The sequence below is a fragment of the Bufo gargarizans genome, chromosome 4, assembly GCF_014858855.1.
Source record: "Bufo gargarizans isolate SCDJY-AF-19 chromosome 4, ASM1485885v1, whole genome shotgun sequence".
NCBI lineage: Eukaryota > Metazoa > Chordata > Amphibia > Anura > Bufonidae > Bufo > Bufo gargarizans.
The window spans coordinates 243,226,476-243,298,564 of NC_058083.1; the positions used below are offsets into that span (position 1 = coordinate 243,226,476).

The 72,089-nt window shown below is 41.8% G+C and overlaps 1 long non-coding RNA gene across 1 annotated transcript; it reads right to left on the reverse strand.

The window, feature by feature from the left end:
* Positions 1 to 22,040: 22,040 nt before the first annotated feature.
* LOC122936145 lies at positions 22,041 to 54,182 on the reverse strand. The gene is made up of 2 exons (XR_006388889.1): positions 53,842 to 54,182; positions 22,041 to 22,744 (listed from the first exon to the last, which is right to left on the reverse strand). It is a non-coding gene; the product is annotated as an uncharacterized LOC122936145 (long non-coding RNA).
* Between the last annotated feature and the right edge of the window lie 17,907 nt (positions 54,183 to 72,089).

Consider the following 72,089-nt stretch of genomic DNA (forward strand, 5'->3'; position numbering starts at 1 on the left):
AATAGAAAAATATCAGTTTGTCTGTAAAAGAAGCAAACATAAATCACATAGCAATACAAAAACATAATTTAGGACCCTTTTCTATGGGCAATGCCTAATATACACCTCAGCTGCTGCAAAACATCATAATAGTGATAAGAGAACTACAAGTCTCATCATGACTAGTTTAGGCCTGTTTCACACTGCTGGCAGTAGTTCCTGCAAACTGTTCCAGCAGAGAACAACCTGCCAGAGCTCTCTGGGTACAATGGGGCCGGTGGGCACTCCCATTCCCTCTAGCCATCCCAGATCCAGAGAGCTCCGGCAGGCTGTTCTCTGCCAGAACAGCCTGCTATAACTACTGCCAGCAATGTAAAACAGGCCCTTAATGCTGAACATTTGTGGGCAATACATGGAGGGGTAAAAGAGGTGAGATGTACAACTCCTAGCATGTCCAGATTGTTATTGTAGGGTATCTGTTACTATAGAACACAAGTTGACATTACAGGGAGAGGGTATAAGAGGAAAGCACTACAACCCCCAGCATTACAAGACTGTTATTATATAGCATCAGTGGATATTATAAAAAGAGAGAACTACAACTGCCAGCATGTCCAGATTGTTATTGTAGGGTATCAGTGAACATTACAAAGGGATACAGTAAGACAGAACTACAACTCCCAGTATTAGGACGTTATGGGCTATCCCAGGACACCACTAACCTATCCTATGGGCTATCCCACAGCATCTTCACCTTATCTCTTTGATGTCCTCACTGTATATATTACTTCTTCTGTGACATTTAATCCCTTAATGATCGGGCCATTTTGCACCTTCGTGACCAGGCTTATTTTTGAAAATCTGACATGTATCACTTTATATGGTAATAACTTTGGAACACTTTACTTATCCAAACCATTCTGAGACTGTTTTCTCGTGTTTTCTCGTGACACATTGTACAGTATTTTTCGCCCTATAAGACGCACCTAGGTTTTTGAGGAGGAAAATAAGAAAAAAAATATTTTGAACAAAAAGGTGTGCTTTTGGTGGGTTTTGAACTAATGGTGGTCTGTGGATGACACTATTATGGGGGATCTGTTGAGGACACTGTTATGGGGGATCTGTGGGTGACACTTATGGGGGAATCTGTGGGTGACACTGTTATGGGGGATCTGTGGGTGACACTATTATGGGAATCTCTGGATGGCTTTTATTGGGGTCTCTGGATGGCATTGTTATGGGGATCTGTGGATGACACTGTTATGGGGGGGATCCGTGGATGTATTACTTACAACAAGCGCTCGGTAGCAGAGAGGAGGGAGGAGGCAGGCTGGGAGGACGGACGCTGGCAGAGTGAGTCACTACGTCATGCACCCACGCCGCCTGCTTCATTCATAAAGTGGGAGGCGCGTGACGTAGTGACTCACGCTGCCAGCGCCCGGCCTGCCTTTTCCCTCCTCTCTGCTACTGAGCACTTGTTGTAAGTAATACAGGTGCTGATTACCCTGAATTTGTATATATTAACAATGCCTACAATTATAGATAAGATTACAGTATATACAGTGAGCGGGGCCCGTGTAGTAGAATACAGTCACTGCACGGGCCCCGCTGTCATTATAAAACCAAATGCCGGCCCCCAGCCCCTCCGCCCTCTCAGCTGATACACCCGCCGCGCGGCATAGCGGTGTATCATTGACAGTTCAGCAAAATGCTGCATTCGCCCCATAAGACGCACTGCTATTTTTCCCACACTTTTGGGGGGGGGGGGGGGGAGTGCGTCTTATAGGGCTAAAAATAGGGTACTTCATGATAGTCATAAATTTGAGTCAAAATATTTCACCTTTATTTATGAAAAAAATTCCAAATTTTCAAAATTTCAATTTCTCTACCTTCAAAACAGAAAGTGATACCTCATAAAATATTTATTATTTAACATTCCCTATATGTCCACTTCATGCTGGCATCATTTGTAAATGTAATTTTATTTTTTGGGACATTAGAAGGCTTAGAATTTTAGAATTTTTGGGGTTCCAGCCTGCCCTGTGTCCGTTGTCTCTGCCCTCCATCATGTCTTTGGGTATTTTTTTGATTTTCTAGCAGGTACCTGTGGGCGAGTTTTTGCTTATAGCCTCTATTAGATAGTTTGGTGTATGGGGACTTATCTACTTGAATACTTCAGATAGATATTGTGAAATCTGTCTTGTCACTGTTTATATATTACTTAGGGCCCTACACCTATATAGACTCGCTTCATGGTTATGCAATGGAGTGATGATCACAGTTACTCGTAGTGGTTTTGTACCAGATACCACTTACTTGTAAATCACCCCACTGCATATTACACATACACCAGACATGTGTTCCATCTGTTTGGTGGGTTATTGAGACACCGGCAGGGGGGACTACGGCATCCAGGTTGTTTGCTGACTTTTTCCAATTAATTCTGTGTAATAATGTCTTATATCTGTGAATTTTGATGAATTTATTATATAATAAAGTATATATATTTTTAAATATACTGGGCATTCTATGGTTGTTTTTTAGCAACACTTTTAGGTTTGTATGATTGGTTCTCCGTTTGCCCTACTTTACGGCTTTATAGTGAGGCCTTCTTTTTTGGTTCTATTAGAATTTTAGAAGCAATTCTTAAAATTTTTAAGAAAATTTCCAAAAAACACTTTTTGAGGACCAGTTCAGGTCTGAAGTCACTTTGTGGGGCTTACATAGTAGAAACGCCCCATATATGGCCCCATTTTAGAAACTAAACCCCTCAAGTTACTCAAAACTGATTTTAAAAACTTTGTTAACCCTTTAGGTATTCCAAAAGAATTAACCCCTTAAGGACTCAGCCCTATTTCACCTTAAGGACTTGGCCATTTTTTGCAAATCTGGCCAGTGTCACTTTAAGTGGTGATAACTTTGAACGCTTTGACTTATCCAGGCCATTCTGAGAATGTTTTTTCGTCACATATTGTACTTCATGACACTGGTAAAATGAAGTAAAAAATATATTTTTTTTTGCATAAAAAAATACCTAATTTACCAAAATTTATGAAAAATTTGCAGATTTCAACGTTTCAGTTTCTCTACTTCTGTAATACATAGTAATACCCCCAAAAATTGTGATGACTTTACATTCCCCATATGTCTACTTCATGTTTGAATTATTTTGGGAATGATATTTTATTTTTGGGGGATGTTACAAGGTTTAGAACTTTAGAAGCAAATATTGAAATTTTTCAGAAATTTACAAAAAAAAACATTTTTAGGGACCACTACAGTTCTGAAGTCACTTTGCGAGGCTTACATAATAGAAACCACCCAAAAATGACCCCATTCTATAAACTACACCCCTCAATGTATTCAAAACTGATTTTACAAACTTTGTTAACCCTTTAGGTGTTGCACAAGAGTTATTGGCAAATGGGGATGAAATTTGAATTTCATTTTTTTGCCTAATTTTCCATTTTAACCCATTTTTTCCACTAACAAAGCAAGGGTTAACAGCCAAACAAGATGGTATCTTTATTGGCCTGACTCTGCCGTTTACAGAAACACCCAATATGTGGCCGTAAACTACTGTACGGCCACACAGCGGGGCGTAGAGTGAAAGGTGCGCCGTTTGGTTTTTGGAAGGCGGATTTTGCTGGACTGGTTTTTTTGAAACCATGTCCCATTTGAAGCCCCCCTGATGCACCCCTAGAGAAACTCCAAAAAAGTGACCCCATTTTAGAAACGACGGGTAGTTTTGTTGGTACTAGTTTAGGGTACATATGATTTTTGGTTGCTCTATATTACACTTTTTGTGCGGCAAGGTAACAAGAAATTGCTTTTTTTGCACCTTTTTTTGTTATTTACAACATTCATCTGAAAGGTTAGATCATGTGGTAATTTTATAGAGCAGGTTGTCACGGACGCGACGATACCTAATGTGTATACAATTTTTTTTTATTTATGTAAGTTTTACACAATGATTGAATTTTTAAAACAAAAAAAGTTTTAGTGTCTCAATAGCCTAAGAGCCATAGTTTTTTCAGTTTTTGGGCGATTATCTTAAGTAGGGTCTATTTTTTTGCGGGATGAGATGGCTGTTTTATTGGCACTATTTTGGGGTGCATATGACTTTTTGATCGCTTGCTATTGCACTTTTTGTGACGTAAGATGACAAAAAATTGCTTTTTTTTAAACTGTTTTTATTTTTATTTTTTTACGGTGGTCACCTGAGGGGTTAACTCATGTGATATTTTTATAGAGCCGGTCGATACGGACACGGCGATACCTAATATGTATACTTTTTTTTATTTATGTAAGTGTTACACAATGATTTCATTTTTGAAACGATTATCTTGAGTAGGGTCTCATTTTTTGCGGGATGAGATGACGGTTTGATTGGCACTATTTTGGCATACATGCGACTTTTTTAATCACTTTTATTACCTTTTTTGGGAAGTAAAGTGGGCAAAATTTCAATTTTCTCATAGTTTTTATTTTTTATTTTTATGGCGTTCACCGTGCGGGGAAAGTAACATGACCGTTTTATAGATCAGGTTGTTACGGACGTGGAGATACCAAACATGTGTAGGGAATTTTTTTTTTTTTCATTTTTAATCAGTGATAAATGTGTTTTCAGATTTTTACTTTTTTTTCACTTTTACTTTTTTTTTACCCAGACCCACTTGGTTCTTGAAGATCCAGTGGGTCTGATGTCTGTATAATACAGTACAGTACAATATATATTGTACTGCACTGTATTTTACTTACACTTTGTCTGAACAGATCTATGCCTTTAGCATAGATCTGCTCAGCACCATGGACAGCAGGACGCCTGAGAAGGCGTCCTGTTGCCATGGGAACCTTCCCCATCTGCGAAGTTGTGGCCACAACTTCGCAAACAGGGAAGGGTAAGGACTGGGGCTCCCTCCCTCTGTCACCCCATCCTGTCGGGGGGCTGCAAAGGCACAGCAGCCCCCCGATGGGAGAGGGAGGGAGCAGCATCTTACTGTTAACGGACCGCTGTATGGAAAGGGTTAAACGGCTGACATCCCATCACAGATGTCAGCCGTTTATACCAGAGTGTCAGCAATGTGCTGACACTCTGGTATACCACTGTACACCAACGATTATTTGGCGGGAGGCGGGCGGGGGATCGTGATCATTCATTATTGCACTTTTTGGGGCAAGGTGACCAAAAAATTTGCAATTTTGGCACAGTTTTTATTTATTTATTTTTATGGCCGTCACCTGAGGAGTTAGGTCATGTGATATTTTTATAGAGCAGGTCGTCACAGATGTGGCAATACCTAATATGTATACTTTTTCTTATTTATTTAAGTTTTACACAGAAATAGCATTTTTGAAACAAAAAAATTATGTTTTAGTGTCTCCATAGTCTGAGAGCCATAGCTTTTTATTTATTTTTTTGGACGATTAGGTAGGGTCTTTTTTTTTGTGGGATGAGGTGACGGTTTGATTGGTACTATTTTGGGGGGCATACACCTTTATGATTGCTTGGTGTTGCACTTTTTGTGATGGTAGGTGACAAAAAATGTCTTTTTTGGCACTGTTTTTATTTTTTTACGGTGTTCACCTCAGGGGTGAAGGTCAAGTGATACTTTTATAGAGATGGTTGTTACGGACGCGGTGATACCAAACATGTTTAGGGTATTTTATTTTCTTCATTTTTACCCAATTATAAGACTCCTTGCAGACATGAGCGGATTAGGTCCGGATGCGTTTTGGATGCGTTCAGTGAAAAATGCGCGATTTCGCAAGCAAGTTTATTCAGTTTTGTATGCGATCACGTTTAGTTTAGTTTTTATCACGCGGGTCTAATGTGATTTAATGCGTTTTTCACGCGCGTGATAAAAAAACTGAAGGTATACTGTGGCGAAACCAACCTCGCCACTGGGTGCTGGAGAAGCCTGGTTGCCAGCCTCTTGCCCCAGGATTATGGGCCCTCTCATCAGCCCATGCTAAACTTAAACCCCATGGCGATTTGACTGTGTTTGTGACATCTGAGCGCTGTTCGGATATATTGAGAGCTCAGATCCAAGCCATCTGGGGATAAGTTGAATGTGGGGGTTCTGTTCAGTTGGATAGGAGTTATGTATTTTTGTGTAATTTTGTTGTTGTTGTGAATAGAGGTATTTTCTGTACCTAGTTGGCTTACCACACCCAGTTAAGCCAATTATCTCACACAGCCTAAGGCCTCTTTCACACGACTGTATGGCTTTTTCAGTGTTTTGCGGTCCGTTTTAAACGTTGTTCCGTTTTTTGTTTCCGTTCCGTTTTTCCGTATGGCATATACAGTATACAGTAATTTCATAGAAAAAATTGGGCTGGGCATAACATTTTCAATAGATGGGTCCGCAAAAAACGGAACGGATACGGAAGACATACGGATGCATTTCCGTATGTGTTCCGTTTTTTTGCGGATCCATTGACTTGAATGGAGCCACGGAACGTGATTTGCGGGCAATAATAGGACATGTTCTATCTTTAAACGGAACGGAAAAACGGAAACGGAATGCACACGGAGTACATTCCGTTTTTTTTGTGGAACCATTGAAATGAATGGTTCCGTATACGGCCCGCAAAAAACGGCCCGCAAAACGGAAAAAAAAAAACGATCGTGTGAAAGAGGCCTAACTCTAAGCCATGCTTCCTTTGGTCACAAAGGACTTTTACTAACTTTTGGACCCCTGGTCTAATTCGTGCCATTTTTGGATATGTTAAAAGTCTATGTTTTATGCAATAGCTGCACAGTTCAATATTCTTATGTCTTTTATTGTCTTTTGCTACCATGTGGCTAATGAAGTTTTACCTCTGCCTTTGGAGATGATTGCTAGGAGTGTAAGCCACTTGGGTGCGTTTCTTATTCGTCTGCTAGCAGCTATTCGTGAGGTTCCGTTCGGAGTTTGGAGCATTCCCTTGTATGCCGTTCGGGAGTTTGGTGTTCTGTAAGTAGCTGTGCCTGTAGCTCTGGAAGGGGAAGATCGCCTAAACAGTTTTAACCCCTTTTATGCCCAGGGTGCCGTTACATATACAAACAACATCTCTTAGCAACCATCCGTGAAAAACGCATGGCATCCGCACTTGCGTGATTTTCACGGAACCCCTATTCACTTCTATGGGGCCCACGTTGCGTGAAAAACGCAGAATATAGAACATGCTGCGATTTTCATGCGTAAAAACAGGGCACAATGCGCTCGCATCACGCATTGCACTGACACGGAATGACAGTGTGAAAGAGGCCTAAATGTGCGTATATGGGAAAATGTTAGATTTTTTCCATTTTTTTTTTTACACTTTTTTGACTCAGACCTACTTGGTTTTTGAAGATCTAGTGGGTCTGATGGCTCTACAATACACTGCAGTACACTGTATAGGACCCTGTCAGGCCTACATACCATGGCAAGCCTGGATGCCTGTGTAAGGCGTCCAGTTGCCATGGTAACCATCGGGACGCTGCCACAGCAGAGCAGCGGCCCGATGGGAGGGAGGAGGGAGCTAGCACCGATGTTGGCCGTTACAGTAGATTGTCAGCTTAAGGAGTTAATCCTTGTACTGTTTCATCATTGCGTTTCTTCTCTCTGTACAGTGGTATCACTATGTGCATTATCGCTATACATCACCTTATTTCCATGATGTCCTCACCGTATATATTATCTCTGTTCTGTGACATCATGTGTATTTAATCCTTGTACTGTGACATCATTGAGATTATTATTTCTGTACAGTGGTATTACTATGTGCATTATCCTATATTTCACCCTATCTCTATGATGTCCTCACCGTATATATTATCTCTGTTCTGTGACATCATGTGTATTTAATCCTTGTACTGTGACATCATTGAGATTATCTCTGTACAGTGGTATCACTATGTGCATTATTCTATACTTCACCTTATCTCTATGATGTTCTCATTGTATATATTATCTCTGTTCTGTGACATCATGTGTATTTAATCATTGTACTGTGACATCAATGAGATTATTATTTCTGTACAGTGGTATTACTATGTGCATTATCCTATATTTCACCCTATCTCTATGATGTCCTCACCGTATATATTATCTCTGTTCTGTGACATCATGTGTATTTAATCCTTGTACTGTGACATCATTGAGATTATCTCTGTACAGTGGTATCACTATGTGCATTATTCTATACTTCACCTTATCTCTATGATGTTCTCATTGTATATATTATCTCTGTTCTGTGACATCATGTGTATTTAATCATTGTACTGTGACATCAATGAGATTATTATTTCTGTACAGTGGTATTACTATGTGCATTATCCTATATTTCACCTTATCTCTATGATGTTCTCATTGTATATATTATCTCTGTTCTGTGACATCATGTGTATTTAATCCTTGTACTGTGACATCATTGAGATTATTATTTCTGTACAGTGGTATTACTATGTGCATTATCCTATATTTCACCCTATCTCTATGATGTCCTCACCGTATATATTATCTCTGTTCTGTGACATCATGTGTATTTAATCCTTGTACTGTGACATCATTGAGATTATCTCTGTACAGTGGTATCACTATGTGCATTATTCTATACTTCACCTTATCTCTATGATGTTCTCATTGTATATATTATCTCTGTTCTGTGACATCATGTGTATTTAATCATTGTACTGTGACATCAATGAGATTATTATTTCTGTACAGTGGTATCACTATGTGCATTATTCTATACTTCACCTTATCTCTGATACCTTACTGTATTTATTATCGCTGTTCTGTGACATCACTGTGTATTTAATCCTTGTACTGTGACATCATTGTGCTTATTCTCTCTGTACAGTGGTATTACTATGTGCATTATTGCTATACTTCACCTTATCTCTGATACCTTACTGTATTTATTATCTATGTTCTGTGACATCACTGTGTATTTAATCCTTGTACTGTGACATCATTGTGCTTATTCTCTCTGTACAGTGGTATTACTATGTGCATTATCGCTATACTTCACCTTATATCTGATACCTTACTGTATTTATTATCGCTGTTCTGTGACATCATGTGTATTTAAACCTTGTACTGTGACATAATTGTGATTATTATTTCTGTACAGTGGTATCACTATGTGCATTATCCTATACTTCACCCTATCTCTATGATGTCCTCACCGTATATATTATCTCTGTTCTGTGACATCACTGTGTATTTAATCCTTGTACTGTGACATCATTGAGATTATCTCTGTACAGTGGTATCACTATGTGCATTATTCTATACTTCACCTTATCTCTATGATGTTCTCATTGTATATATTATCTCTGTTCTGTGACATCACTGTGTATTTAATCCTTGTACTGTGACATCAATGAGATTATTATCTCTGTAGTGGTATTACTATGTGCATTATCCTATACTTCACCTTATCTCTGATACCTTACTGTATTTATTATCTATGTTCTGTGACATCACTGTGTATTTAATCCTTGTACTGTGACATTATTGTGCTTATTCTCTCTGTACAGTGGTATCACTATGTGCATTATCGCTATACTTCACCTTATCTCTATGATATCCTTACTGTATTTATTATCTATGTTCTGTGACATCATGTGTATTTAATCCTTGTACTGTGACATCATTATGTTTATTCTCTCTGTACCGTGGTATTACTATTTGCATTATATCTATATTATATGCCTTATCTCTATGCATTTCCTTACTGTATATATTCTCTGTACTATGACATCACTGTGCACTTTATGCATGTACTGTGACATAGCTGTTGTAATGTGACATCACTGTTTTTGCATTGTGACATATATTACCTATGTCCATGGCAAAAATGCTGGAATAAACAGTGTGAAGGAGACCTTGTATTGTAAAGGTACGAGTGTACACAATAGCTATACTGGCTGAAGCGCTTTCATACTACAATAATCTGTGTGTAGCCACATTTACGCTAAATTCATGGCAAATGTTGGCCAGTTCTATCCCTATTAACCATTTCATATGCTATCCCCAGTGTACCTCCAGCTTGTGCTCCGCTTTGAGCTTGGCATTTTTACAGCCAGCCCACCAGCATGGCATACCACAGTGTACAGTATAGAAGCAGTGCTGGCCAGGACTTGAGTATGTGCTTACTTGCTAACTCAGACAGCCTTGCTGGTTGGTGCCTGGTGACAATGTTTAATTTTCTTTAGCATACCAGTTAATTACCCGCAGTGCTCACATCATTGCTGTGCTGGTGGACTACATATCCAAAATACAGACCTTCCAGTATATAACTTGTATGGAATTTTAGCAATATAGCTGTATCAAGGTAAACCAGCCCATAGCATATTTTACATTGCATTATGTTCAAGACTAAAGGAGGTGTATGAGTAATTAATGTATGGTTTTCAAATGGAAACATTTTTACAAATCATATGCAATTGTTATATCTGGATGCTGGAAAAGCAGTAAAGTGTAGAGTGTAAATGGACTACTTAGATATAACAGATCTCACAAGTGCTCCTTCAATTTACTAGACCTCTTATTCCCATAATCTTGTTTCTTAACGGGTCATTTAATAATGTAAATTAAGTTCTTCCAGGGAGGATATCCAAGTTCTCCATATGTTATTAAATCTATCCCTAGCATCAGGCCATATGGCATCCATTTTTCATAGATCATAATCTTAATATAATGTTGTTTACTGCCTAAGTAGATAGGGTTGAAGACCTTCATTTATGTGCTGTGGATTCTCAGACACTGTGATAATTTCAAATAAAGTATGTACATCAAACATCTTGAGGTTTGTGCCTAAGGGCTCATGCACACAAACATAAGCGATCCGTGCCCATGCTGCAGACCGCAAATAGAGGTCCGCAATATACGAGCGCTGGCTGTGTGCACTTCGTGGTGCAGACCCATAGACTTGAATGGGTCCACGATCTGAAAGATACGGTCAAAGACATAACATGTTCTATCTTTTTGCGTTTCTAAGGAATGGATCAAGGTCCAGCATCTAGTAGTGCTTCGATCAGTGTATCCGTTCCGCAGAAGATAGGTAAAGTCCTATCTAGCAAATTGCGGACCCATTCAAGTCAATGGGTCCACATAATGGAGTGCACATGGCCAGTGTCCGTATATTGCGGACCGGCTGTTTACAGTCCACAATACGGGCACTGAACCCTTACACTCATGTTCAAGAGCTCGAAGAGATATACCAATACTGTCCCACTAAATATATTAGGACTCATACACATATCTGTTTTTTCAAGGATTGCACATTGACCCAATCACTGCTATGGGGCCATCCTTACATCTGTGTTTTTCACGGATCCATGTGCCCAATCCTCAAATCTCATCACCAGTCCTATTCCTGTCCATATGCACATAGCCCTTTCTATTGATGACAGTGAGGAAAAAATACGGAGCGCACACAGAAGTGTTTCTGCAGATTGAAAATCAAATACAGCCCTAAAGCTTAGTCAAGGTACCAGCCCCCACATCATGTTGAGTTACACCTATTCCTTCATAGCCACTGAAGCTGAGGAGATCCTTCAAGAAAGGATCACTATTCCACATGGGGCCAAATATGTATCAACTTGATAGTAATACAACCTTTGCTTTTCATTGGTAGCCATGCTAATAATAGGTACTTGTCTTCTGCTGTACTTGGTCACTCTCCACTTCTTGCATAAAACACTCTTTAGAGGGGTGAATATGTCTTTCCAATAATTGTGAATTATGAAACGCATTAGTTTTAGTCCCATACCTACTGGGCTCTGTTCTGCTGCATAAGCTGTTCATATGGTATGCCCACCTCGGATTCTTTACTGCCTAGTAGAAAAGTATTACACATCTCCTCTTCATTTATTAGCCTGATATTTACAAAAAAAATTAGTCTAGAACACAACTACTTAACTTCTCTAATGAATCTTGAACCCTTGCACTGAAAGGACCTCCTGGCAACGATTAGTTAAGCTTTTAAAAGGAATTTCATGGCAGATGCTGCCCTTTGTAGTGCCACGCAGAGTCTGTAAATTACTGATGCTATTGCCCTAAATAACATTTAATGCTATACTGCCAGGGTTTAACTTATTGTTATTCATGCTTTTTAATTGGCACGGCAATGTCATAACACAGTTAGCCCGCTGATAACTCCACTTCTACCAGGAGGACGTTCCGTGTGAGCAGCCACTGAGAACCTCTTGTTCCTGTAGAAGAGTTTGGCATTGAGGAGGAGCCCGCCCTGCAGAGGCAATGGGTAACAGATTGATTCAGCTGGAACAGAAGGATGACGTGTGGTCCCTGTACACTAACACCACATACTGGTTAATACTAACCAATGAGTTTGAAAGCTCTGTAAGCCCTTGAATAACAGAGGTTTTTTTGTTCATCTTCCCTGTCTTCACAGAGCCATAAATTTTTAATTTTTCCGTTCACATAACCATATGAGGACTTATTTTTGAGGGAGGTGGTCTCCTTTCTAATGCCACCATTTTATATGGCATACAATGTAGTGGGAAGCAGGAAAAAAAAATCAAATGGGGTGGAATTAGAAAAAACAAAAAACATGCCTATGTGGCAAAACTGACCTGTGCCCTTCATTCTCTGGGTCAATATGATTACACAGATACCACATTTAGATACTTATTTTTGTGTTAAATACTGGAAAAAAAATGTAAACTTTGAAAAACTGTCATGACACTCGAGTCTCACAGCGGCTACAAGGATGGAACACTACAGCCATGAATATATACTGTGCAAAAGCGGATCACAGGATGTGGAGACTACATTAGAACAGTGAAGGGGAGTCTGCAGGAGGGGGTTTGGGAGTGGAGCCATTTCTTTGATGCCATTTAGAGGGGCCAACGCTGACAAAACTGCACAGATACAGGAGCAGCAGCCCCCTTCGACAAGTGCGCAGAAACACTGTGGCAAAAACTTACAGAAGATAACAGGAGCAGAGACATTAACCACCTAAATGTTTTCCCTTAGTCCAGCTCGGGCCGTGGGAAAAGTAGCTAACTCAAGTAGCTGGGCTCAGGGAGAAAATGGAGGGGGGAGGGCTGCTTTAGATGCTGTTATCTCCTGAATGGTAGCAGCTAGAAACATGCAACTGGTCTTGTTTGAAAGCTGACATTCTAGGATTGCAATCGTTAGCCCAAGCAACAGAGGAGAAATCGCTGTTAGAAATCGAGTCGAGAATAATTGCAAGTAAAATCTGTTTTTAATGTCACTTTCAGCTGCATTCACAGCAATATGATTTCTATCAGTAATATCTTCCCCTGTACTGAATATATCGCTGTCAATCTGGTATTGTCATGAAAGCTTAGAATGCCAGATTTCAAACAATGCAAAGCCCATATCTAGAGCTGCTAACAAACCAGAGATATGAACAGTTAAAGCAGCGCCCCCCCCCCACCTCCTTTTCAGTCTGGAGAAGAATGAGGGAGCAGCTGCAGGAGGAGAGAATTTTTTTAAAATAAATATATATAAATATATATGAGAGATTGTGTAGGATCAGGGCAGCACTCCTGGTGTCCGACCGATGGGTGCCAGCGGCGATAGCACCTTACCAAGGTGTACAATGTAGAACAAAAAAGGCACCGCAGCACATCCGTAGGTGAAAAATGGTGGAGCTTTATTCACCCTTGCGACGTTTCAGTCCTCTTACTGGGACTATTATCAAGCAATACATCATACAGAATTGTGGGTATTTATGTGGTCAAGTCAAATTAACATACATAAGTGGTAATTAACAACATATATACATATGCAGCATATTTTTGTTTTATATAAATATATAGAAATATGGTATTGTCAATGTACTGACCCACATAATAAAAAGACTATTTTTACCACACAGTGAACACCATTAAAAAATTCCACAAAATAATGTGAAAAATTAGTTTTTTTTCTTTCCCCCTAAAAATAAGTTATTTAATACACTATATAACCCAAAATGGTTCCTAAAAAACTACAACTAATCCCACAAAATAAATAAATACATTTTAGATGAAAAAATTAAAATGTTTTGACTGCTATAACACAGAGGGGGGAAATATTATTGGTCCTTAAAGGGAACCCGTTACCTCTTAAACGCATGTAAACCCCCCAGCAGTACCTCCAAGTAGCCCGCAGTGGGATACTAATCCTTTTCATCCTGCAGTCCGATGCGGCATAAGGTCAGAAAACAATATTTTATCCTCCGTCCGCGCTAATTTGCATGTAAGCTTGAAGTCAAGGGGGCAGCGGCCTCCTTGCTTCAAGTCAAGGTAACCACGCGCCCTCTTGCCTTTGAGTGACAGCCCTCAATTTGGCTTCACTTTCCGAAGTCTTGCGCATGCGCGGTGCCTTCCATTTTACTGCGTGACCCCATGCCCTGACATGGGATCGTGCAGTAAAACAGAAAGCACCGCACATGTGCGGTGATGTCAGTGCAGGTCCTGCTGAATGATGATAGAAGGTTCTTCCTAACCCTCAATGGACATTTTACTTAGCATTCAGTATTAAAGTAGGTTATTATTTTCCATTATAACCATGTAATAATGGCAAATAATAAAATCTACAGAACACCGAACCCAAAAATCAGTGAAGAGGTCTGGGTTCGGGCCCGGGTACTAACATTCAGGTTTTTTTTATCACGTGCATGCAAAACGCATTAAAACGCTTTGCACTCACGCAGAAAATAAACTGAACAACGCAACGCAATCGCAGACAAATTAAGTGCTAACTCGCACAGGTTTCCCTGAACCCACCCGCAACGCATCCGGACTGAATCCGGCACGCTTAACTGAACTAGGTTTACAGTATTAGTTCAGGCTGAGAAAAATCTGGAGATCTCTTTGCACAGATTATTTCATAAAGGCAGAATACACATTCTGGTTTTAAAGTTCAGATGGCTCTATGTAACTATTCATTTTACTGCTGTCTTTATCCAATACTCTTTGAAGCTGACATTACAGCAGACTGTGGAATGAAACTGGATTCACATTTGGAATCCGATAGCTTTCCGGTGCTCCACTCTGAAACAAACCTTCACACCAAGTTGTTAGTAATACATAGGAGAGGCTGCAGACATTCGCATATGGCTTTTTATGTATTAATCTACAGTACAGACCAAAAGTTTGGACACACCTTCTCATTCAAAGAGTTTTCTTTAATTTTCATGAACATTGTAGATTCACACTGAAGGCATCAAAACTATGAATTAACACATGTGGAATTATATACATAACAAAAAAGTGTGAAACAACTGAAAATATGTCATATTCTAGGTTCTTCAAAGTAGCCACCTTTTGCTTTGATTACTGCTTTGCACACTCTTGGCATTCTCTTGATGAGCTTCAAGAGGTAGTCATCTGAAATGGTCTTCCAACAGTCTTAAAGGAGTTCCCAGAGATGCTTAGCACTTGTTGGCCCTTTTGCCTTCACTCTGCGGTCCAGCTCACCCCAAACCATCTCGATTGGGTTCAGGTCCGGTGACTGTGGAGGCCAGGTCATCTGGTGCAGCACCCCATCACTCTTCTTCATGGTCAAATAGCCCTTACACAGCCTGGAGGTGTGTTTGGGGTCATTGTCCTGTTGAAAAATAAATGATGGTCCAACTAAACGCAAACCGGATGGAATAGCATGCCGCTTCAAGATGCTGTGGTAGCCATGCTGGTTCAGTATGCCTTCAATTTTGAATAAATAGCCGACAGTGTCACCAGCAAAGCACCCCCACACCATCACACCTCCTCCTCCTCCATGCTTCACAGTGGGAACCAGGCATGTAGAGTCCATCCGTTCACCTTTTCTGCGTCGCACAAAGACACGGTGGTTGGAACCAAAGATCTCAAATTTGGACTCATCAGACCAAAGCACAGATTTCCACTCGTCTAATGTCCATTCCTTGTGTTCTTTAGCCCAAACAAGTCTCTTCTGCTTGTTGCCTGTCCTTAGCAGTGGTTTCCTAGCAGATATTCTACCATGAAGGCCTGATTCACAGTCTCCTCTTAACAGTTGTTCTAGAGATGTGTCTGCTGCTAGAACTCTGTCTGGTATTGACCTGGTCTCTAATCTGAGCTGCTGTTAACCTGCGATTTCTGAGGCTGGTGACTCGGATGAACTTATCCTCCGCAGCAGAGGTGACTCTTGGTCTTCCTTTCCTGGGGCGGTCCGCATGTGAGCCAGTTTCTTTGTAGCGCTTGATGGTTTTTGTGACTGCACTTGGGGACACTTTCAAAGTTTTCCCAATTTTTCAGACTGACTGACCTTCATTTCTTAAAGTAAGGATGGCCACTAGTTTTTCTTTACTTAGAATTTGTATTATGGCAAGAAAAAAGCAGCTAACAGTCTATTCAGTAGGCCTATCAGTTGTGTATCCACCTGACTTCTCCACAACGCAACTGATGATCCCAACCCTATTTAGAAGGCAAGAAATCCCACTTATTAAACCTGACAGGGCACACCTGTGAAGTGAAAACCATTTCAGGCGACTACCTCTTGAAGCTCTTCAAGAGAATGCCAAGAGTGTGCAAAGCAGTAATCAAAGCAAAAGGTGGCTACTTTGAAGAACCTAGAATATGACATTTTCAGTTGTTTCACACTTTTTTGTTATGTATATAATTCCACATGTGTTAATTCATAGTTTTGATGCATTCAGTGTGAATCTACAATTTTCATAGTCATGAAAATAAAAAAAACTCTTTGAATGAGAAGGTGTGTCCAAACTTTTGGTCTGTACTATATTTAAGTGGTTATAATATACAGTAGCATTATAATAAACATTTTCAAAATATGCATGCTTATTAAAGGGAACCTGTCATCGGGATTTTGTGTATAGAGCTGAGGACATGGGTAGCTAGATGGCCACTAGCACATCCGCAATACCCAGTTCCCATAGCTCTGTGTGCTTTTATTGTGTAAAAAAAAACGATTTGATACATATGCAAATTAACCTGAGATGAGTCCTGTACGTGAGATGAGTCAGGGACAGGACTCATCTCAGGTTAATTTGCATATGTATCAAATCGTTTTTTTTTACACAATAAAAGCACACAAAGCTATGGGGACTGGGTATTGCGGATGTGCTAGCATCCATCTAGCAGCCCATGTCCTCAGCTCTATACACAAAATCCCGGAGACAGGTTCCCTTTAAAATATTGAACAAATAGCAGTCCCTATTTTCTTCATCATAATTCAGCCCGAAGACTCAGGACAGGTCATCAGTATCTGATCGGTGGAGGTCCAACAACCGGGACCCCCACTGATCAGCTGTTTTAGAAGCTGATTGAAGGGGACTGAGGGAGATACAAAGCACAGCTGCTACACAATGTGCGGCATTGTGCTCAGTAAGCTGTGAGGAGGCCGGTGCCTTCTCAAACAGCTGATCGGCAGGGGTCCCGGGTGTTGGACCCCAACCGATCAAATACTGATGACCTATCCTGAGAATAGGTCATCAGTATCAAAATCACAGAAAACCCCTTTAAAAGAGAAATTGTCACCACAAAAAAAATATTGCAGGCCGCATTTTATAGTGCAGGAGTGGGGGGAAAAAAACCACAATAAATTATACATTTTGAATCTCTGCTTCTTCTGACTTCAGTTATATATGAGGAGTGTGTTATCAGTGATTGATAGCACTCTCTGTGTAAGTGTGTATACCTACATAGCTGTCAGTCACCGATAGCTGTACATGGGGGGAGGTGTTATAAGTGATTGATAGCATTCTCTGTGTAAGTGTGTATACAGAGATAAATGTCACTCACTGATAGCTGTACATGGGGAAGTGTTTTCAGTGATTCATAGCATTCTCTGTGTAAGGCAGGGGTGGGGAACCTCCAACCCGTGGCCATATGCCACCCCCCTGCCACAACATATTGTGAAAATGCTAATGACCCGCACTCTGACCAGGTGCTGTGAGGTCACAGCACAGCGGGAAGAAGACCAGGGAGGGTAAGTGAATCTCCCAAGTGGATGCACCATCCACCAAGTTAATTTTTTTTTTTTTTTTAAGGTCTGATATGAGGCTAATGGAGGCTGGGGGGATATTAGGGGTCTGATCTAAGGCGGGGGGGGGGGGGGGCTGATCTGAGGCAAGGAAGGGTCTGATCTGAGGCTGGGGAGGGTCTGATCTGAGGCTGATGTAAGCTAGGGGTGTTAAATAGGAGGCTGATGGAGATGGAGGGCAGATCTGAGGCTGAGAAAAGGACAAAGGCAGGGACAGTTGCAAAGAAAGAGGCAAGGAGAGTGAAAGCTGGGTAAACCCCTCTCTGGAACAAGCTTGGCTGTCATTAATGCCAAATAAAGAATTAGATATGTAACATTTTGAACTTAAAAATTTGACTGCTATGTGTGGTTAAAATGGCACCTGTACTATATGTAATATATACAGTTGTTTTCAAAATAGTCAGACATCACTAAACTGATCAATTACTGTTTTTGGTAGAAATGATATTTCTACATGGCAAATAATTTACTAGCAGGTGTAGTTGAGCAATAGAAACCAAACAGACCTATCAGTCATGACATGCATGCTGCTGATTCTCTGTAATTCAATCACTTATTGAAAGGGGCATGTTCAAAATAATAGCAGCGTGGAGTTCAATGAGTGAGGTAATTAATTCTTTGAAAAACAGGTGGCAACTATTGCCCTTATTTATGGAACAGTGCATTTCTCTCTGAAATTGAGGAATATGGGTTGTTCCAGACATTGTTCAGAAGAACAGCGTACCTTGATTAAAAAGTTGATTGGAGAGGGGAAACATAAAGAAGTGCAGAAGAACATAGGCTGCTCAGCTAAAATGATTGCAAATACTTTAAAATGGCAACCAAAACTTGAGACGTGGAAGAAAGCGAAAAACTACCATTCGAATGGATGGAAGAATAGCCAAAATGCCAACAATCAGCTCCAGGAAGATCAAAGAAGGTCTAAAGTTACCTGTGAGTACTGTTACAATTAGAAGACGCCTATGTGAAGCCAAGCTATCTGCAAGAAGCCCCCGCAAAGTCCCACTGTTGAAAAAAAGACATGTGCTGAAGAGGTTACAATTTGCCAAAGAGCACACTGACTGGCCTAAAGAGACATTTTGTGGACTGATGAAAGCAAGATTGTTATTTTGGGCTAGTGGCCGGAGACAGTTTGTCAGACGACCCACAAACACTAAATTCAAGCCACAGTACACTGTGAAGACTGAAGCATGGTGGCGCAAGCATCCTGATATGGGGATGTTTCTCATACTAAGGTGTTGGGCCTATTTATCACATACCAGGGATCATGGATCAGTTTGAATACATTAGAATACTTGAAGAAGTCATGCTGCCTTATGCTAAAGAGGAAATGCCCTTGAAGTGGGTGTTCCAACAAGACAACGACCCCAAACACACCAGTAAACATGCAACATCTTGGTTCCAGACCAACAAGATTGACCTTAGAGTGGCCATCCCAATCCCTGGATCTTAATCCAATAGAAAACTTGTGGGGTGAAATAAAAAATAAAAAATGCAGTTTCTAAGGTAAAACCAAGAACTAGAGAAGAACTGTGGAATGTAGTCCAATCATCCTGAAATACCTGTTCACAGGTGACAGACGTTGGTTGACTCCATGCAACACAGATGTACAGCAGTTCTCAGAAACAGTGGTTATACAACTAAATATTAGTTTAGTGGTTCAAAGGAAAGCGCAATCTTCAAACATTTTTCAGTTTATATAGTGAATGTTTGAGTTTGAAAAGAATAGCAAACACTTTTCTTCAAAAAATTTTGAGGAACACCACAAATTTTATATATTTTTCTTCATGTTTTGATGTGGAATAGAATGTGTAGTGTTCCCAATGCATTTGTGTGTATGGAAATAAAAGGCTATTAGAAGGATTTTGAGCTTTATTCACTTTTTTAAACCCACTGCTATTATTTTGAACACAACTTTATAATGCAGGCGCAATTTTGTGCTGCAAAAATACAGCGCTCTAGCTTTTTTTTTTTTTATTTAAGAGCAATTTCTGAAACTTACACCTAAATCAATTATATGTTTGACCAAATACAGCAGTCAAATTTTTAAGTAGCAAATTTTATATGATACATAAAACAGTATAGATAGACCCTGTCAGGGGAGGGCAAAACTCAAAGATCTTGCTGAAAACTTGCCATTTGGCTACCTTGCCCTTAACATTTACAGTAATTTAAAAGATCAACCTTTATTACAGCGATATTAAAAAGTGATAATACTGAAAGGATGTTCAGATAAAAAAAAAAAAAAAAAAAAAAATAATCGCCTGGCTAAATGCATTTCCTACAGTGGGTGCAGCTAGGAATAGCAGGTGTGCACTACCTGTATAATCCCTATTCTGCTGCATATAATGCTTGTTTGGCTCACAAATCAGTTCACTTCACTGACTAGGTAAATATGTAGCTAGCATCAGCGTGGCACTTATGAATGGTTCCGCACACAGACTTGGAAAAAAATATTTTTGTGTGCATAAGCCCTAAGTGTATATAGATAGTTGTCATTCACTGATCGTTGTACACAGAGATGTTAGTGATTGATAGCATTCTTTGTGCGAGTGTGTATATATAGATAGATGTCAGTTACTGATCGCTGTACACAGGAGGTGTTCTCAGTGATTGATGGCATTCCCTGTATGCGTATACACTGTTACAGAGATAGCTGTCAGTCACTGATAGTTCTACTCAGAGGAGGTATTATCAGTGATTGAGAGCATTCTCTGAGTAAGGCCTCCTGCACATGACTGTAGGTGTCCCGCTACCACATATGTGGATCCACAATACACGGGCACCGTTCCGTGTGCATTCCACATCACAGATGCGGACCCATTGACTTGAATAGGTCCGCAAATCCAGAGATAAGGAACACTACAGAGTGCTTTCGTGGGGGTTTCATTGCGCAAAAAGATAGAACCTGCTCTATCATTTTGCGGAACGGCAGACGCCGACCCATTCAAGTTGAATGGGTCTGGATCCGTCCCAGGCGGCCGCGCAAAAGGTTGCCCGTTCAAATTGCGGTCCCCAATGCATGGAACTTATACGTTCGTGTGCAGGAGGCCTAAGTGTGTATAGAGATAGCTGTACACAGAGGAGGCGTTATTATTGATAGAATTCTCTGTGTAAAACTTCATATTCAATGAAGCAAATATAGTGCCGAGTGTCATTAATGTGAATTTAATTGGAGGAGCCTTGCGAGATGTAGGAAGTATGAGCAATTAAAGGAATTGCTCAGTTCTTACCAATTGTGATTAATTTTTTTGCTGAAATATTATCGTTCCTTGTTCACAGATCCATTTAAAGATCTCATAGAGACGGTCCACCATTCCACGAGTAAGCATCTTTACATGTAATATACAGTGGTACCTTTGTAGCGAATTAACGAGCGAAAGTACGAAGAACAGCGCTCTATGGAATAAGCATATTTTTGGTTGCTTACAAGTTACAACATCTTTGATCTATAATCGTTATCTACAAGACATCCAAGTCTAAGTGTATACATAGATAGCAGTCAGTCACTAATAGCGGTTTATGTGGACAGACAAATATAGAAAGATCAAATATTTAATGTATTGTATAAATTACAAGCTTAATTAAATCTTTCCCCTCAAAACTATAAATCGATCTGCTCCTGGCTGAAGAGTGCATTGCATTTTGTGGTGGCAGGTCCTCTGCTATGTCCACCTTGCAACCCTTTTTTCTTTTCCTGATGGAAAATTCTAAAAGATTAAAAACAAAAAATTTTTTTTATCTTTATTAAGAATATCCTATTTTGTGTGTACAGTATCCAGAACTATGCATCTCCATTTGTCTCCTTGTTAAAATGTGTTTGGATGTGCTGAGCAGTGGAGCTGTTGTGAAAAGGACTTGACTGGTTCCTGGCCTGAATTGACGAGCTGGAAAACTGTCCACTGCCATAAATATTAATGGAAAAGTTTGCATATAAATTAATTAAATGCTTTTTGCCAATATGGGGCCTCAAAATAAAAACAAATCTTTGTCACGTTATTTTTACGACGTTGTGCTTGCCTATTTCCTGAAAAGGGGCATTTTACTAGAATTGACATCAGAAAGCGGCATAAATTAGAGCTCAAATGAAAGTCAGCCAGACATGCGCTTAATTTATTAAGAGGCCTATGTCTCCTTTGATATACAGTAAACTTCAAAAACATGAAAAGTATAAAAAACAAACATTTTATATATTTTTATAATAATCGGTGCAGACAATGAGTAAGAAGGTGACAAAAACCTGAACTGAAGAAGTGATGTCTAGAGGCTTTCAGTTCACTTCCAGTCGGTTGCTATCCAAGGCAGACAGCGTAAACAGCCTTCTCCCAGCTTTCTGTATTCCACAGCTGAGAGTGTAGGATGTTTACATCATCTGTCACTCAGAAGGAAAGTACATCAGCTGCTGGACATGACATTTGCCTGCAAAATGTACAATACCAGCATAAACAGACACAATATAAACGATAAATGACAAGATTTAACATCCCAACGGCCAAGTGATAAGCCAAAAGTGTTTACGGAACAGTTTCCCTTCCAAATTTGCTATAGAACATCGGCACCCCCACCATACACTTCCTCTCAAACTAAACCTCTGCTCTTGAGTAACTAAGAACACGCAGAGCACAAAAGTTTATAAAGAACTTGTTGGACCAGGGACTCCCAAAGAAAAAAAAATAAAATAAAATAAATGCATTATCCTGGTCATCTAAGCCACAGCAGAAACTTTAATATATTTCAGAAACTCCTCTTGACATCTTCCAGCTTTTTCTTTTGACAAAACACTCTTCACCCTAAAAATAGGGAAAAAAAAACAACAACATTATTTGACATAAAACTACACTCAATATGATGGATGTGATTTTCAATCTTAAAGAGAATGTGTCATGACCTATTGTTTAAATCACTTTTTATGTTAAGCAGATTTTTCTAGAAGTTGTCGATTTTTGTTTACTGTAGTTACTGTATTAAAATTTATATATATATATATATATATATTATATATATATATATATATATATATATATATATATATATATATATATAAAAAAAAAAATCTCTATCTCTCAGGTTTTTCAGTAGGTATCATATAGTCAAAGGCAGAATTATGATGACAGATACCACAGCTTATCTATACAGAGATGCTATCATCTATTGTGAATGGTGGACCCAGTGCCAGCTATTCCTTCCTGAACTCTGCAGAGGTAACAAAAGATCTCCAATAGAGGTCTATAGGGTCCCCTGCTGTCCACTGGGTGTATGGCTGATGTGGCTGCCCTCACAGAACAGGAAGTCATGACATTTGATTTAAAGAATAGGTCATTTTCTGATGTTACAACTTTTGCCTATGTATTTTTGGTTTTTCTCCCCACATTCTAAGAGGATTACGGCGATACCAAATTTGAATAGTTTATTTTTATTTTTTTATGGTAAAACAAAATAAAGTTTGCATTGCTATTTTGTGGCACCTATAATTATTATATTTTTACACAGGAACTTTTAGTCCCCTTAACATGCGATCTGCTGATTGCTTGTCTTGTAGATTGCAGTAGAATACTATTGCAGTCTATGAGTCACGAGAGGTCTGGAAACTTCCACAAGGCCCCAGACTGTCATAGCAGCCAATTAAGGACCTGCAATGTCACCACTGGTGCTCCAATTGGAACGCAGACAGAGCCCTATCCCTCTAACCCTACTGATAACAAGATCACTACTGACAGCAGAATTCAGGGGGGGTTAAATGACTAGCATCAGTGTAAATTGTGGCTGGGTGCCAGCTGTAATATACAGCCGTCACCCACTATGTATGAAGCAAGCTCAGCATGTGTGCTCGCTCCATACATCCACTTCATGCTGATCATGCACGCGATTTTAAGCTCAAATTTAGTGATCCCCTGGCGCTCCCTGTCGGATTGTGACTGGAACCCTGCTGCCGTCCACTTCCTGTTAATGCAGCAGGAAATGGCTGAGAATGGGGCTCAGCCTACCACCACTGCAGTGATGCCCCATCTCAGTCTGTGATGGACTAAAGGGTATTTCCAGCAATTTCCTGGTTTGTCAAGTTGTCACAAGGAAGTAGAGAGGAGCAGAAACCAGGCCTTGTCGGGGGGGGGGGGGGGGGGGAAATCAATAAGGCGAGTACAAGCCATTGGTTGTTTTTTTTTGTTTTTTTACCATTTCATGGCCATCCCATATATTTCCGTTAATAGTTTAAGCCGTTAAAGAAATTAATTCAAGGAATAAAAAGTAAAAAAGGCATCATAACGGCATAAGCAAGTAGCAAGAAAGACACCACCATGTAAGAATTGGGACTATTTACATATATTGCCTTATTTCAAATTAGAAACATTTTAACGAGACCTATCAAGACTGAATGTGGTCCCTCAGTGTTATGCGCCCGTTGCACAATGCCCTACTTGTGCTTCCCTTTTCCGCTATTGATTTTTTTAGGTCATCAGGCTGCAATATTGAATTTGGCAGAAATATTGCACCCTCTAAACTACCGTATTTTTCGCCCTATAAGACGCACCGGCCCATAAGACGCACCTAGGTTTTTGGGGAGGAAAATAAGAAAAAAAACATTTTTAACCAAAAGGTGTGCTGTGGGTTTGGAACTAATGGTGGTCTGTGGATGGCACTATTACTGGGGATCTGTGGATGACTGACACTGTTATGGGGGGGATCTGTGGATGACGGACACTGTTATAGGGGGGATCTGTGGATGACGGACACTGTTATAGGGGGGATCTGTGGATGACGGACACTGTTATAGGGGGGATCTGTGGATGACGGACACTGTTATAGGGGGGATCTGTGGATGACTGTTATATATGTGCCATCCACAGACCCCCCAGCCCATAACAGTGCCATGCACAGACCCCCCAGCCCATAACAGTGCCATTCACAGATCCCCCCCCCCCTGTAACAGTGCCATCCACAGATTGCAATCTGAACTGTCGACCCCCCCCCCCCCCCCGCCCGTCGCCGCACAAAATATAAGTTGTCATATTGAATTAATATTTATTAAACATGCCCCCCAACTCCTATTACTACCGTTCATCCTAATCGCTGCTGTAGAAATCAGACCGGCAGGACGGCCGGCCGGCGCGTCTCACTGACGTCACTTGCCTGCGCCGCCTACTTCATTCATAAAGTAGGCGGCGCAGGCACGTGACACGAGTTACGCTGCCGCCCGCCCGACTGGCCTGAATTCTACAGCAGCGATTAGGAGGGAAGGTAGTAATAGCAGTTGGGGGACATGTTTAATAACTATTACTTCAATATGATTTCTTATATTAGTATACCAGAGCGGCGGGGCGGTGCTATACTACACTGACTGCACCGCCCCGCCGCTATTGCCGGCCCCCAGCTCCTCCCAGTCCCTCCCCGCTCACTGATACATCGCTGGCAGCGATGTAAAACTCCACGCATTCGCCCCATAAGACGCAGGGGCATTTCTCCCCCATTTTGGGGGAAGAAAAAGTGCGTCTTATGGGGCGAAAAATACGGTAAACATTTACAGAATATGTCCCTGCATTTTACCTTACAATAAGTACAAGAGTTGCCACCATTAAATGTTACGGTAATATAATACAGCAGGAAAAACTGATAGTCTTTTACTTTCCGTCGCAAAAAAAAATAAAAAATGAATAAAATAAAAATTATTATTATATAATTATTAATAATCTCCAGTCAAGAGCTATACAGTTATCATTACAGTGGCACCCCCTGGTGTTTAATCAGTACATTTTTGTGCATGTCCACCTATGGAGCTGGATGGACATGGTCACACATGCTCAGTTCTATCCTTCAACTGTGACCAGCTGTATCTGTTATAGGCTGTGACAGTTACAGGGAAAGAGCTGCAGCAGAAGGGACATGTCCCATGAGAAAGGACACATACCTTGAGCTACCAGCTGAGGATCTAGCAGAGAAACTGGAACAATGAATGGGGAGATCTCTGGACCCATGTGAGGACTGGTTTGGTTTTGTTAGAGATAGTATGGTACTATACGAGGTCTGATGATACTTTTTCACATCAATCATGGAATAACCCATTTAAATCTCCTATGACAGTAAACATGTAACTGATCACTACACTTTAAAGGGGTGGCCTAGCCAGTAAAAATATTTTTTGAAAAAGGGTCAGAATGGCTTTAAAACTTTTTTAAAAAGTAATACCTCACCTGTTCCTGCTCCACTGCTTCTCAGGTCTACTTCGTGGCCCTGCTTAACACAGGAGTCGAGAGGGACCAGGATGTAGAAGTCAGCAGTGACCGGAGAAGCAGCGGCAGATTGGCGATGAGTGAATGACAACCTTTTAAAACTATGATATTTACATATTATGGGGATGCTCTTAATTCTTATATGACCATCGTCTTACAGCTCAGAGTCTGATCTGGCTCTTCTAACTCTAGAGTTTGTATGTTCTTACATGGGTTTACTTCTGGGTTTCTCAGAAATTTCCCATACTGTATATGTATTCCTGAGACAAAACTGGAGACAAGGATGCAATATTCTGCCCCTGTATAAAGAACAGATAGAGGTCTGATAAAGTAAACCCTCAAATGGGTATATATGCTGGCTAGGGTAATCTAAAAGCGAAGACGTAATAAATGTTACAAACAGGAAGAAAAATAAAATTCCTGGTAATCAGATTTAAACACACACACACACACACACACACGACAACATTGCAAACACATATACAAGCACAGTATTCTCCAATTCATGGGAGAGGAATGATGCATGGAATATGCCACAGAAGTAGCTTAATATAGGACTGAAATGTAACACTATACAGAACAAGAACTGTACAGAGATGCAGGTACAGCGGCCAGAAGGGTTCTGTACTTTCCCGGCAGTGAAAGAGTGGAGCCTCCAAGGACCAGCTAGAGTTGAAGTCTGCTATTTTTTTTTTTTTTATTGTGTAGGGACAGGGATAAGAAGTGTTTTTCTAATACTCTTTTAGATTTTGTACATTTCTAGGAGAAAAAAAAAAGAAAATGCTCTGAAGTGTCCCTTAGCAGTTTCTAAAATGACTACTGCTAAGGAATATCCATCTTCACAGTGCAGTGCTGATCTATGAAGACGCTGGGCTCACTGCTGCCTCATATACATCCATTAAAATGACCACGTGTAATACATATATGCTGTATTTTTCATTTTATAAGATGCATGTTTTCCCCTCCAGAAGCGGAGAAAAATATCAGTGCATCTCATAAAGCAAATACTTGTGGAAGCGCTCATAGTATGCAGTCAGCGCAAGGAGTTGGCACTTGCTGTACTCGCCACTCTTCTCTGGCCCTGCACATAGTGCGTCACGTATAACCTGATCATACGCTGTCAGCAATCGCCAAATTACATTTTTAGGGATGTATATGAGGGAGCAGTGAGCCCAACCCACTGCAAAAGCAAAACAGACGTAAACTAAAAATCTGATGTTTCTTTTTCCCTATTCTAAGGGTCTCTCAGTGGGTGCAGGAAGTTGTCGAAAGAACTTCAAGACTACTAAAAATAAGTTCTTCACTATTTATCACAGGATTATCTCTACAGGGCAGTGATGGCTAACCTCTGGCACCCCAGCTGTGGTGAAACTACAACTCCCAGCATGCTCAATTTATTTCTATGGAGTTCTGAGAACAGCCAAGCAAGTGTACATCTTGGGAGTTGTAGTTTTACCACAGCTGGAGTGCCGGAGGTTAGCCATCACAGGTATAGGGTGATACATTCCATAAATTTAGACTGTACAGTACTTCAAGCTTTAATTTTTTTACAAAATTACCCTGTTCCTTTAGTGTTTTTTTGCGATTTGACAGCAGCAATAACCTAGTCTGCTGCCCTATTCTCTTCTGTACTGGCCACAATGACAAATTGATCATAGACTTTAAAATGTTCTATGTACTTTCTACAGTAGAACCAATAAAACGGTTAAAAGTTAACCATTTTCCCCATACAGACTACAATATGGATGTTGAAGAACAGACAGATCCGGAGAAGTACCGACGTCTGAATAACGTGCATTGATTACTACAACTCAGCAACTGTTTGGGCAAATCTAAGCTCCGAATATGTTATTTAGGCAGCTCACCAACTGGGTGATACTATACTACCCAGAGTTTGTACCTCTACATGCTGGCAGTACCACCATTGGGTGGTGCTTGCTGAATAAGGATATATGCACATCCTTTCCAGGTTACTAAGCACTCACGGAATTCACTTTAGTGCCTTCCATTCTTCTTCGTGGTCAGACAACCCCTTTACGTTTACACTCTCGTGTATAGCAAGCCATCATTGGAATAAAAGTTACAATAGGTTGGAAACAGAAGACTGAAGCTACAACATCTATTCCTCGGTGGTCTGCTGGAGAGCCGCCGAAGAATGAACAGACTTCTTATCCAACTGATAAACGTCATAGCCACATACTGGAAGAGGTCCAAAAACAGCTTTGTGCAGAGGATGTAGCTTATGTGAATGCAAATAATCTAGAATGAGAGCTTTTACAGCCATTAGCCAATTTCCTTCATTACAAGGGAGTCTCCCAAATGACTCCATGACCGAGCAGCTAGCGCATAGATTGTTCTGGGCCATGTTTACAGAAGCAACGTGGGAGAGAAGACAAACCAGCTTGATCAATAGAAACAATGCTGTCCTCAACAAGAACCTACCCGGCTCCACCACATGGCAGCATTTAATTACTTGCTCAGCAGGTTTACTTTTTGGATGGATTTCTGCTTCTTGTTGATTCTTCTGCCTAGGTAAAAAGCTCTGCTACATATAAATCACCCATTTGTATTAGAGTACAGTAGCACATTTTATGATCCAACGACAAAACTGCCCATGCAGGCTGTGTGCAACCGATGCCGTAATGATAACCTTTATTCATATAGCGCCGCCATAATCTGTAGCGCTTTACGATTCACAGGGTGCGTGTACAAATCATAATCATCACAGGATTACAGGCCAATAGACAACAAACACTAGGAATGTGGGCCCTGCTCGCAAGAGCTTACATTCTATGAAGAAGTAGGGGCGACACAAAAAGGTAAAACTGATTGCACCACTTTATAAAACAGTCATCTTTGCACTAAATACAGAAGTGCAGACGGAGCTGCATGAGCTAATGGCACAGTGTGGGGACTACTGTTGGATGATTGACTTCAAAAGAAACCTGAAAACCCCACCTCTTCAGACAAGCCTACAACCAGTGACCCTGCTGCCTCTATACCGCCATGACCAACTTAACCCGCACCTACTGTGTCCTTCTCCCATACCATGTAGATTGTAAGCCCTCACGGGCAGGGCCCTCTCTCCTTCTGTACCAGTTTGTAACTCATCTTGTTTATGATTAGTGCAATTGTCTGTATTATGAATGTGCACCGCTTATCATATGTACAGCGCTATGGAATGAATGGCGCTTTAATAAGAAATAATAATAATTTCTGAAGGATGAAGGGCAAGAGGTAAACGGGGAAGAGACAGTTTATGGAACAAAAGCCTGCCCAAGAAGATGTGGTTTTAAGGCACAATTAAAGCTAAGGAGGTTGGGAATTAACCTGGTTGTCCATGGCAGTGCAATCCAGAGAGCTGGTGCAGCTTGAGAAAGACAGGAATGTGTGGTTCGAATTATAGGAGGATGCTAACCTTAGATCAGGCATGCTCAACCTGCGGCCCTCCATCTGTTATAAAACTACAACTCCCACCATGTCCTGCTGTAGGTTGATAGCTGCAGGCTGTCCAGAAATGATGGGAGTTGTAGTTTTGCAACAGCTGGAGGGCCGCAGGTTGAGCATGCCTGCCTTAGATCAATTGAGAAAAAAAAAAGGGGAGGGGGGGGATTGGATGCAGACCGAAACTACGGTGGTGCATGAGGCCTAATGCAGAGAGGGCTGTCAATTACCCTGTGTTGGCAGGGTACTCAAAACTCTCCCTGTTTATCCTAGGAGTCCATGAAGAGTTAGGGCTCATTCACATGAACGTGGGCTGCCCGTTGCCATATTGCGGACCGCATTTGATGAACAGAAGTGCGGAACGGAACACTATGGAGTGCTTCCTGGGGTTCCGTGCCGCCGCACCGCAAAAAGTTAGAACTTACGCTATATTTTACGGAATGGACGGATCGCGGGCCCATTCTAGTGAATGGGTCTGCGGACCCCATGCGGCGCCCCACGGACGGTGCCCGTGCATTGCAGACTGCAATTTGCAGCTCAGACGGTCCAGAATAAAATATATATTATAATAGATATATAGAGATATAGATATATATATATATAGATATATATATATATATATATATATATAGATATAGATTATATATATAGAGATATAGATATATATATAGAGATATAGATTATATATAGAGATATAGATTATATATATAGAGATATAGATTATAGATATAGAGATATAGATTATATATATAGAGATATTATATATATATATATATAATATATATATAATATATATCTATAATCTATATATATATATATAGAGAATATATAGAGATATATATAGAGATTATATAGAGATATATTAGATATATAGAGATATATATAGAGATATATAGAGATATATATAGAGATATATATAGAGATATATATAGAGATATATATAGAGATATATATAGAGATATATAGAGATATATATATATATATATATATATATATATATAATATATATACACAGATAAACCTTAGCACTTGTAACCCTCGGCACAGCATGCAGTTACACTTCATTGACATAGGACATTGTGTAACTTATTTACAAGCTAATCTGACTTTTATAAGTGCATCAGTCACTTCTGTTACATGGTATACTGAACACATAAAACCAGAAATCACCATATCATATGGGGGGGGGGGAAGAGATTGGGAAAACAAAAAATTACTAGCAAGTGTACTGTTCAGCTAATAAGCAATTTTTATTTTTTTCTGTGTAAAAAGAGAAAAGAGGGTGGAACCTATTCACTGGTTATTGAAGCAATATAGAATGAGAAAACCTCTATTAAAAAGTTAGGCCGCATTGCATTCATTTTGGAGAGCAAAATCTTGGAAGCCAAGAAGGAATTTTGAGAGCACTACTGCCCTTGATGAAGACATGGAATGTCTAAATGAATGTACTCTTATAGCCAAGATGTTAATCCATTTGAGACGCACACTACTTTTTGCCTCTCCCGCTATCTTATATCTACAGTACCACTCTGCCAAGTTATGAACGCAGCTACTAAAAGAAAAAAAAAGCCCCGAAATTCTTACTGTATAGTCGACATTCCAGCACGATGTAATTGTACACCGAGAAATGTGACAAGCTTATGCTTTGTAGCAACCAGAAATGCATACAGACAAAAACAGGAGAAAACGGAGATCTACCGGAAGGAAAGAAAAAAAAAAAAAAAAAATTCAGCTATACAACCATGCCACAAAACACAGCACAACATGCTGCCATGCAGCTTTTCTATGCATGTCCATAAAGATCACATGCAACTACAATTAATGGCAAAGGGGGGCTGCCATTCTCAAATCCCCCCCCCCCCCCATCCAAGGTGTCAGAACCAAGAGCTGATGTGTAAGGGAGGCTCCTTCTCTGGCAGACCCAGCGCTTCCATATCTTACATTATTGGCCATTTGAACGGCTGGCATACAATTCTATATTCCCTCTTACTTATGGCTCATGCACATGACCGTATTTTCTTTGCATGCCCAATCCATTTTTTTTTGTGGATCATATGCAGAACCATTAATTTCAATGGTTCCGCAAAAACAAAAAACACACACATGGAGGTTATTCCGTTTCCATATGTCCGTATTTTATTTCCGCAAAACAAAAAAAAAAAAAAAAAAAATAGACATAACATAATGTCCTATTATTGTTCGCATTACAGACAAGGATAGGACTGTTCTATTAGGGGCCAGCTGTTCCATTCCGCAAAATACAGAATGCACACAGACGTCATCCGTAGGGCTCATTTAGACGGCCGTAGTATGCCGTCCGCAAAAGCGGACGCTTTTTTGGCGGATTAGATGTGGACCTATTCACTTCTATGGGGCCCTTATCTTCTGTTCTACGGCTCTGCAAAACAAATAAAAAAAACATGTCCTATACTTGTCAGTGAAAATCAGGATGTGGCCCCATTGAAGTCTATGAGTCCGCAAAAATGTATACACACACACACACACACACAGTTAAAAGAAAAAGTATGTGAACCCTTTGGAATGTTATGGATTTCTGCACAAATTGGTCATAAAATATGATCTGATCTTCATCTAAGTCACAACAATAGACAATCAGTCTGCTTAAAACTAATAACACACAAAGAATTAAATGTTACCATGTTTTTATTGAACACACCATGTAAACATTCACAGTGCAGGTAGAAAGGTAGAAAAAGTATGTGAACCCCTAGACTAGTGACATCTCCAAGAGCTAATTGGAGTGAGGTGTCAGCCAACTGAAGTCCAATCAATGAGATGAGATTGGAGGTGTTGGTTACAGCTGCCCTGCCCTATTTAAAAAAAAAAAAAAAAAAAAAAAAAAAAAAAAAACACACACAGACACTAGTTCTGGGTTTGCTTTTCACAAGTAGCATTGCCTGATGTGAAGGATGCCTTGCACAAAAGAGCTCTCAGAAGACCTACGATTAAGAATTGTTCACTTGCATAAAGCTGGAAAGGGTTATAAAAGTATCTCCAAAAGCCTTGCTGTTCATCAGTCCACAGTAAGACAAATTGTCTATAAATGGAGAAAGTTCAGCACTGCTACTACTCTCCCTAGGAGTGGCCGTCCTGTAAAGATGACTGCAAGAGCACACCGCAGACTGCTCAATGAGGTGAAGAATCCTAGAGTGTCAGCTAAAGACTTACAAAAGGCTCTGGCATATGCCAACATTCCTGTTCGTGAATCTACAATACGTAAAACACTAAACATGAATAGTTTTATGGGAGAATACCACAGAGGAAGCCACTGCTGTAAAAAAAACATTGCTGCACGTTTACAGTTTGCACAAGAGCACCTGAATGTTCCACAGCAGTACTGGCAAAATATTCTGTGGACAGATGAAACCAAAGTGGAGTTGTTTGGAAGAAACACACAACACTATGTGTGGAGAAAAAGAGGTACAGCACACCAACATCAAAACCTCATCCCAACTGTGAGGTATGGTGGTGGGGCATCATGGTTTGGGGCTGCTTTGATAGCAATCCGTCCAGGCTCTGACGCAGCATTGAAGGAAAAATGAATTCCTAAGTTTATCGAGACATTTTGCAGGAGAATTTAAGACCATCTTTCCACCAGCTGAAGCTCAAAAGAAGATGGGTGTTGCAATAGGACAACGACCCAAAGCATAGAAGTAAATCAACAGAACAGCTTAAAACAGAAGAAAATATGCCTTCTGGAGTGGCCCAGTCAGAGTCCTGACCTCAACCCGATTGAGATGCTGTGGCATGACCTCAAGAAAGCGATTCACACCAGACATCCTAAGAATATTGTTGAACTGAAACCGTTCTGTAAAGAGGAATGGTCAATAATTAAATCCAAGGGTTCACATACTTTTTCCACCTGCACTGTGAATGTTTACATGGGGTAACATTTAATTCTGTGTGTGTTATTAGTTTAAGCAGACTGTGATTGTCTATTGTTGTGACTTAGATGAAGATCAGATCACATTGTATGACCATTTTATACACATATACACACACACACACACACACACACACACAAACAGGCTAAATATCAGCAAGCCTTGTAGGTGAAGCCATCGGGTAAATGGCGATTTGATTTTTCAGTATACTTCGGTACAACATTTTTTGCAGCTAGGTTCCATCACAATACCAATGACAAAAAAAGACCAGGTTCATGAACTTTATAAAGATTGTGCAACACAGCAGCAATATACAATCGGAAGATAAAAATGGGCCCCCATGCTTTGATATCATTGAGAAATTCTTGAAGCCAATGGCAGTTGGCAGCTGCAAACATCCGACTGAAAGCCCATCGACTTCTTCACAGCTTCCAGTCGAGGATGTTTACAGTCGCTCACTGTCAACAGCAAATGACCTGATGAGTTTCTATCAAGCAGATTTTTGCTAATTTTATTGGATTACCAGAGAAATGCCAATTGGCATATGGATGTTAAGGTGCCCATACATCTTCAACAGCTGTCAACTGAATGGTTGTTTGGCCAACAGCTGTTCCTCCTGACTCACCCAAACACAGTTCGGTGGAGTGTGCATGCATTTTCATTGGAGAGAAAGAAGAAAGCCGCAAACAGACAAAATCGGGTGTTGAAATTCGAAGCACCCAATCCCCCCCCCCCCCCCCCCCCCAACATCATCTGTCGGGGCAGAGTCAGGAGGTCTACATACAGGTTATACTGTTAATCAGTTCCACCAAAAATTGAAGGTTCGACAGACAATATGGTGGTTTTTACTACTTACAATCCTCCGATATAGACCGTTTACAGAATACCAAGAGAAAAGATCTTTACTCATGGCAAAATTGGAATCCATAAAAATTGTAGACAAGGTCATACTGGCAAATACATTAAAGAGCAACGAGAAATCAAATAGTCTATGGATCAAGTCATGAGAAGAACAAAGCAAACTTTATCAAAGCTGAGCAACCCTACATTCCAGACATTCCTCACACTTGGCATCAGTATAAAACTTCATCGACTATTTAACAGAGCAAATACTAGACATTTCATAGCATCTAATGAATGTGCCGAGGAAAAAAAAAAATACAAAAAATGACTTGCAGGCCCAAAGAGGAGCTCACATTGTGGTTCCCAGCAGCAGCATTCAATGTGTTCAGCACATGCCAGAAACGACAGGTATGCTTTTACACGTCAAATCCTTCTCATTATATACAGCTGCGCAAGCAATATTCAAACGCTTACATGAGAAAGCCAAGGAATATTGATACCACCAATCTTTGGGTACTTTCACACTAGCGTTTTTCTTTTCCGGCATTGAGTTCCGTCCTAGGGGCTCTATACCGGAAAAGAACTGATCAGTTTTATCCCCATGCATTCTGAATGGAGAGCAATCCGCTCAAGATGCATCAGGATGTCTTCAGTTCAGTCTTTTTGACTTTTGAGGATGAGATAATACTGCAGCATGCTACGGATTTATCTCTGTCCAAAATTCCGGAACACTTGCCGGAATGCTGGATCCGGCATTGAGGTCTGCGCATGCTCAGACCGCAAAAAATGTGGGGAAAAAAATGCCGGATCACACACACCGGAGAGACTGAGCATTTCAATGCATTTGTCATACGGATCAGGATTACAAATGCCATCAGTTTGCATGCGTTTTGACGGATCCGACAGGCAGTTCCGGAGACATAACTGCTTGCCGGAATCCTTTGCCGCAAGCGTGAAAGTACCCTAAAACTCATTTTAAAAAATGAACACTAAGAGCTTTCAACAAAACTTTAGTTACAGTTAAAGAGGTTCTGTAGGGTCTTTATACTGATGAACTATCCTCAAGATCGGTATCAATATCTGATCAGCAGAGGTCTGACACCCCCACCGATCAGCTGTTGTGATTTTTTTAGATGAAATCAGAGGATTTGCAAGCATTTTTAATGCAAAATCCGTAGCAAAAACGAATAAAAATAATAGCGTAAACATAGCCTTAGTTTTAAGTTCCCAGGGAGGAAAAGGAGCAATGGAAGCATAGATACAGTATGTATATGAGTATAAGGAGAGCTCAAGCTTTGACACATCTGCTATGCAACTTATAGAGCTTGTCAACCGTTACACAAAGACTCTAAGAAATGTTCCTGTCCAGGTAAAACATTAACAAGTAATACAGTTACGGCTGCACTAAGCAAACTCACATTTCATAACCGAGTAATTCATTGATTGAGGTTACAGAGTAACAGAAGTATATGCAGATGTGCTACACATCTAGACCATTCCAAAACATTTTCAACAGCAAAACTAGAGCTTAATTCAGTATGGAAATGTAGTCACTGCTATATATAGGATGGCATACTGCTATAACTTATCACCCTGAAGAAACAGAGGACAAGGCCAGGATTTCCAGATGTAGGGCTCCGTGCCACACAACCTTGGGAACAGAAGAGCCTTGTCCCTCGGGCACTTGCATGAACGAGTAATTTTTAGTTACTAACTTGCCATTACTATTAAAGGGCATGCTCACTTTTGAACACCATTTTAGATTACGTCCCTCAATGACGTCCAGCAGGATGAAAAATGCAGCTCTGCTCTAAAGGGAGTCTTTCACCTATACTGACCGTTATAGAACACCAACACCATTATCAGCATTATAGTTCCCATATGTGAATGCTACGTCCGCCGGCTAGATTGGGATGTTGGGGACGGCGCATGTGCGATAAACGCTCGGATACCAATACCCATAATGGGAAATGCTGTGCGCAGGTGCAGCGACTCTGATGCACAGCACAGGCGTGGCATTTCACACTGAAGGGAGGAGGTTATCAGAAGAACCTAGGACGGGCCAGAGGGGTGAAATGGGAGGGGTTTCAGATGAATAACGACGAGGGACCTGGGCACCGTCCGCTTGAACGCCACCCCTGGGCACTTTCAGACCTAATTTGCATATTGAATCAAAGTGTATTTTGAAGAAAATAAGCGACGGCCAGCTAAACAGTAAGTAGCATTCACATATGGGGACTATAATGCTGATAATGGTGTTAGTGTTCTATAACGGTCAGTATAGGTGAAAGACTCCCTTTAATGTCAATGTATGTAGAGATACAATCTAACTAAAAAGTAGAATAAAATGGTGTTCAAAGGTGGACATAACTTTTCTGTCTCTCTACACACTAAGAATGCTACCGATCATTTCAAATCCATGTAGCTAGATGAAGATTGGACACTTGTACCACATGGTTTCCACGTATTGTATGTTACAGATAATGGTTTCACCTCTTTTACGTAAAGATGTAATCTCTATAGTAATGTGAGCAAGTACAGTATATACAGTAAATAGATTCTAGCACTGTTCTGGAGATACTGCTCTTAGCCCATTTTAAATTGTCCATGAGAGGGGAGAAAGGGGTTAACAAGAAGTAACTGCAACACATCCTGAGGGAAGCAGATGCTTGACTGATGGACCTCTGCACACTCACAGAAAGGGAATTGCCTCCAGATAAGCACAGGTATTTATAAAAAAAAAAAAAGGGAAAGAAGAAAATTTACATTTGTAGCATAAAACCCTTTTAAATCTGGAATAAAAAATAAATTGAAACTAAATAAAATTAAAAACACTTGAAAGGGATATAGGTACTCTTTTGTGGGCCTTTTTCTGACAGATGATGTATCCTTTGGATAGATCATCAGAACCTTATTGTTGGTGGTCGGACACCCGGGAACCTGCCGATCAGCTGTTTGAGAAGGCAGTAGAACTTGCAATGGCGCCAGCGCCTTCCCGTTGCTTCCCAGAGGCCAATGACGTTATGACCATAGGCGACTCCATTCACTAGTGACACTGGCCTCAGCACTACTGCCTTCTCAAACAGCTGAGCGGCAGGAGTCCTGGGTGTCAGACTCCTGCTGATCAGATGCTGATGACCTATCCAAAAGATAGATCAGTCAGAAGAAAAAAAAAGTGGAAAACCTAGCTAGAAGACTAGGTTCACATGGCAAAATCTGCAGAGGAAAAAATAAAATAAAAATTGTAGCAGATTAGTGGGTGGCAGACTTTTTTTTTTTTTTTTTTCCCACGGATGTTTTAGAAGAGTGTGGAAGAGTTTTTTGTTTTTAACTATTTTGCCATTGTTTTTCTATTTCTAGGCCTAGTTGGGATAATTCAAGTTTTTTTTGGTGGCAGAAACTGCTAAAAATGTCTGCTTTCCCTTGACTTCAATTCAAAAACCACTAAAGTAACATGCCACTTCAGAAGTGGATCTCAATTTTGTAGTGTTTTTTTCCACCACTATGTGCACATGATGGCCATTTCCCCCATTCAAGTCAATGGAAAGCTACTGTAAAATGGACGTCTTCTGCAACAGAATTCAATCATGTGAACACAGCTTAAAAGTGCCAATACACCATCATTAGCGGAACGCTTTTCCTTCAACCCTCCCCCCTATACATATGTTTAGAACAGGGAGAGCGGAGAAAACTGCTACCAGAGACCTCTGTGACTTCTCTCCAGTGATAATGAAGGATTGGGCATGCTGAAATTGAACATGTCCGATGTTCCTTCCACCAATATAATTGGTCATGGGAGAGTTGGGAGGCCACTGCACATAAGTTAATAGGTCTCATCAAAATTTGCAGACTTTGCTCGTATGTATATGGCCACCTTTAGGCCCCTTTCTGCCAGACAACAGGAAACTAGTCCCTGTTCTGGATTGTGAACACAGACACGAGTTTTTAAAGGGCCGCACACAGATGGAGTGTAGTGTATGGCCTTTTTTCACACACACACACACACCCATTCACTTGAGTGATTGAGTTATTTGGGAAACTTTGAGCATAATGATACATGCTTTGATTTTCTTGACATGGCCCGATTGCAGAAAATAGCTCAATTTCGGCGTTCAGTCTGGGTGCCGTCCATTCTAAAAGCACCCGGATGGAAATACCATCTGTCTTAGGCCTCTTTCACACTACCGTTTTTTTTTTCCGTTTTGCGGTCCGTTTTTTGCGTTCCGTATACGGTCCGTATACGGAACCATTCATTTCAATGGTTCCGCAAAAAAACGGAATGTGTTCCGTATGCATTCCGTTTCCGTTTTTCCGTTCCGTTGAAAAGATAGAACATGTCCTATATTTGGCCGCAAATCACGGTCCGTGGCTCCATTCAAGTCAATGGGTCCGCAAAAAAAACGGAACACATACGGAAATGCATCCGTATGTCTTCCGTATCCGTTCCGTTTTTTGCGGAACCATCTATTGAAAATGTTATGCCCAGCCCAATTTTTTCTATGTAATTACTGTATACTGTATATGCCATACGGAAAAACGGAACGGAACAACGGAACGGAAACGGAACCACAACGGAAGCAAAAAACGGAACAACGGATCCGTGAAAAACGGAACGCAAAACACTGAATTCAACATACTGTAGTGTGAAAGAGGCCTTAAAGCAATTGTACAAATCAGTATTTTTATTGAAATTACATCTAAAAATAAAATTCTGAGACTTTAGTTGAACACGCCGAACACTTTCCTTGACCACACTGAGAAACAAACTCAAAACCTGTGTGTTCAGTGGAACAGTGCTCCAACCCGAAATACCACCAGCATGGGACTGCGCAGCTTACCAACACCGGTAGGCAGATCTCAACTACTCGTTCAAACCTGTTTTATCACTTTCTGAGAAGTTAAGGTCCAAGGCACACTTGGCACGGCAATAAGAAGACAAGAGGAAAAAGTTAACTATCAGATGGAAGGAAAATAAAACACGGGCTCCTCAATGTGAGGCAATGGTTACGTACATTATGTGCGGCTGAACGCTCAGTTGCTATGGTACAAGTCATAACCTTCAAAGTGCTCAAGGTTGATCAGTTTCTAAAAACAAAAAAGAGGAAGGACACAATTCCAGAGTACATATACTTAAGTATTTCCATTACTTCCCCAGCCTTTCAGCCACACCCTATAGAACAATTAATGACAGGAAGAGATTTATATTCAACATTTTGCAACTAGACCGCTTCAAGCAGAAGTAAAACTTCCATGGTCTCCCGCTCTGTACGAGGCAATTACTCTGCTCATTTTAAAGTCTAAGCATGGCTGAAAGGGGGAGAAAAAGCCATCAGTCAAGAAGATTTAATGCTGGAGTATGATTAACAAAAATCGCCTTCCAAGGCAAAGCAGTCAATAGTATAAGGGCTCATGCACACAACTGTTTTTCTGCGTTCAGTATACTGGCCGCTTTAGTTCAGTATGCGTTACTTATACTGAACCATTCATTTCAATGGGTCAGCAAAAAACAAAAACTGAAGTGTCTCCAAACTAGAACATGTCCTATTATTGCCCGCAAATCACATTCCGTGGCTCCATTCACGTCAATGGGTCTGCAAAAAAAAGAATGTATTCCGTGTGTCTTCCGTATCCGTTCCGTTTTTGCGAACCATCTATTGGAAATTTTATGCCCAGCCCAATTTTATCTATGTAATTACTGTATACGCCATACGGAAAAACAGAACCACTACTAAAAACGGAAAAACTGCCTGCAAAACACTGAAATGTACATATTTCCAAGTTAAAGGCACCTCATCTTTAGGGCTCATACACACAACCGTATGTTAGGACAGCATGCAATTTTTTTGCAGATCAGAAGTGGACCCATTCCTTTCAATGTAGCCACAAAAAGATGCAGACAGTACACCATGTGCTATTGCATCCATAAGGCTGATCCATGGCACCACTAAAAAGATAGAACATGTCCGACTCTTGTCCGTTTTGCAGACAAAGACAGGACATTTGTACAGAAGTTAAAGAATAAATGGTCGCACGCACTCAGTCGGGATCTGCGATTTGTGGACTGCAAAACACTTACAGCCGTGTGCATAAGCCCTCAGGCAGATTTGTGACCGACTGGGCCTTGTGCACCAATGCAGGTCTAAGGCACCACAAACTGTTTATTAACAGCCAAACCTACCAAGAACAGCGGGTTTGGCCAACGGGGCGGGAGGGGATCAGGCAAAGTGAATATCTTCGCCTGACCCTTTTGTTCTCCAGGTAGATAAGCTGCTGTCGGAAGGGTACGGCAGAGGCATTTTCCCCTCCCCCCATTTATACAAACACATGTTCGGTTGGAGTTGTAAAAAAAATAATGGATAATTATCATTCAGCCAACAGCTAATGAATGTGTATGGCCGCACTAAGGCAGAATACATATGGCTGTATTACGGTCATGTACAACCTCTTATTTGTACAGAGCCTGATTTATGGGGCCTATTATACTTCTTTATGACCATCGTCATACCCAAGAACGCTAGTGGTATGATCCATCAGACAGTTCACGATTCTCCTAGGAGATAATACTTTCATAAAGACTATAAAGCAGGGATACCCAACCTGCGGCACACCAGCTATTGCAAAACTACAACTCCCAGCATGCCTGACAGCCTACATCTATTAGGGCATGCTGGAAGTTGTAGTTCTGCAACAGCTAGAGGGCCGCAGGTTGGGCATCCGTGCTGTAAAGGGACCTCAGCTGATTGTACAAAGTCCTGCTGAGTTGTAGGACAGTTCTCGTCTCAGATGGAATTGTAACTGTGGCGCACAGGACCTGGAAAATGTGACAATTTACACCACAATTCATATTAAACCGTTTCCAAGTTTAAGGGCTGGTATTGTTTGCAACAAAAACGAGTGAGGAACATAGATAAAGTTGTCAAACTAGGTGCCAAAGCCATTCTGAAGCCGAAAATAGAGAATGCAGACCATGACGCTTTCCTTTCAACCCTTTTGATGCAAATATTTCATAAATATGTCAAATACAAAATTCCCCAGAATATGGTCACAAGCATGACTAAAAACAAAACAAAACAAAATAAAAAACACAGATCATAGCCATTTTGCATGCAATTGTCGTCGTACTTGCTATACTTTTTTACCTTTAGTATATTTCTGCAAAGCAGGTCATTTTATAAATGGCACGCCATCTGAGCGCAAAGAGAACTTTTCGCCTAGACAAATAATCCTGTTACATTTCTCAGTGTGAACACAAAGATTAAGTTGTTAGGTAGATTATGCAGTTCAGAGAAGAACACATTACACGTCTCAGATTATTTCAGGTCGAATCAGCATGGGAACCGTACGCCAAGAGAGTGAACTTTGATCACAATGGGAGCTGGCTCCTGGCCAAAAAATATTGACCTGACAAAATGCAGAAGCATGTGTGACATACAGCAATGTCATTTCACGCCGAATCCTGGATGTAATGCAGACATAAACCGAGAGGTTCAGAAGAGAAATTTCCACTCTACTTTCTAAGCATGAGAGTTATTCAAGGACACGCAGAGGACATGACCAATGTTGTCACAACAGGACCACATACACAACACTGAAAATGAGAAATATGCAGGCAGAGAACTTTGCCTTCGTTGGCATGCACGGGCAGAGCGGCATGTAGAAACTACATATACTGGTAAAGGGTGGATGGAAATTGTGCAAAGCATGTGTGTCATTAAAAATAAATAACATACTGTAGACCTATTGTGAAGGAACTTCTTAGGCTGGGTTCACACTTGAGCGTTGCGCAAACGCGCGTTTTACGCGCATTTTTATGCGCGTTTTTGTAATAGTAAACGCGCGTTTGACGCGCGTTTGTGTGATTCACTACAGTGTCCTATGGCCACAAACGCCCCAAAAGTCGCTCATGTACTTTTTGGAGCGTCGGGCGTTTTACAGCGCGATCGTACGCGCTGTAAAACGCCCAAGTGTGAACCATTCCCATAGGGAATCATTGGTTTCTCCTTGTTGAGCGTTTTACAGCGCGTAGGAACGCGCTGTAAAACGCTCAGGTGTGAACCCAGCCTTAGGCTACTTTCACACTTGCGGCAGAGGATTCCGGCAGGCAGTTCCGGCGACGGAACTGCCTGCCGGATCCGTCAAAATGTATGCCAACTGATGGCATTTGTCAGACGGATCAGGATCCGTATGACAAATGCATTGAAATGCCAGATCCGTCTCTCCAGTGTCATCCGGAATTTATTTCTCACATGTTTTGCGGTCTGACCATGCGCAGACCGCAATGCTGGATCCGTTTTGCCGGCATTTAGGCAATTCTTCTGTTTTTATGGCCGGAGATAAAACCCTTGCATGCTGCGGTTTTATCTTTGTCCTGGTCAAAAAGACTGAACTGAAGACATCCTGAACGGATTGCTCTCCATTCCGAATGCATGGGGATAAAACTGATCAGTTCTTTTCCAGTATAGAGCCCCCAGGACAGAACTCTATGCCGGAAAATAAAAACTCTAGGCTTCCAACATCCCCAAAGTATTATACTGCATGTATTTCAGCCTGTTAGGCTATGCTGACACAGGACGGAAAAATCCGTAACAAATCCATAATGAAATCCGCTAAATACACATACAGTGTATCACCCTTTTAAAAATGCCAAAGTTGAGATCTGCAGGAATAAAACGTACCACCTTCCCCCAGCAGAACACAGCGAATCTGAATGCCAGTAGCAAGCTCTAAAATCTGCATTAAATAAGGGTTTGGAAACCCCCATTCATGTGCAGTGTGGATTACAGCAGATCTTCTCTATGCCAGATATGCATGGAGAAGCCACAACAAATTCCATGCGAACAGTTATGGCACCGACTTGCAACACGGCCCATAAAATGTGGTCATAGGCCGGTATCAATGGTAGGAACAGGAGCTCCATGTAGTGCGCCCACGACAAATCCTCTTAAAAAAAGAAACTAATCCTGAACTAAAGCAGGCTTATGGACAAGCGCTACTAATAACATCAATATCTATGCTAGCTGAATATTTCAGGTTGAAGTTTTGAACGTGGGGTTTAACTCACAGACGTCCTATCAAAGCATACTGCAGGCAGCCGCTGCCCGGCCCGACAGCTGATAATGCAGAGAGGTCGCTTCTACCGCGTACAATTACATGACCAGCTTCTTCACAGTGGACACGCTTTATATTTTCTGCTTCGTAATTCTCCTAACTAGTATTTAGCTGATCTCGGAAACATGCTTTAGGGCGCCAAACATACAAGTCTTTGCAGAAAGGGGTGGGGTCCAAGAAGAGGCATAATTCTTGTGTAAAGATCTGTCCGAAAGTAAGCCAACCAATAGTTTGTACAGAGGTAAAGAAAAGCGTCCATGGCGGCACCGCAGGTCTAGATACCCCATCTCTAGGACTGGTACTCTGAACCAAGGTCTTTTACCACTAGCATTTCCTTCATTGCCTTTTTCCCCCCTATAGAGAAGGTGTTGTCACAATGCCTGGAAAAACGCCAAAAGCTACAGCATGCTGAAAGACAAAGACAAAGACAAAAAAAAAAAAGTGTGTGTCCTGCATTTCATATCCGGAATAAAAACAGATGCAGGAAAAAATTCAACACTATTTAGTGTAAAATCCACACAAAAGGGTAAAATCCACACAAAAAAAAACTGCAACAATGGACATGCTGAAGATTTCAGAATCCATACAGCAGGACAATTTCCACACTTAAAGAGGACCTTTCACTAGTTTACAAACTAAAAACTAACTAACTATCTGTGGGCAGAGCCTGGCTATGAGCTGTGCGCTGCGATTGGCCAGCGCTGCAGCAAGGGACACGCCTCCTACAAAAAAAAAAAAAAATCAGTCCAGTACAACAGACGGAGCTGAGACACCGGAGCCTATACCGGGCGAACGGAGCGGCGCCCAGACATACTAGTAAGTGCAGGGGGACCCCTGGGCGCCGCTCTGCCCACAGATAGAGTTAGTTTTTAGTTTGTATACTAGTGAAAGGTCCTCTTTAAGAAAAAACTGTGGACAAGAGATTTGTGTAATCTTTGCGGCACAGTATTAAGACACTTGCACATGACCGTATGGCTTTTTTTAGTGTTTTGCTTTGTTTTTTGTTTAAGTAGTGTTTCTGTATTTTGCAGATCGAAAACAGAAGAATGGCATATACAGTAATTATGTAGAAAAATTGGGCTGGGCATAAAATTTTCAAAAACGGAACAGATACGGAACCCCATTGACTTAAATGGAGCCACGGAACGTGATTTAAGACACTAGTACCTGTTCTATCTTTGAAAGGGATACAATATAGAAAAGGAATGCATACGGAGTACATTCCAGTTTTTTGCAGACCCATTGAAACGAATGGTTCCCTATACGGAAAGCAAAAAATGGAACGCAAGACAAAAAAAAAAAAAAAAGTCGTCAAAAACATTTTTCTGTAGATTTTTTTTATAACCAAGCACTGTATTTTATGTGACATTTTAGGACTATTGAGTAGAGTTTGTTGGTCCCTTATTTTTTTCAAATTACATTGTGCTCTGGAAGAAAAAAAAAAAAACGGGGGGGGGGGGGGAATCTAAATGTTTTGTGACTAAAATGGCACACAAAATATGATTGTAAAAACTACATGAATTATGTTTAAAAAATAAAAAACCTGCAGAAAAACCTAAACATGTCAGCACTCTAACCCATCCTCCTGAGATCTCTGTGAAGTCTGTAAAATATAAACTCCTTTTATCTTTAGCCTCTGTTCACACTAGCATCATTGCTTCTGTTCAGAACACAGCCATGAAAGTCATTACTGAATCCTAATGAATCCCACAGCCTTGTAATGTGGCCCATCAGGCTATTTTATTAGAGAATGGAGTACTGCACACTGTTTTACTCCTTCCGGTGCCAGCAAAGTCCTGAAGGTCATCCAACAATAGTATTAATATGTGGCACACTGAATTTTTTTTTTTTTTTCAATTTAAAAAGGTAATTTTAACTAGTGATTTTCACAATAAGAGGCTCAAGTTTATAGGAAATTAAATGCGGCTTGGAGTTTCTGTGGTCAGAGATAAAGGGATATGCTTTTTATCTCTGACCACAGAAATTCCAAGCTGCTAAAGAAGATCCCTATGGACCAAAACGTCCGGCTTCCATCAGACTAGCGTCACACAATTTTTTGTACTTTTCTGGCTTAAAATAATGATGAGTCCATGCAGGTTGTGCCATTAAATGGGTTCTCTGGGAATTAAGAAAATGAAAATACTTAAATATTACTTTATTATATATTTCCAAATAACTTTCATTCGTGATAATGGTTAGTTTTTTTCTAGGGCGCAATCAGAAGAAATAAAATGGCCACTGGGGAATTTAGTTTATGAGGAGACATGAAGTACAGAGAGGATGGTGGGGATGTGGATAATGAGCAGCAGCACTTGTATGCAGTCTCCATTACCACAGTCTGTTCTGTCCTTCCTGTGTACTTCATGTCTCCTCATGAACACCATTCTTATAGAAATTCAGCTGTATTCAGGATCTTAATCCCTGACAAGCAGAGAGGAGGCAGCTCTTTAGCTCAAGTGCTGTGAAGTAACTTGCCCTGCTGTGTGAGGACAGCAGCCATTTGATTTCTCCTAATGATTGCTCTGTAGACATAATGAGCCATTATAACTAATGAAAGGTATTTGGGTTTGTATTTATAATAAAATAACATTTCAGTATTTTCATTTTCTTAAATTCCTGGAAAACCCCTTTAAGAAGCAAAGAAACAAAAAGGGAAACCACCAGTGTGAACAGAGCCTAAGGTAAGGTCCCCTTACCTGTACAGTTAAGGGATGCTAGTGTTGACACAGACTTTTACAAATTACATAGAGGAATCACTACTATTAAAAATGAGATAGCTGAGGCCCCCACACAGCGTTTCTAATGGGTGTAAAAGCATAAGGTAAACCTGTACCCAGTAATATTATAAAATACTTTGCTGACTGAAGCGTCGTTTTGGCTGCCTGCATCTCCCAGCTTTGGCTGATGCTCTGATGGAAAAGATACTAAATTTAGGATAACACATCCTGTCAAACATCTGGATTGTCTTTACAGAAAAGGTCAAAGAAAGATTTAAAAAAATCGGGGGGAAATTTAACCGAGCTGCAATTTCTAATTCTAGTTAATCACAGTGAGGCAAGAGAACATTTACTAAACGCCATATGATGCTTAACCCAGTTTGAAGCCACTTCAGTGATTATATCTGAAGTGCAGAACTAGCAATTTCTTAATATGTAATTACCAGTATCTTTACAGACAAGAGCAATCCAACAATGAGGGCTGCAGAGAATATGAACCGCTCAGCAGTTTTTCTATAGAGGCTGCTCTGATGCCTGTGCCATGGCTGCAGAGAGAACCTGGGGAACTCATTCACAAAAAAAAAAAAAAAAAAAATGCATCATCTGTGAACGAAAAAATAAATAAAAAAAAATTTAAAAAAAAATTACAAAATTAAAAAAAAAAAAAAAAAAAAAAAAAAAAAAAAAAAAAAAAAAAAAAAAAAAATCGACAAATAAGTGGCAGACTGAAGACCATTTTACTCCCCGGAGTAGGCGTCCGAAAACACAGCAGGAATTAACATACTTCAAAAATACACTGCTTGTGCTGAACACCATTTTTTCTTCCCTTCCCATTTGAGTGTATTCACACTGATAAATCTGCTCCAGCATTTGTAATCCATGGCCCTCGCATGCATATTTCCTAGTGACCTGAATCTGGCGCACTCCCGTCAGCTTTGGCACAGTTTTCTGTTCAGTTATACAATGGTCTAAAGTCTTTTTCATGGCCTTTTTTTAAATGTTTTTTTCCCCATGTAGTTTTAAGCGCTTTATGTTTTGTTTTTTTCTGGCCTTTTTTCCCCATAGCTTATGCAAAGAGGTATCTCCCAAGAAAGAACCAAGGCATCGCACTGAGCCAACCAGAATCATATTCTGTACTGACGAGGGGCAAGCACCTCGAAAAAGCAGTCTACGGATGGGTATCTGGCTTGACTATATTCCCTTGTCCAATCCCAAGGCTTGCTGGAAAGTGAGATCTTGACTCATAGGGAGTCACTCCCAATAGGTGGTACTGCCAAGATAGTTCACTTTCTTGGGAGATACCTCTTTGCATATTTGTTTGCCATGGATCATTGCCAGCAAGTCTCCATACAGGACTGGTCTCTTTAAGGCCTCATGCACACGGCCGTTGTTTTGGTCCGTATCCAAGCCGCAGTTTTGGTGGCTCAGATGCGGACTCATTCCCTTCAATGGGGCCACAAAAGATGCAGACATTTATATATAAATCCTGGCCTATTCTTCTCCTCGTTTAGCGGACAAGAATAGGCAGTTATATCTTCTCCGTGTTTTGTGGATCCGAGACACAACGGTCGTGTGCATGAGGCCTAAGGAGAATCAGCACCCTACCTAAGCCATTCCCATAGGTGTGTGTGTCTGAAAGAGCTACTAAAAGGGAATGGGTCATCATTTAAAAAATCAAGATTTTATGTTATACATTTTTTTAAAGAATTTTTGTTGTTCTTTTTAAATTGTCCACAGTAGGCATGAGTGAAGTGAGCTTCGGACCCTAGATCTGAAGTCACTTCGTTTAAAGCTTCTGTTTAATGCTGTACAGAGAACTGTCTCCATACAGCATTAAAATATACTGTGGCAATAACTAACTGCACCTCATCGGAGGCCGTATAGCATTAAAACTAAGTTTTGAGCGAGGAGAATCCAGATATAGGATCCAAAGCACTCTTAGCTCATCACTAGTCCATAAATTTTTTGCACTAGCCACAAAGCCTAATATGTGCCGCTTCTTTGTGTCTGCGGGTAGCTTCAGCAGTCATCTGGTGATCACAGGTAGGGTAAGAATGACAGATCGACTCTCTCCTGACCTCTACACAGGTCATAGAGCATGCCTAGAAATCTCTCCCTCAGAAGTCACTGAGGTCCTCTCCTGTCTATTGTGTCTATGGCCTAAATGTACTTTTTCAAATCAGCACTTGGATCTGAATACTTTAGTAATTTCATGTAATTAACAATTTAACATGGCCACGGAGCTATTTAATAAAGTGTATTGGTATAGAGCCACCTTGCCGTTTGTTCTTTTCCAGATTCCTCTGTCCACATCGTTAAAGGCAACCTGGCACCTGGATTGTCGGTATAGAGTGGAGGACATGGGCCGCTAGCACATCCGCAATACCCAGTCACCATAGCTCTGTGTACTTTTATTGTGTCGAAAAAAAACTATTTTATAGATCTGTAAATGAACCTTAGATGAGTCCTGTCTCCTCCATGCTTGAGAGATGAGTCCAGCGTTCTCTGACTCTCGGAGTGCAGCCATGCTCACTGTGAAGGAGCCCAGCACCGCCCCGCATCCTCCGAATCTCCTCCTTGCTCCCCGACGTCACAAAGCTAGAGCGCCGTAATCTCGCAATGCGGGAGCTAGTGCATGCGCAGTTCGTTCCCTGAGGCTAATGCCAGGACAGGGAAGGAACACTATGCTGACTGCGCTCTAGCTTTGTGACGTCGGGGAGCAAGGAGGAGGTTCGGAGGATGCAGGGTGGTGCCGGGCTCCTTCACACTGGACTCATCTAAGGTTAATTTGCATATCTATCAAATCGTTTTTTGACACAATAAAAGCATACAGAGCTATGGGGATTGGGGATTGCGGAAGTGCTAGCAGCGATCTAGCAACCCATGTGATCAGCTTTATTCCCAAAATCCAGGTGGCAGGTTCCCTTTAAAGTGGTTGCACATACTCAGTTCTACCCTTCAACTGTCACCAGCCATATTTTTTTACAGAAGCTGCGATGTATGTATGTAGGGGCTAGAGAGAACAAACATACCTTTTGTGAAGCTTTTCTCATCAAGAGTAGTATGAAAATGTGCTTCTCTTCCTCCTGCAAGTGCACTGAAGATGTAACGTCACTGTGACGGGCTCGCTACATTGAGATGTTTCATAAACAACCACACCCGACAGCGGGCGGTCTCCTGCTGGTTGGATGCTACAGCTGGTACCTGAAGGAACAGAATCTGCCAAAATACTAGTTCATATTCACACTACTCCCAATAATATAAGCTTCACAATATGTGCTGTCAGCAGTTTAGCATGGTCAAAACTGCTGATAATCTCCCTTTATAGGGTCACTGAACTTTAACTCTGCTAGTTGCATCATTCCCGAATATAGTGGTACTGTCAATGTATTTAGAAGTAAGTTAGCGACTATAGAAGCAGACTTATCAGAACAGTATCGTCTATATAAAACGGCTGCGTACAGGTTGTATTCTGCTGCATATTGCAGGTTATATTACAGGTTTGCTAGCCTGTCTTATCTGCCTATCAATTCATGCAACATGGCCAAGTGCTATTGGGCTTCTAACTTCCCTATAAAAACAGGCTCAAGTATAAAGATCTGTTCACACCATGAACATTTACCAGTGTACACGGCAGATGCATAGTTATGACATATCCAACTGTATGCCATTAAGGGGCATTCATCTCCCATTGACTACTGGGCCCGAGCCGTGGGGGGAGGGGGGGGGGGGGAACCATTAAAGGGGTTATCCTAACTTAGATAATGGGGGCTTATCGCTAGGACCCGCACCTACAAGGAGAATGGCATGGAGAAAGTTGAAGGGCACACTGCGCATGCGCAGCCGCTCTCCATTCATTTATATGGAGCCACAGAAAATAGCCTGGTGGTGGACGAACCCCGGGAAACCTGGGGTGCTCCAGCCACAACTCTCCCTGGCTTTGTTCTCCTTGTAGGTGCGGGTCCCTAGCGATATGCCCCCATTGTCTAAGATGGGATAACCCCTTTAAATACAGTTATACAGGTAAGTTCATATGCAACAGTCACACATTTTAATAGTTCATAGGATAGATAGATATATATATATATATATATATTCATTCAATCCACTTTTCAGATACAAAACGTAGCGGGCCTCATGCACAAGAGCTCTTCTGATAAACTAGACCAATGTCACCAATAACCGCTCTCTTTTTTCAACCCAACCAAAAGAAATCTGGAATCTGATTTGTTGCTATGAACATTACTGACATTTTCTTACAGGTCTCAAATATCAAGACTGCCCTGATATACACAGCAACCTAGCTTTCATTTCTTAAAGGGGTTTTATATAAATGCTGTTTATAATTCAAAAATTAAAGGGGTTACCCTCTATGCGGTTGGGGCAGCATAAACCTGCAAGGAGCCTGCCCAGAAGGAAGACGCACTTGATCTCTAGAAAGGTCTATGAAAGTGCCAGTACACATTCAGCTTTAGTTCCGTTTGCAGAGGTAGTTTTAAAGATAAAACCAGGAGTGGATTGTAAAAAGGAGAGAACCTAAAAGGCCATTCTACTTCTTTCTGAGATCCACTCCAGGTTTTAGGCTACTCGCACATCTGCACTTTAGTTTCCAGTTTGGAGATCCGCCTGAAGATCTTAAAACCGGACCAAAACGCTTTAATTTGATTTAACACATCAGGATGCATCCGTTCCATTAGGATGCTGTTGTGTTAAATCAAAATGGAAAAACCAGACCCATTACTAAAAACAATGCAAGTCAATGGGTGACGGATCAGTTTTTTTCTTTTTCTTTTCTTCTTCCTCTTAAGGATCCAAAACCACCGACTTAAGTTGTTTTTAGTGACGGACCCGGTTTGTTCTCTTGATGACCAGAAACAAAACGGAACGCATACTGATTCATCCTGAACGGAGCATACCCCATTCACAATCCAGTGGCCCTAAATGGAACCATTTTTGGGCTGGTTTTTGAGATCCTCTGCCAAATCTCAAAAACGGAATGCTGCTTTTACACCAGCATTTTGGCCTTAGCTTCCACACTGCATCTGAAAGCCTGACACAAGGCATGGACAGACGACAGACGCTCGGCGGCCTCTAAATGGTGGAGTCGTTTTTCATGCAAGTTTTTGAGCCAAAGCCATTGGGTTGGTTGGAAGGGAATTAGAATTACAAAGAAAGGACTTTCTGCTTGACCTTAGGGACATAAAGCTGGCAGTGTGATTCTGCAGAAGTAAGGTCAAGCAGAGGCACACAGTATTATAAATCATGATAATGCCGCAGGCTCCTGCAAGTCCAGAACGAAGGATCACACGGAGCAGATTCCCGCAATAGACTCCTGTGAGATAGCCCTTAGCTGTCTGCCCTTTGTCTCCTCCCAGTGTATTCTTCAGGAAAGTTTAACCCCTTCTACCATCAGCAGCACAGACTCAGGGCTGGAGGCTCTGCCTCGGGCACTGAGCAGCTGCAGGGTTTCCTCTTCTCCAGGCAGTGACGAGATAAATGCTGTCACAGGATCTTCCCTCTGCCCACAGCTCTGCAACTGTCAAAGGGCCAGAACAGAACTAGGGAAATACTGCATATATATTTTTTTATTTTCTTGCTTGCCTAAAACTTGCTTAGCCCATGTATATATTGTTAACTATCAGATTTACAGAGCTTTATTTTAACTTTTTTTTTTACATAACTCTGACAACCTCTTTGCCATGTCGAAACTTCAGTCCAGAAACCATGGATCTGTAAAACACATATCTTCCCTGTGAAATCTGCTAAAATCAAAAAAAAAAAAAAAACACACAACATATGAAGTAACAAGTGTTTTTTTCCCCCTAATTCAGTGGAAATGTATTGGAAGCATTTTCAGCATGGTTTCCTGGGGCGGAATCCACAAAATAAAGCCATGTAGAAAAACTCAGCGTGAACGTACTAGGTTTACGTGAGTAAAATGCTAGCAAATCAACTCCATTGACTTCAATGATAAAACCTCATTAGGGTATAGGCAATTAAAAGGGATTCTGTCACCAAGTTTTGGGCTATAGAGATACGGACATGCACGGCTAGTTAGCCGCTAACATGTCCGCAATATATGTGTCCTATAGGGCTGTGTGGTTTTAATTTCTTTAAAAAAAGGATTTTATAGATATGTAAATTTGTCTTGTATGTGTCCAAGGGGCTGTACTAACCTTCCTGGTGCCCAGCCACGCCCGCCTGTGAAGGAGCCCAGCACCGCCTATGTCCTCCGAATCTCCTCCTTTCCTCAACTATAGATTGCCGTAATCTCCCGATGAGCGAGCACGCGCAGTTCTTTCCCTGAAGCTGATGCCAGCACAGGGAAGGAACACTATACCGGCACTGCGCATGCGCGAGATTACGGCAATCTATAGTTGATGAAAGGAGGAGATTCGGAGGACATAGGCGGTGCTGGGCTCCTTCACAGGCGGGCGTGGCTGGGCACCAGGAAGGTTAGTACAGCCCCTTGGACACATACAAGACAAATTTACATATCTATAAAATCCTTTTTTTAAAGAAATTAAAACCACACAGCCCTATAGGACACATATATTGCGGACATGTTAGCGGCGATCTAGCCGTGCATGTCCGTATCTCTATAGCCCAAAACTTGGTGACAGAATCCCTTTAAGTAGTTTTTTTTGCAGCAGATTCCACACAAAAACCGCATGCAAGTCTTCCCCATTGATTTCAATGGAGAATCCACATTCAGACTAAACAAAACACAAACAAACATACACCACTTTGGCCCAGGATGCAGACCAAACAGGCCCATTGAAGTCTATGGATCTGTGAAAATCACGGACACAACATGGATGGCATCTGTGGTGCGCCCATTTCTCACAATACACTCTTGAAATTAATTTACAGCTGAGCATCTTCTGTGGATTACGGATGACGCACGGAGGGTAAAAACGGACACGTCACGGATTACATAGGGATGCTTTGGTCACATACATAATACTGACACAGAAATGTGAATGAGGCCTTAGCGTGCATTCACCTCACCGTATGTATTTTGTGGTTGGCAAAAAAATATGGATGACGTCCGTGTTGCATTTTTAGTTTTTTTTGCAGACCCATTGTAATAATGTCTGGAAAACAGACATGTTTTATATTTTTCCGGGGCCGCAGAATGGACATACGGACGCGGACAGCACACTGTCCACATTTTTTGCTGACCCATTGAACAGGTCTGCATCCAATCTAGAAAAAGTGCGGATCGAATACATTGCAAAACTACAGTTGTGTGAATGAGGCCTGAATCAGACTTTTGTTGGTAGTCTGTAACCACGGAAACCCCTGCATACACAAACCGATGTTTGGCATTGATTACTCGCAGTATATGTCATGCCTGGCATTGCAGGGGCCACCTAACCCCTAGTAGTAACAATACCCCACAGGTGACAACCCCCATACACAGATTATGTCCTTCTAGGGTACAGGAGGTCACTGAGAAGGTGTGCGGCAAGGAAAGGGTGCTGGATAGATGGAGGGGGCAGCAGCGGTACCGCGCCGTGCCCTTGAGCCTCCGTCCATGACAGTCCGCGATCGGACGCTCAGGAGACCCGGTTTCCGGTTCCCAGAAGTTTCCCACTTCGCACTCTGAAGTTCCCAGGCTGCAGCCGACAGGAAGGTCACTTACCGAGCCGGGCGCCGGTGAAGGGCACGGGGACGGCTGTGGGAGACTCTCGCCATATTCTTTGTTGGAGCCCATGAACTCCCTCCTCCTTTAACCCTCCCCGTGCCGGGCACAGCTGTTCCAGAAGCCGTGCCGCCCCCTCCCTGTGCCCAGGCTGCTCCCGCACGTGAGGAAGTTGTGCCGGGTACGAGGAAGGAGAAGGCGCCATCAGTACCCGCCGCATATGGCGTCCTCACCTGCGCGCCGTCACTTCCTAGGAACTCTGTGCCCGGGTCCGCAGCTCCTCACCGCTTGAGCGGCCCCATGTGATATGACCCCATGCCTCCCCCCTGCACTGCTGTCAATGAACTCCGGAATAACACCCCCCTCCAACATGGGACGGTCTTCGGGAGACTAGGAGCCAGTCAGCGGCCAAGGCGGTACCATGTGCGGCGAAGGGGGGAGGGCATTTCCCAAGCTTTGTTTTACCGAGAAGCGCAAGTCCTTGGTAAAGTTGTGGGGGTGCGGCCGTGTGTCAGTGAGAGGACGGGGGCGCCTCGTGTGCTCGGGGAGAGCTCCACCCGGAGAGCGCACGATGTTAGGACTGCTGGAATACTTCATGCATTACTTCTTGTAACTTCTGCTGACTTCTATCTCATCCCCAAAATGGACCAGGCTCGGTGCCCTCTTGCCCAGCTTGCCATAATGTCCTATAAATTGCTAGTCACAGGAATTATTTAAACCAGCCTACCATGGTGCTCTTTTTAACACAGTGTGCCATGCCACTGTGCTCTTTTAACCCTTTATGCCAGTCTTTAAAACAACCTACTATGGTGCCCTTTTAACACAATGTGCCATGATGTCCTATAAATTGTTGACCACAGTGCTCTTTAAACCCACCATGCCATGATGCCCCATAACATGCCAATTACTGCCCTCTTTTAACCCAGCCCACCACGGTGCCCTATAACATGCCAAAGTGACCTTTTAACCCAGCCTACCATTGTGCTCTTTTTACAGAGTATTAGTGATGATTGAGCATGCTTGGCTGAACACCAGTTCGGCTCGAGCATCTTGATGCTCGGCACATGGCAGTACTCGGCTGAATACCACATGTGCTCGAGCGCAATACTCGAGTCTCCTCCCGCACGTTTCTTGACCTGCTACGCAGCCAATAAACGTGCAGGTAAGTACTGCCCTCACTGTAATGCCGTAGCCATGTTGGTTACTGGCATTACATTGATTGGCTGGCCGGAACGCGTCATCGGGTGCTATAAAGCACCCGATGGCGCATGTTCGGCTCAGTGTTAGTCAGGGAGAGCTGTGCTGAGGAAGGGACAGATAGTGTAGGGAGTGATTTAGGAATATTATTACCACCAAAACTTTAGTGTAAAGTTTGTGCATCCCAAAAATATCTGTGACATCCAGTGTACTTTTTCCGTAGACCGTGTCCGCTGCGGACAATGACATTAGCTGCGCCACATCTCCTGTGTAAAGTGTGCGCATCCCAAAAATATTTGACACAAAGTGTACTTTTTCCGTACACTGTGTTCACTTCTGACAGTGACATAACCAGTGCCACATCTGCGGTGTAAAGTATGCGCCGAAATTTTTTATCTGTGACATAAAGTGTCCTTTTTTGCGTAGACGCTACAGACAGTGACATTACTGGTGGTACCTCTCCTGTATAACGTTTCCTCATTCCAAATACCTGTGACATTCCCTGTCATTTTTCATTAGCCGCTGGTGACAGCATTGACTGCGGGATATCTCCTGTGTAACGTTTCCACATCCCAAATACCTTTTTAAATTTGTTTGCGCGTACACTTCCAAATCCTACGCTACTGTACGTGTGACAGACTTTCAATCATATATAACATTTAATATGAAGAAGGCGAGCAGTAGTGGACGTGGCTGTGATGTTGATGGTGCACGCAGAGGCTGTGGCCCTGGGTAACTTGGTGGCGGCTTTGGAGCTCGACAAGCTTACACACATCCCAGCCCACGTCCTAAACCCACCCCAAACTTGCCAGAGCTACTAGTGAAGGTGTGCCGCGTGTGTGTCCATTTCCAAAAGTCAGCTACAGCTGCCGCCGGTGTGGCTACGCTGCAGCAGCGCTTGCAATTGCCAGCTCACCGACTGTTGTGCGACGTGAGCATGTTGGCCAGGCTTTGTCAGCAGCAGAGGGCAGTAGTGGAATACAAGATTCAACATGGTCGTTGGCTTTCCAGTCAGCTTACGCTATTCACAAGCGAGGAGTGGGCATGGATGTCTGACCTCTGTGAGGTTTTAAGAAACTTTGAGGAATCAACACAGATGGTGAGCGGCGATAATGCTATTATCAGCATAACCATCCCACTTCTGTGTCTACTCAAACGCTCGCTGCTCACAATTAAGGATGACGCTTTGCATGTGGAAATGGGGGAAAACCTTACACAGGGTGATAGCCAGACCACCCTCCGTTCGTCTTCTCAGCTCGAATTGGAAGATGAAGAGGAGAAGCAGGAGACGGTTGCCTCCGCTACAGAGGGCAGTACCCATGGAAGTTTAATTCCACCTGTTTTGCGTGGGTGGCCAAAAGAGGATGAGGAGTTTGAGAGTGATCCTGATGACAGCAAAGTCTTGCCTGTTGGTACTCTGGCACACATGTTTGACTTCATGTTAGGCTGCCTTTCCCGCGACCCGCACGTTATACGCATCTTAGACAACATGAATTACTGGTTGTTCACCCTTCTCGACCCCCGATACAAATAGAACTTCTCATCTCTCATTCCTTTGGTGGAGAGGACAAGCAAAACGTTGCAATGCCAGAAGATCCTTGTTGAAAAATTGCTCCAAACATTTCCATCTGACAAGCCTGGCCGCAGAGTCTGTTATTCCTTAGCCAACCGAGGAGGGGAGACAAGGGGAACACACAGCAGTTCCAACAGAGGCAGGGCAACACTCTCCAAAGCCTGGGACAGTTTCATGACACCCCGCCAGCATCCTCACCCTGATGCGTGGCCTAGTGTCACAAGGAGGGAAACATTTTGGATAATGGTAAAAGAGTACATAGCAGACCGTGTCAGCGTCCTTAATGATCCCTCAGTGCCTTACAACTACTGGGTGTCCAAGCTAGACACGTGGCATGAACTGGCGCGCTACGCCTTGGAGGTGCTGGCCTGCCCTGCCGCCAGCGTTTTGTCTGAGCCGGTATTTAGTGCTGCTGGTGGCATAACAGATAAGCGTATCCACGAAAATGCTGACAGGTTGACTCTTATAAAAATGAACAAGACCTGGATTGACCATGACTTCTCCACTCCACCAGAAGAAAGCTGATGAACATAAAGGCGCTTTAAAGGTGTTGTTTATAATGTACTACATACACTGTATTCCCTTGCACGCCTTCCACCACAAGCAAGGGTATATGGTTGAATCTTACTTTTCTCATTCTCCTTCTCCTCTTCCATCATATCAACATGGTTATTCGTCACATATAATTCCCTCGCATATATGTCCTTCGCATTTAATGTTTTACAGGGTCAGCTCAGTTGCAGGCCCTCGTATATAATGTTTTACAGGGCCAGCTCACCAGCAGGCCCTCGCATATAATTTTTTACAGGGTGAGCTCACCAGCAGGCCCTCATCTACAATCTTTTACAGGGTCAGCTCACCTGAAGGCCCTCACATATAATTTCTTGGAGGGTCTGCTCACCTGCAGGCCCTAACCTATAACCTTTTAGAGGACCAGCGCACCAGCAGGCCCTCGCATACAATTTTTTACAGGGTCAGCTCACCAGCAGGCCCGCACGTAAAATATTTTACAGGGTCAGCTCACCAGCAGGCCCACACCTCAAATCTTTTACAGGGTCAGCTCACCAGCAGACCCTCGCATATAATTTTTTACAGGGTCAGCTCACCAGCAGGCTTTCACCTTCAATCTTTTACAGGGTTAGTTCACCTGCAGGCCCGCACCTAAAATCTTTTACAGGGTCGGTTCACCTGCAGGCAGTCACCTAATTATACCTAATAGGTAATTTGCGCGCATGCTGCCTTGCTTGGATGTGTTTTCCTATCCGGAATCGATTCGCCATTACCCATGGTCACCATGGTTTGCGCTGAAAATAACATTGAAAGATATCCGAATGGATCGTCGCCGTCACAGGGACGTGCGATCCTCCCCAGGTTATCTAGAGTCATTAAATCGGCAGCAGGCCCTCACCCCTGATGTTTTAGATGGTCAGATCAGCAGGCCCTTGCTCCAAATGTGTTTGAGGGTCACTAGCAGGCCATCAATCATAATTTTTCAAGGCTGTGTATAATGCCCTCCTTTATGTGTAACAATTTGTAATTTTGGCAACCCTTTCACTTAGTGCATAGGCTTTATGAGTGTAGGAGTCCCACCACATGAACAGTTGTACCACAATGTGAAAATAGGCCCTCCTTTATGTGATATACAGGTTGTATCAGAGTGTCTCTTTCTTGTAATTTTTGGCAGCACTTGCACTTTATATACAAGTAAATATACAGGAAAGAATGTTTCCTCTAAAATAGATTTTATCTTTGGTTTTGTGCCTATTATTGTCAGTCTATAAAAGTGGCGTACTACTCGGAAAACATCGTTCCCAGCAACGACCGGGGAGTCCAAGATGTATCCAGACATCCTCCCCACGCTGGTCCCCATTTCGGTGGTGTTTCCACCAATTTTTGACCTTTTCTTATGAACCAGGCACCCTCCCCTCTTCAGAGCAGGGGGTGCCTCGTTTAATGCTCGGGTTCTCCTATTGACTTCCATTATACTCTGGTACTCGGTAGAGCACCCGAGCATCCCGATGTGTTCGGCCAGAGCATCCGAGCACTTTGGTGCTCAATCAACACTACAGAGTATACCTTGATGTCCTTAAAGGGCTTCTGTCACCCCACTAAACGCATTATTTATTTATTTTTTGTCTACTTATAATCCCTATCCTGCCATATTGCCATACATTATGTTGATAATAATTTTCGTTCAGTAGATTTAGCCAAAAACTTACTTTTATGATATGCTAATTACCTTTCTACCAGCAAGTAAGGCGTCTACTTGCTGGTAGCAGCCGCAGAAAACCGCCCCCTCCTCGTGTTGATTGACAGGGCCAGCCGCGATCTCCTCCACCAGCCGGCCCTGTCAGCATTTCAAAAATCACGCGCCTCTGTTGATTCGGCGCAGGTGCTCTGAGAAAAGAAGCCTCGCCTCCTAAGCACTCCCTCAGTGCGCCTGCGCCGATGACGTCTTCTCTTTCGGTGACGTCGTCGGCGCAGGCGCACTGAGGGAGTGCTGAGGAGGTGAGCCTCCTTCTCTCAGAGCGCCTGCGCCGAATCAACACAGGCACGCGTTTCCTTAGCCAAAGTGGACTTAATGGAAGACGATTGAGGAGGAAACCTCTGTTGAGAAAGAAAATAAAAAAGCGAGACTGGAATTTGCCTAAATGTATATTGATAGTCCCAAAGCTTCTGGGAGAATGTACGTTGGCCTGATGAGACAAAACTGGAGCTTTTTGGCAAGTCATATCAGCTCAATGTTCACAGATGCAAAAATGAAGCATACAGAGAAAAGAACTTTGGGGGAGATTTATCAAACTGGTGTAAAATAGAACTGGCTTAGTTGCCCATAGCAACCAATCAGATTTCACCTTTCATTTTTCACTACTCCTTTGGAAAATGAACGGAAGTGCTTGGTGATGTAGGGTTTGCATGAAAACCCACACCATGGAGCTTCAGATGCACGGATTTTGTTCTGATGTTAATGCTAGAGAAGGTTTGGAACTCTGCAGTTATTGAGTCAGCAGAGCATTGCCAACATTTCATCATTATGTGAGAGATTTATCAAATATCTGTGCTGCCAGACGATTTTCCAAATTTTTGACGATAATTCGTCATATGTTAGGTGTATCATCTAGCAGGCCATGCGCCAAAATGAAATCGACCTCAGCTCAGAGTTACCGTAAAGTTCTGTCTTCACGTGTGCCTGAAAACAGGCTCAAATGAAGATAAATGTGTCTGGCCTGTTGGCCCCCACCCATTCACCACTCCTCCTTTTTTAGAAAGCGGCCAGGGCAGCACCACAGAAAATGTTGTCACAAGATTCATTAAAAAAAATCGCAAACATGGTGTTTTATGCTCTGTAACGCTGTATGTGGTCTGCCACTTTGTGGCTGAGTTGCTGTGGTTCCTAAACATCTCCACTTTACAGTAATACTAGTCATGATCATGGAATATCTAGGAGGGAAGAAATAGAAAAAGGTTAATTGGTTTAGTTGCCCTTAACAAACAATCAAATTCCACCTTTAATTTTCCAAAGGAGCTCTGAAAAATTAAAGGTGGAATCTGATTAGCTTAATTGCCCATGAAAACCAGTTTTTCATTACACAGGTTTTGATAAACCTCCCCCAGTATATAGATATATATATATATATATATATATATATATACACACACACAAACACATTCTCTAAAAGAGGCAATAACTTAAAATGGGCACATGGCTTGAAACTGAACATTGTCTCATGATGGGTTGATAACATAATAAAACATAACCAATATATTTACATAAGTTATCTGGAGCACACGCTACAAAATCATGCCACACAGCACAACTTCTCCAACGTTGTCATATGAATGTATGCTGGGTAACTCAAGCCTTCAGAAAAGCACCATGTAAAAATTAACTTATGTAAATCAGAACTTCCAGGGATCTGTTAAATTTCACACTGTGCAAAGATCTTACATTATTATTAGTTAGTAAACACAGAAAATGAGAAGAAAAAAAAAGATATATTTTTTTAACAGAATGAAAGAGAGATTAGGTTAATGGGGCTGATGCATATATACAGTACAGACCAAAAGTTTGGACACACCTTCTCATTCAAAGAGTTTTCTTTATTTTCATGACTATGAAAATTGTAGATTCACACTGAAGGCATCAAAACTATGAATTAACACATGTGGAATTATATACATAACAAAAAAGTGTGAAACAACTGAAAATATGTCATATTCTAGGTTCTTCAAAGTAGCCACCTTTTGCTTTGATTACTGCTTTGCGCACTCTTGGCATTCTCTTGATGAGCTTCAAGAGGTAGTCACCTGAAATGGTTTTCACTTCACAGGTGTGCCCTGTCATCAGGTTTAATAAGTGGGATTTCTTGCCTTATAAATGGGGTTGGGACCATCAGTTGCTTTGTGGAGAAGTCAGGTTGATACACAGTGTCCCCAAGTGCAGTCACAAAAATCATCAAGCACTACAAAGAAACTGGCTCACATGCGGACCACCCCAGGAAAGGAAGACCAAGAGTCACCTCTTCTGCGGAGGATAAGTTCATCCGAGTCACCAGCCTTAGAAATCGCAGGTTAACAGCAGCTCAGATTAGAGACCAGGTCAATGCCACACAGAGTTTTAGCAGCAGACACATCTCTAGAACAACTGTTAATAGGAGACTGTGTGAATCAGGCCTTCATGTTAGAATATCTGCTAGGAAACCACTGCTAAGGACAGGCAACAAGCAGAAGAGACTTGTTTGGGCTAAAGAACACAAGGAATGGACATTAGACTAGTGGAAATCTGTGCTTTTGTCTGATGAGTCCAAATTTGAGATCTTTAGTACCAACCACCATGTCTTTGTGCGACGCAGAAAAGATGAACGGATGGACTCTACATGCCTGGTTCCCACCGTGAAGCATGGAGGAGGAGGTGTGATGGTGTGGGGGTGCTTTGCTGGTGACACTGTTGGGGATTTATTCAAAATTGAAGGCATACTGAACCAGCATGGCTACCACAGCATCTTGCAGCGGCATGCTATTCCATCCGGTTTGCGTTTAGTTGGACCATCATTTATTTTTCAACAGGACAATGACCCCAAACACACCTCCAGGCTGTGTAAGGGCTATTTGACCATGAAGAAGAGTGATGGGGTGCTGCGCCAGATGACCTGGCCTCCACAGTCACCGGATCTGAACCCAATCGAGATGGTTTGGGGTGAGCTGGACTGCCGAGTTAAGGCAAAAGGCCAACAAGTGCTAAGCATCTCTGGGAACTCCTACAAGACTGTTGGAAGACCATTTCAGGTGGCTACCTCTTGAAGCTCATCAAGAGAATGCCAAGAGTGTGCAAAGCAGTAATCAAAGCAAAAGGTCGCTACTTTGAAGAACCTAGAATATGACATATTTTCAGTTGTTTCACACTATTTTGTTATGTATATAATTCCACATGTGTTAATTCATAGTTTTGATGCCTTCAGTGTGAATCTACAATTTTCATAGTCATGAAAATAAAGAAAACTCTTTGGATGAGAAGGTGAGTCCAAACTTTTGGTCTGTACTGTATATAAGCCCCACTCCACCATGTCACTGTATGGCAGGGTAAGTATTTAAGAGGCTTGGGAAACTGGATGGCAATCCCAGTGACAGCGTATAAATACAAATAGGTTGGCATTAGTACAAGATAGAATTTCATTAACATCAGCGAAGACAAAATTTGAAATGTTGAATTTTATATCAATATATTGTCTTAAAGGCTATGTACAACTTTGGGGATTTTTTTGTTATTTTTATTTTACATTGTACTCATTTTGAGCTAAAAATCTTTTTTTCAGTTTTTCTGTATAAAAAATGTGGAACCCCTCTCTCTGTGTATCCTTGAGATTCTCTAGTAGCAGGCTCTGAAGTTTTACTTTATGTCAGGCAGCTCAGCTGACGGCTCCTTATCTCTGATTTTTGACCAACTAAACACTTATATTGCTGATAATAATGTAGCTTACATAGGTTTTTATGACCTTTTAGTAATTTAGCAAAAAGTGAACGCTAAACAAGCCGTTAACCCTTTATGACAGAACGGCTGAATATTTTTAGCAAAGATTAATTGAAGAAATGATTTTTAGCTAAACATGAGTAAAATGGAATCATGGAATCATAAATAAAAAAATGCTCCTAAATATGCACATAGCCTTTAAGTATGATTAATTATTCTATTAATGAAAAAAATTGCTCCTAAATATGCACATAGCCTTTAAGTATAATTAATTATTCTATTAATGATACTGTATTAAGCGGTACATAAAGTGAAAACGTCCTGGTGCCCTCAGAGGTCTTGTGTTCTATGCTCCTGATAAAATGAAAGAATTTTGCATGTGTATATATATGTTACAGGCAATGTATGAAATGCAGGCATTGTAAAACATACCAAGGGCAAAGTATGAAACGTCTGTGTTATTTAAGTATTTTATACAGTCATGTGAAAAAATTAGGACACCCTTTGAAAGCATGTGGTTTTTTGTAACATTTTTAATAAAAGGTTATTTCATCTCCGTTTCAACAATACAGAGAGATTAAAGTAATCCAACTAAACAAAGAAAACTGAAGAAAAGTCTTTTCAAGATCTTCTGTAAATGTCATTCTACAAAAATGCCTATTCTAACTGAGGAAAAAGATAGGACACCCTCACATGTATTCCCTCTTAAATTGGCTCAGATCTCACACAGGTATATCACACCAGGTGCACATAATTAGTAGATCGTTACTCTGCATGTTGAATGAGGCTTGCCCTATTTAAACCTCAGACATTTAGTTTGGTGTGCTCCTGACTGTTGAAGTGAGAGTGAGCACCATGGTGAGAGCAAAAGAGCTGTCAGAGGACTTCAGAAAAAAGATTGTAGCAGCCTATGAGTCTGGGAAGGGATTTAAAAAGATCTCAAAAGATTTTGAAATCAGCCATTCCACTGTCCGGAAGATAGTCTACAAGTGGAGGGCTTTCAAAACAACTGCCAACATGCCCAGGACTGGTCGCCCCAGCAAGTTCACCCCAAGAGCAGACCGCAAGATGCTAAAAGAGGTCTCCAAAAACCCTAAAGTGTCATCTCGAGAACTACAGCAGGCTCTGGCTACTGTTGATGTAGAAGTACATGCCTCTACAATCAGAAAGAGACTGTACAAGTTTAACTTGCATGGGAGGTGTGCAAGGAGGAAACCTTTGCTTTCCAAGAGAAACATCGAGGCCAGACTGACATTTGCCAGAGATAAAGTTGACAAAGACCAGGACTTCTGGAATAATGTTCTTTGGACAGATGAGTCCAAAATTGAATTATTTGGACACAACAGCAGAGGACATGTTTGGCGTAAACCAAACACAGCATTCCAAGAAAAGAACATCATACCAACTGTGAAGCATGGAGGTGGAAGTGTCATGGTTTGGGGCTGCTTTGCTGCAGCAGGACCTGGTCAGCTCACCATCATAGAATCCACGATGAATTCTACTGTGTATCAGAAGGTGCTTGAAGAACATGTGAGACCATCAGTTAGAAAATTAAAGCTGAAGCGGAACTGGACCATGCAACATGACAATGACCCAAAACATACTAGTAAATCAACCAAAGATTGGCTGAAAAAGAAGAAATGGAGAGTCCTGGAATGGCCAAGTCAAAGTCCAGATTTGAATCCCATTGAGATGCTGTGGGGTGACTTGAAAAGGGCTGTACGTGCAAGAAACCCCTCAAACATCTCACAGCTGAAAAAGTTCTGCATTGAGGAGTGGGGTAAAATTTCCTCAGACCGATGTCGAAGACTGGTAGATGGCTACAAGAACCGTCTCACTGCAGTTATTTCAGCCAAAGGAGGTAACACTCGCTATTAGGGGCAAGGGTGTCCTATCTTTTTCCTCAGTTAGAATAGGCATTTTTGTAGAATGACATTTACAGAAGATCTTGAAAAGACTTTTCTTCAGTTTTCTTTGTTTAGTTGGATTACTTTAATCTCTCTGTATTGTTGAAACGGAGATGAAATAACCTTTTATTAAAAATGTTACAAAAAACCACATGCTTTCAAAGGGTGTCCTAATTTTTTCACATGACTGTATACTTTTCCTAGGCATTATATACAGGTCCTTCTAAAAAAATTAGCATATTGTGATAAAGTTAATTATTTTCTGTAATGTACTGATAAACATTAGACTTTCATATATTTTAGATTCATTACACACCAACTGAAGTAGTTCAAGCCTTTTATTGTTTTAATATTGATGATTTTGGCATACAGCTCATGAAAACCCAAATTTCCTATCTAAAAAAATTAGCATATTTCATCCGACCAATAAAAGAAAAGTGTTTTTAATTTTAAAAAAAGTCAACCTTCAAATAATTATGTTCAGTTATGCACTCAATACTTGGTCGGGAATCCTTTTGCAGAAATGACTGCTTCAATGCGGCGTGGCATGGAGGCAATCAGCCTGTGGCACTGCTGAGGTGTTATGGAGGCCCAGGATGCTTCGATAGCGGCCTTAAGCTCATCCAGTGTGTTGGGTCTTGCGTCTCTCAACTTTCTCTTCCCAATATCCCACAGATTCTCTATGGGGTTCAGGTCAGGAGAGTTGGCAGGCCAATTGAGCCCAGTAATACCATGGTCAGTAAACCATTTACCAGTGGTTTTGGCACTGTTAACAGGTGCCAGGTCGTGCTGAAAAATGAAATCTTCATCTCCTTAAAGCTTTTCAGCAGATGGAAGCATGAAGTGCTCCAAAATCTCCTGATAGCTAGCTGCATTGACACAGTGGACCAACACCAGCAGCTGACATGGCACCCCAGACCATCACTGACTGTGGGGACTTGACACTGGACTTCAGGCATTTTGGCATTTCCCTCTCCCCAGTCTTCCTCCAGACTCTGGCACCTTGATTTCCGAATGACATGCAACAGTCCAGTGCTGCTTCTCTGTAGCCCAAGTCAGGCGCTTCTGCCGCTGTTTCTGGTTCAAAAGTGGCTTGACCTGGGGAATGCGGCACCTGTAGCCCATTTCCTGCACACGCCTGTACACGGTGGCTCTGGATGTTTCTACTCCAGACTCAGTCCACTGCTTCCGCAGGTCCCCCAAGGTCTGGAATTGGTCCTTCTCCACAATCTTCCTCAGGGTCCGGTCACCTCTTCTCGTTGTGCAGCGTTTTCTGCCACACTTTTTCCTTCCCACTGAGGTGCCTTGATACAGCACTCTGGGAACAGCCTATTCGTTCAGAAATTTCTTTCTGTGTCTTACCCTCTTGCTTGAGGGTGTCAATGATGGCCTTCTGGACAGCAGTCAGGTCGGCAGTCTTACCCATGATTGCGGTTTTGAGTAATGAACCAGGCTGGGAGTTTTTAAAAGCCTCAGGAATCTTTTGCAGGTGTTTAGAGTTAATTAGTTGATTCAGATGATTAGGTTAATAGCTCGTTTAGAGAACCTTTTCATGATATGCTAATTTTTTTAGATAGGAATTTTGGGTTTTCATGAGCTGTATGCCCAAATCATCAATATTAAAACAATAAAAGGGTTGAACTACTTCAGTTGGTGTGTAATGAATCTAAAATATATGAAAGTCTAATATTTATCAGTACATTACAGAAAATAATGAACTTTATCACAAATATGCTATTTTTTTTTTGAAGGACCTGTATAATGCCTAGACAATGTATAAAATGATGAGTATTCTTTAAACAAAGTATGAAATGTTAAGAAGCCTTTATTGATGTGAAAACATGAAAATAAGCTACACTTATAAAATAGCATAAAAACAGAACTTTCTTATTGTAAAACAAAAGTATTGTCCTCACTGCAACTAGGAAGGCTAGAATGGCACTCACTCTTGCACAGATTAAATGCAAATGTCCTCAATAAACTACCCTGTTAGAAAAAAGCTGAAGAACAGAACTTTCTTACTTTTACTGAAAAACAAGAGAACGAGACCAGTATTGTCCTCACTGATTGACCTATGCAACAGATTGACCTATGCAACATGTGAAACAATATTTGCTCCTGATAGAGTACCTCCACCTGCAGGATCAAAGAATCAGTGGTGTAGCAGATGACTTCAGGCAAGACTTTGCCGTTAACTGAGGATATTGAGAGTTGCTTGTCGAACTGGAGAAGTCTGGCAATGGGAGACCAAGGATTGCTGTAATTAATCTCCAGTATATCCAAAGTTTATGAAGGATTGAACTGTGAAACAAGTTCCAGGAGTGGCCAAAGTGTCCAGCATGGAGATCTTGTGAAAAAATAATGTTTTCTTACACACTGGAGTTTCCCAGCTTTACTGGATAATGTTTGATTCCCCTGCATGGATTCCTCTTATGAAACAGGTATGACATTTTGTGGCGGTATTTGTAAGGTGGGACCAAATCTTGCCATATGACAGATTCTTTTGTATTCCCTAAGGCAATAGTCTGACGTCGCCCATGGTGAAGAATCGTTTACGCTAGTTTTATAAATGATTGGCCAAAATGGCTAAAATCAGTCAATTTAACAACTTTAGTCTCAGGTGCATGGCCAGCTTAAGTCTCTCAAAGTAGCTGATGTCACTCCAGTTAACAAAAAAAAAATCTGGACTTGTCAGAGCTCCCAGAAAGTGTCCGCAATCGCTTATTCGTTCTAAATAATGCTGGATTCTGAGAGGCCCCATTGTGACACAAGCAGTGTTCCATCTACGCACATTTTCATGGGGGATGTCATAATAATTATCTAGTGCAAGGGTGCAAAACACACAGCCTGCAGGGCCACTATTTGCAGCCCCCATCCTGCTGGACAGAAGCACAGCAGATCATGCGATCAGCCGTGTTTCTGCCTGGAGCGCCGCACGATGCAGGATTACAGATCCTGCTATTGCAGGAGTAGGTCGGATCCCCGGCTGTCAGTAACAGTGGGAAACCTGTGGAGAAGAAGTTTTTCAGTGCTTCTGCCTCCTCCTCTGATAGGTGCATCGCACTCAATGAGCGATATGCAGTGAAAAGAGGCTGTGCCGCTTCCTCAATTAGACCCCGCATTCACATGAGTGCCATGTGTCTAGGGGCAAAGGAGAGCAGAGCTGCAGGGTGGACTCTGATCAGCTCTGCCTTGTACAAAACCCTCCACAGGGTGCTGCTTTCCCCTGTAACTTGGACTCCTTTGGTTGCCCCAGTTACAGTAGAAATAGTGAGAAATACAAAAAAATAAATAAATCTCAGTGTACCCCAAAGGGCAGTGACCTCTTGGGGGACAAATTATGTGTCAAAAATATATTTAAAAAAATAAGTGCAATAATTATTTAAAAAAAATGATAAAAAATTTATAATAAAATACAATATTGATAAAAAATTATAATAAAATACAAATAAAAGAAGAAAGGAGGTTCCAATGCATGAACAACACAGGCCTAATTTCATCTTCATGGATGACAATGCTCATTGAGGTTGTATCATTAGGGAACGGCTGCTGGAGACTTGGGTACTTCAAATGGAGAGGCCTGAACTTTCTCCAGACCTGAACTGCACTATTTGGAATTCATTTGCTGTAGGTTGGTTGCATATGCTATATAAACATGTGGTACATGAGGCCAAAATACAAGAGCTTTTACTGCAGTGTGATTGAAATGTATTATTTGTTCAGTTTGCTAAGTAATGAATTTCTAGATATTGGTCATTTATGATGTCTAAGAAAAACACGGTGAACCTCATGGAATATGAGAACATTTACTAAATTAGTGTCTTATTGCTGTAGCTAATTTAGTAATTCAGGAAAGAGAACAGTGCTCAATACAAAAATACACAAGGCATTTCGAAACATTGCACCTGCATTACTCAGGATGTTGCCTTTAGTCTTAGCCATCTTATATACACAAATCAAGAGAGTTTAGGATTCAAAGTGACTTTGAGTGATGGAAACATACAATTCTGAAGTAACCCCATTAACAAAAAAGGAAAACTTGGAAACAATGTTGCAGACTTCATAATTAATTCCCTTCCTCACATCTTTTCCATTTAATTTATGTGTGGACTTTTAATGTGATGCATGACAGAAGTTACAATTAAAGAGGACCTCCTGACATTTCTGTTATAGGAAGTAATGACCATACTATAGCATCTATTCTTGACTCTATGTTGTGCTATTCCTTTATTATTTCCACTAAAAATGTATGATCAGTGCTGTCAGTATCAGAATGTTCAGGGATGTGCCCCTAACTGATAACACCCAACTGTATATTTATTCATTAGCTTCTAGTAGGAATAATAGAGGAATGGCATAACATACATTCTTCAACATTAAAATTGCAACACCAAGAAGGACAAGCTTTAAGGTTATGCAAATCGAGGAAGTAGAAGACGTTGCTAAGATTTTTCAGACAATCACATTTTCAAACACCTAGCTCCAATCTGTGGCATCAGGAGAGGGGTATAAAAGCCAGACTGAAAACAAAGTTTAACAACATGAAACATAAAAAATTGGATCAAGTCGTGCGGGATGATTGTGCTATGCCTCCTGTTTGTCAGTGTTGCAGTTATTGCCGCCTTGTGATAACCTAAGGGACACAATCCTTGAATGGACAGTTCTTGGTTTATCACTCTGGCAGATCTCTCCGCACCTAGGCAAAGATGTCAGCAATGTTCAATGCTGCAAGGCCCAGTGGTTTGGAGAACAATGATAAACTGGAATGACAGCAAGAGGTGCACAGAGGTGAATTACTGTATAGACGGATCTGATTAGAAGAATGGTGCCTAGTGATCCATTCTGTACTGCAGGTGAAATTGGATATCAATTCCCACATCTAGGGCAGCAAACAGTGTCTACATAAACCATCGGAAGCATGCTCGGCTGAACACCAGTTGCTCGAGTCAACTCCCTGCTCATTTGCTACGCAGCCAATAAACGTGCAGGTAAGTACTGCCACTCACATGTTGGTTACTGGCATTACAGTGATTGGCTGGCCGATACACGGGATAACACATGGTTTTGCGGAACGGAATTGCCGACCGATTCATTTCCATGGGGCCGCACCATGTGCAGCCCGAATCTGTAAATTGGGTCCGCAATTCCGATCCGGAAAAAAATAAAACATGTCCTATTCTTATCCGCAATTGTGGACAAGAATAAGCATTTTCTTTTAAGTGCCGTCAATATGCGGTCCGCAAAATGCGGAATGCACATTGTCGGTGTCCGTGTTTTGCGGATCCGTTGATCCGCAAAACACACACGGATGTCTGAATGGAACCTTAGTCAGGGAGAGCTGTGCTGTAGAAGGGACAGATAGTGTAGGGAATTGAATTTGTATTTATTATTGTTGGGCAGGGTTAGTGTTAGAGACCCAAAAGTCCTTTTAAGGACTATTGTATCTGGCAGCAATATATATTATTAGCGCAACCTGCGTTAAATAGCTTGCAATTGTTTGGCCACTGCAGACAGTGATATTATCTGCACTACATCTCCTGTGTAACGTGTGCGCAGCCTAAAAATATCTTTGACATCCAGTGTACTTTTTCCGTAGATGGTGTCTGCTGCGGACAGTTACATTACCTGTGCTACTTCTCCTGTTTAAAGTTTGCGCATCGTAAAAATATCTGTAACATCCAGTGTACTTTTTCTATAGACGCTATGGACAGTGACATTACCTGCACTACATCTCCTGTATAACGTTTCTGCATCCCAAATATCTGTGACATTGACTGTAATTTTTTCTTAGCCGCTGGTGACAGCAGTGACATTACCTGCACTACATCTCCTGTATAACGCTTGCGCATCCCAAATAGCTGTGACATTACCTGTAATTTTTTATTAGCCGCTGGTGACAGCAGCGACATTACCTGTGCTACATCTCCTGTATAACGTTTGCACCTCCCAAGTAAATGTGACATTCCCTGTAATTTTTTATTAGCCGCTGCTGACAGCAGCGACATTGCCTGCGCTACATCTCCTGTATAACGTTTGCGCATCCCAAATAGCTACGACATTCCCTGTAATTTTTTATTAGCCGCTGCTGACAGCAGAGACATTGCCTGCGCTACATCTGTATAACGTTTGCGCATCCCAAATAGCTACGACATTCCCTGTAATTTTTTATTAGCCGCTGGTGACAGCAGCGACACTACCTGCGCTACATCTCCTGTATAACGTTTGCGCATCCCAAATATTTGTGACATTCCCTGTAATTTTTTATTAGCCGCTGGTGACAGCAACGACATTACCTGTGCTACATCTCCTGTATAACGTTTGCACATCCCAAGTAACATTGTTACATTGTAACGGGGTTCCGAAGGTGCACTCGGTCTCCCATTAGCCGCAGACCTGCTGCTTAGCTTCGGGAGCGAGGATCTGTGCTTGACCTCGTTCCCAGGGCGGCTTTGCTAGCTGGGAGGTTCCCTGCTCCTAAGTCTGCCTTGAGCGCCGAGCTGATCACTCGGTACTCGACTGGTTGGTCTGTCGGTCATGTGACGCTGGCTACGTCACATGACCCTCACTCCCCACTAGAAATACAGGCAGCCTGCTGGCCACAGGTTGCCTTTTAATTTAGGTTACACCTGTGATGTTGTATTTCCTGGCGTACTTACCTCCTGCTGTTTCCTGACGATCCTCTGCCTGCTCCTTGTGTACTTTGCTGCTCTCCTGGTATTCTGACCCCGGCTTCCTCCTGACGATCCTCTGCTTACTCCTTTGGTACTTCACGACTCTCCTGGTATTTATGACCCCGGCTTCTCCTGACTATTCTCTGCTTGCTCCATTTGTACTTTGTAGCTTTCCTGGTATTGACTCGGTCCGTTCACTTTCTGTTGTTTGTCTGTCTGTCATCCCTGCACTTAGTTCAAGCTAGGGATTTCCATCCAGTTGTCCCCTGTCATTAGGACTCACGAGGCAAGTAGGCAGGGCCAGGGGTAAGGGTGGAGCGCAGTGGTCACTTCCCTCCCCCCTGTGTGTGTGTGTACGCGACCGTTACAGATTAACAGGCCCAATAACCACTGTATTATGACTCCTCTGGTGACCCTGACTGACCATGTCTCTAATCTGACGCAGATGGTGCAGGAGTTAGGGGGAAAAACTCAGTTCTTTTGAGTTAGGGCAAGGTTCTTCCACTCCTCAGGCCTCCACTCCGCATTTTGAGCCCCAGATTAAGCTCCCAGAACCCTTTTCTGGAGACCGGAGGAAGTTTCTCTCCTTTAAGGAGAGTTGCAAACTTTACTTCCGTTTGCGCCCCGTGTCCTCTGGCCCCGAGAGTCAACGCGTGGGCATTATCATTTCCCGACTACAGGGTGATCCCCAGGACTGGGCGTTCTCTTTACCTGCTGGCACCAGTTGTTTATCTTCTGTAGAGGGGTTCTTTCAGGCCCTGGGTACCCTCTATGATGAACCAGACAGGGCTCAAGTAGTCGAGACGACTTTAAAGGCACTGGTTCAGGGCAATCTACCTGCGGAGGATTATTGCACCCAATTCAGAAGGTGGTGTGTCCCCTCAGGGTGGAACGAACCAGCCCTGAAGAGTCAGGTCAGGTCTGTCTGATAA